This window comes from Triturus cristatus, chromosome 8, assembly GCF_964204655.1.
Source record: "Triturus cristatus chromosome 8, aTriCri1.1, whole genome shotgun sequence".
Lineage (NCBI taxonomy): Eukaryota > Metazoa > Chordata > Amphibia > Caudata > Salamandridae > Triturus > Triturus cristatus.
Genome location: NC_140591.1, coordinates 1,238,011,675 through 1,238,083,763, shown reverse-complemented (window position 1 = coordinate 1,238,083,763; position 72,089 = coordinate 1,238,011,675).

Below are 72,089 nucleotides of genomic sequence, written 5' to 3'. Positions count from 1 at the left end.
TGCATTGTGTCCGCTCTTTTATATTGAAAGGTCACATGATCAGCAGTTAAAATACAAGTCCCATAATGCTCTGTACTGCTGCATATTTACATAGAATCACAGTGGATCTTGTTCTTACTTGATGTTACATAAAGTTCTCTTTTTTTGTACCTGCATTAACGTTGTGGCAGTATATTCTTAGTCATGCGATCTTAGATCGTAAGCATTTTGTGCATTTTCAATCTCCTGCTGAGATTCGGCTCGTACTCCAGAGTGGTCAGAGTAGGATGTCACCCCACTGCGACGCCCTTCCTGCAGCAGGCACTGTATTTCGCTTATTAGCTTCTCCCCAATGGGCTAGTGCCTGCGAGTGGGTCATGCTCCTGATTTGTAAATGAAAAACCAGTCCCCAAGTACAAGGAGCCTCCGACCCTTCAGGACGGCCTCTTAAAACAACGAGCATGAGGCAGCCCGTCCATCGTCATCGTCCAGACAAGAAATACAAAGAGGCCCTTTCCTGGAAATGGAGCTTTAATCACAGTGGTTTGGAGCAGCACACTGATTACATCCCTTACGCGTTTCGGCAACAGCCTTGATCACAGGTAGGAATCAGATTAAAAGCAAAGTGCATTGTGTCCGCTCTTTTATATTGTAAGGTCACATGACCAGCAGTTAAAATACAAGTCCCATAATGCTCTGTACTGCTGCATATTTACATAGAATCACAGTGGATCTTGTTCTTACTTGATGTTACATAAAGTTTTCTTTTTTTGTACCTGCATTAACGTTGTGGCAGTATATTCTTGGTCATGCGATCTTAGATCGTAAGCATTTTGTGCATTTTCAATCTACTGCTGAGATTCGGCTCGTACTCCAGAGTGGTCAGAGTAGGATGTCACCCCACTCCGACGCCCTTCCTGCAGCAGGCACTGTATTTCGCTTGTTAGCTTCTCCCCAATGGGCTAGTGCCTGCGAGTGGGTCATGCTCCTGATTTGTAAACGAAAAACCAGTCCCCAAGTACAAGGAGCCTCCGACCCTTCAGGGCGGCCTCTTAAAACAACGAGCATGAGGCAGCCCGTCCATCGTCATCGTCCAGACAAGAAATACAAAGAGGCCCTTTCCTGGAAACGGAGCTTTAATCACAGTGGTTTGGAGCAGCACACTGATTACATCCCTTACGCGTTTCGGCAACAGCCTTGATCACAGGTAGGAATCAGATTAAAAGCAAAGTGCATTGTGTCCGCTCTTTTATATTGAAAGGTCACATGACCAGAAGTTAAAATACAAGTCCCATAATGCTCTGTACTGCTGCATATTTACATAGAATCACAGTGGATCTTGTTCTTACTTGATGTTACATAAAGTTTTCTTTTTTTGTACCTGCATTAACGTTGTGGCAGTATATTCTTGGTCATGCGATCTTAGATCGTAAGCATTTTGTGCATTTTCAATCTCCTGCTGAGATTCGGCTCGTACTCCAGAGTGGTCAGAGTAGGATGTCACCCCACTCCGACGCCCTTCCTGCAGCAGGCACTGTATTTCGCTTGTTAGCTTCTCCCCAATGGGCTAGTGCCTGCGAGTGGGTCATGCTCCTGATTTGTAAACGAAAAACCAGTCTCCAAGTACAAGGAGCCTCCGACCCTTCAGGGCAGCCTCTTAAAACAACGAGCATGAGGCAGCCCGTCCATCGTCATCGTCCAGACAAGAAATACAAAGAGGCCCTTTCCTGGAAACGGAGCTTTAATCACAGTGGTTTGGAGCAGCACACTGATTACATCCCTTACGCGTTTCGGCAACAGCCTTGATCACAGGTAGGAATCAGATTAAAAGCAAAGTGCATTGTGTCCGCTCTTTTATATTGAAAGGTCACATGACCAGCAGTTAAAATACAAGTCCCATAATGCTCTGTACTGCTGCATATTTACATAGAATCACAGTGGATCTTGTTCTTACTTGATGTTACATAAAGTTTTCTTTTTTTGTACCTGCATTAACGTTGTGGCAGTATATTCTTAGTCATGCGATCTTAGATCGTAAGCATTTTGTGCATTTTCAATCTCCTGCTGAGATTCAGCTCGTACTCCAGAGTGGTCAGAGTAGGATGTCACCCCACTCCGACGCCCTTCCTGCAGCAGGCACTGTATTTCGCTTGTTAGCTTCTCCCCAATGGGCTAGTGCCTGCGAGTGGGTCATGCTCCTGATTTGTAAACGAAAAACCAGTCCCCAAGTACAAGGAGCCTCCGACCCTTCAGGGCGGCCTCTTAAAACAACGAGCATGAGGCAGCCCGTCCATCGTCATCGTCCAGACAAGAAATACAAAGAGGCCTTTTCCTGGAAACGGAGCTTTAATCACAGTGGTTTGGAGCAGCACACTGATTACATCCCTTACGCGTTTCATCAACAGCCTTGATCACAGGTAGGAATCAGATTAAAAGCAAAGTGCATTGTGTCCGCTCTTTTATATTGAAAGGTCACATGACCAGCAGTTAAAATACAAGTCCCATAATGCTCTGTACTGCTGCATATTTACATAGAATCACAGTGGATCTTGTTCTTACTTGATGTTACATAAAGTTTTCTTTTTTTGTACCTGCATTAACGTTGAGGCAGTATATTCTTAGTCATGCGATCTTAGATCGTAAGCATTTTGTGCATTTTCAATCTCCTGCTGAGATTCGGCTCGTACTCCAGAGTGGTCAGAGTAGGATGTCACCCCACTCCGACGCCCTTCCTGCAGCAGGCACTGTATTTCGCTTGTTAGCTTCTCCCCAATGGGCTAGTGCCTGCGAGTGGGTCATGCTCCTGATTTGTAAACGAAAAACCAGTCCCCAAGTACAAGGAGCCTCCGACCCTTCAGGGCGGCCTCTTAAAACAACGAGCATGAGGCAGCCCGTCCATCGTCATCGTCCAGACAAGAAATACAAAGAGGCCCTTTCCTGGAAACGGAGCTTTAATCACAGTGGTTTGGAGCAGCACACTGATTACATCCCTAACGCGTTTCGGCTACAGCCTTGATCACAGGTAGGAATCAGATTAAAAGCAAAGTGCATTGTGTCCGCTCTTTTATATTGAAAGGTCACATGACCAGCAGTTAAAATACAAGTCCCATAATGCTCTGTACTGCTGCATATTTACATAGAATCACAGTGGATCTTGTTCTTACTTGATGTTACATAAAGTTTTCTTTTTTTGTACCTGCATTAACGTTGTGGCAGTATATTCTTGGTCATGCGATCTTAGATCGTAAGCATTTTGTGCATTTTCAATCTCCTGCTGAGATTCGGCTCGTACTCCAGAGTGGTCAGAGTAGGATGTCACCCCACTCCGACGCCCTTCCTGCAGCAGGCACTGTATTTCGCTTGTTAGCTTCTCCCCAATGGGCTAGTGCCTGCGAGTGGGTCATGCTCCTGATTTGTAAACGAAAAACCAGTCCCCAAGTACAAGGAGCCTCCGACCCTTCAGGGCGGCCTCTTAAAACAACGAGCATGAGGCAGCCCGTCCATCGTCATCGTCCAGACAAGAAATACAAAGAGGCCCTTTCCTGGAAACGGAGCTTTAATCACAGTGGTTTGGAGCAGCACACTGATTACATCCCTTACGCGTTTCGGCAACAGCCTTGATCACAGGTAGGAATCAGATTAAAAGCAAAGTGCATTGTGTCCGCTCTTTTATATTGAAAGGTCACATGATCAGCAGTTAAAATACAAGTCCCATAATGCTCTGTACTGCTGCATATTTACATAGAATCACAGTGGATCTTGTTCTTACTTGATGTTACATAAAGTTCTCTTTTTTTGTACCTGCATTAACGTTGTGGCAGTATATTCTTAGTCATGCGATCTTAGATCGTAAGCATTTTGTGCATTTTCAATCTCCTGCTGAGATTCGGCTCGTACTCCAGAGTGGTCAGAGTAGGATGTCACCCCACTGCGACGCCCTTCCTGCAGCAGGCACTGTATTTCGCTTGTTAGCTTCTCCCCAATGGGCTAGTGCCTGCGAGTGGGTCATGCTCCTGATTTGTAAACGAAAAACCAGTCCCCAAGTACAAGGAGCCTCCGACCCTTCAGGGCGGCCTCTTAAAACAACGAGCATGAGGCAGCCCGTCCATCGTCATCGTCCAGACAAGAAATACAAAGAGGTCCTTTCCTGGAAATGGAGCTTTAATCACAGTGGTTTGGAGCAGCACACTGATTACATCCCTTACGCGTTTCGGCAACAGCCTTGATCACAGGTAGGAATCAGATTAAAAGCAAAGTGCATTGTGTCCGCTCTTTTATATTGAAAGTTCACATGACCAGCAGTTAAAATACAAGTCCCATAATGCTCTGTACTGCTGCATATTTACATAGAATCACAGTGGATCTTGTTCTTACTTGATGTTACATAAAGTTTTCTTTTTTTGTACCTGCATTAACGTTGTGGCAGTATATTCTTGGTCATGCGATCTTAGATCGTAAGCATTTTGTGCATTTTCAATCTCCTGCTGAGATTCAGCTCGTACTCCAGAGTGGTCAGAGTAGGATGTCACCCCACTCCGACGCCCTTCCTGCAGCAGGCACTGTATTTCGCTTGTTAGCTTCTCCCCAATGGGCTAGCGCCTGCGAGTGGGTCATGCTCCTGATTTGTAAACGAAAAACCAGTCCCCAAGTACAAGGAGCCTCCGACCCTTCAGGGCGGCCTCTTAAAACAACGAGCATGAGGCAGCCCGTCCATCGTCATCGTCCAGACAAGAAATACAAAGAGGCCCTTTCCTGGAAACGGAGCTTTAATCACAGTGGTTTGGAGCAGCACACTGATTACATCCCTTACGCGTTTCGGCAACAGCCTTGATCACAGGTAGGAATCAGATTAAAAGCAAAGTGCATTGTGTCCGCTCTTTTATATTGAAAGGTCACATGACCAGCAGTTAAAATACAAGTCCCATAATGCTCTGTACTGCTGCATATTTACATAGAATCACAGTGGATCTTGTTCTTACTTGATGTTACATAAAGTTTTCTTTTTTTGTACCTGCATTAACGTTGAGGCAGTATATTCTTAGTCATGCGATCTTAGATCGTAAGCATTTTGTGCATTTTCAATCTCCTGCTGAGATTCGGCTCGTACTCCAGAGTGGTCAGAGTAGGATGTCACCCCACTCCGACGCCCTTCCTGCAGCAGGCACTGTATTTCGCTTGTTAGCTTCTCCCCAATGGGCTAGTGCCTGCGAGTGGGTCATGCTACTGATTTGTAAACGAAAAACCAGTCCCCAAGTACAAGGAGCCTCCGACCCTTCAGGGCGGCCTCTTAAAACAACGAGCATGAGGCAGCCCGTCTATCGTCATCGTCCAGACAAGAAATACAAAGAGGCCCTTTCCTGGAAACGGAGCTTTAATCACAGTGGTTTGGAGCAGCACACTGATTACATCCCTAACGCGTTTCGGCAACAGCCTTGATCACAGGTAGGAATCAGATTAAAAGCAAAGTGCATTGTGTCCGCTCTTTTATATTGAAAGGTCACATGACCAGCAGTTAAAATACAAGTCCCATAATGCTCTGTACTGCTGCATATTTATATAGAATCACAGTGGATCTTGTTCTTACTTGATGTTACATGAAGTTTTCTTTTTTTGTACCTGCATTAACGTTGTGGCAGTATATTCTTGGTCATGCGATCTTAGATCGTAAGCATTTTGTGCATTTTCAATCTCCTGCTGAGATTCAGCTCGTACTCCAGAGTGGTCAGAGTAGGATGTCACCCCACTCCGACGCCCTTCCTGCAGCAGGCACTGTATTTCGCTTGTTAGCTTCTCCCCAATGGGCTAGCGCCTGCGAGTGGGTCATGCTCCTGATTTGTAAACGAAAAACCAGTCCCCAAGTACAAGGAGCCTCCGACCCTTCAGGGCGGCCTCTTAAAACAACGAGCATGAGGCAGCCCGTCCATCGTCATCGTCCAGACAAGAAATACAAAGAGGCCCTTTCCTGGAAACGGAGCTTTAATCACAGTGGTTTGGAGCAGCACACTGATTACATCCCTTACGCGTTTCGGCAACAGCCTTGATCACAGGTAGGAATCAGATTAAAAGCAAAGTGCATTGTGTCCGCTCTTTTATATTGAAAGGTCACATGACCAGCAGTTAAAATACAAGTCCCATAATGCTCTGTACTGCTGCATATTTACATAGAATCACAGTAGATCTTGTTCTTACTTGATGTTACATAAAGTTTTCTTTTTTTGTACCTGCATTACCGTTGTGGCAGTATATTCTTGGTCATGCGATCTTAGATCGTAAGCATTTTGTGCATTTTCAATCTCCTGCTGAGATTCGGCTCGTACTCCAGAGTGGTCAGAGTAGGATGTCACCCCACTCCGACGCCCTTCCTGCAGCAGGCACTGTATTTCGCTTGTTAGCTTCTCCCCAATGGGCTAGTGCCTGCGAGTGGGTCATGCTCCTGATTTGTAAACGAAAAACCAGTCTCCAAGTACAAGGAGCCTCCGACCCTTCAGGGCGGCCTCTTAAAACAACGAGCATGAGGCAGCCCGTCCATCGTCATCGTCCAGACAAGAAATACAAAGAGGCCCTTTCCTGGAAACGGAGCTTTAATCACAGTGGTTTGGAGCAGCACACTGATTACATCCCTTACGCGTTTCGGCAACAGCCTTGATCACAGGTAGGAATCAGATTAAAAGCAAAGTGCATTGTGTCCGCTCTTTTATATTGAAAGGTCACATGATCAGCAGTTAAAATACAAGTCCCATAATGCTCTGTACTGCTGCATATTTACATAGAATCACAGTGGATCTTGTTCTTACTTGATGTTACATAAAGTTCTCTTTTTTTGTACCTGCATTAACGTTGTGGCAGTATATTCTTAGTCATGCGATCTTAGATCGTAAGCATTTTGTGCATTTTCAATCTCCTGCTGAGATTCGGCTCGTACTCCAGAGTGGTCAGAGTAGGATGTCACCCCACTGCGACGCCCTTCCTGCAGCAGGCACTGTATTTCGCTTATTAGCTTCTCCCCAATGGGCTAGTGCCTGCGAGTGGGTCATGCTCCTGATTTGTAAATGAAAAACCAGTCCCCAAGTACAAGGAGCCTCCGACCCTTCAGGGCGGCCTCTTAAAACAACGAGCATGAGGCAGCCCGTCCATCGTCATCGTCCAGACAAGAAATACAAAGAGGCCCTTTCCTGGAAATGGAGCTTTAATCACAGTGGTTTGGAGCAGCACACTGATTACATCCCTTACGCGTTTCGGCAACAGCCTTGATCACAGGTAGGAATCAGATTAAAAGCAAAGTGCATTGTGTCCGCTCTTCTATATTGTAAGGTCACATGACCAGCAGTTAAAATACAAGTCCCATAATGCTCTGTACTGCTGCATATTTACATAGAATCACAGTGGATCTTGTTCTTACTTGATGTTACATACAGTTTTCTTTTTTTGTACCTGCATTAACGTTGTGGCAGTATATTCTTGGTCATGCGATCTTAGATCGTAAGCATTTTGTGCATTTTCAATCTACTGCTGAGATTCGGCTCGTACTCCAGAGTGGTCAGAGTAGGATGTCACCCCACTCCGACGCCCTTCCTGCAGCAGGCACTGTATTTCGCTTGTTAGCTTCTCCCCAATGGGCTAGTGCCTGCGAGTGGGTCATGCTCCTGATTTGTAAACGAAAAACCAGTCCCCAAGTACAAGGAGCCTCCGACCCTTCAGGGCGGCCTCTTAAAACAACGAGCATGAGGCAGCCCGTCCATCGTCATCGTCCAGACAAGAAATACAAAGAGGCCCTTTCCTGGAAACGGAGCTTTAATCACAGTGGTTTGGAGCAGCACACTGATTACATCCCTTACGCGTTTCGGCAACAGCCTTGATCACAGGTAGGAATCAGATTAAAAGCAAAGTGCATTGTGTCCGCTCTTTTATATTGAAAGGTCACATGACCAGAAGTTAAAATACAAGTCCCATAATGCTCTGTACTGCTGCATATTTACATAGAATCACAGTGGATCTTGTTCTTACTTGATGTTACATAAAGTTTTCTTTTTTTGTACCTGCATTAACGTTGTGGCAGTATATTCTTGGTCATGCGATCTTAGATCGTAAGCATTTTGTGCATTTTCAATCTCCTGCTGAGATTCGGCTCGTACTCCAGAGTGGTCAGAGTAGGATGTCACCCCACTCCGACGCCCTTCCTGCAGCAGGCACTGTATTTCGCTTGTTAGCTTCTCCCCAATGGGCTAGTGCCTGCGAGTGGGTCATGTTCCTGATTTGTAAACGAAAAACCAGTCTCCAAGTACAAGGAGCCTCCGACCCTTCAGGGCAGCCTCTTAAAACAACGAGCATGAGGCAGCCCGTCCATCGTCATCGTCCAGACAAGAAATACAAAGAGGCCCTTTCCTGGAAACGGAGCTTTAATCACAGTGGTTTGGAGCAGCACACTGATTACATCCCTTACGCGTTTCGGCAACAGCCTTGATCACAGGTAGGAATCAGATTAAAAGCAAAGTGCATTGTGTCCGCTCTTTTATATTGAAAGGTCACATGACCAGCAGTTAAAATACAAGTCCCATAATGCTCTGTACTGCTGCATATTTACATAGAATCACAGTGGATCTTGTTCTTACTTGATGTTACATAAAGTTTTCTTTTTTTGTACCTGCATTAACGTTGTGGCAGTATATTCTTAGTCATGCGATCTTAGATCGTAAGCATTTTGTGCATTTTCAATCTCCTGCTGAGATTCGGCTCGTACTCCAGAGTGGTCAGAGTAGGATGTCACCCCACTCCGACGCCCTTCCTGCAGCAGGCACTGTATTTCGCTTGTTAGCTTCTCCCCAATGGGCTAGTGCCTGCGAGTGGGTCATGCTCCTGATTTGTAAACGAAAAACCAGTCCCCAAGTACAAGGAGCCTCCGACCCTTCAGGGCGGCCTCTTAAAACAACGAGCATGAGGCAGCCCGTCCATCGTCATCGTCCAGACAAGAAATACAAAGAGGCCCTTTCCTGGAAACGGAGCTTTAATCACAGTGGTTTGGAGCAGCACACTGATTACATCCCTTACGCGTTTCGGCAACAGCCTTGATCACAGGTAGGAATCAGATTAAAAGCAAAGTGCATTGTGTCCGCTCTTTTTTATTGAAAGGTCACATGACCAGCAGTTAAAATACAAGTCCCATAATGCTCTGTACTGCTGCATATTTACATAGAATCACAGTGGATCTTGTTCTTACTTGATGTTACATAAAGTTTTCTTTTTTTGTACCTGAATTAACGTTGTGGCAGTATATTCTTGGTCATGCGATCTTAGATCGTAAGCATTTTGTGCATTTTCAATCTCCTGCTGAGATTCAGCTCGTACTCCAGAGTGGTCAGAGTAGGATGTCACCCCACTCCGACGCCCTTCCTGCAGCAGGCACTGTATTTCGCTTGTTAGCTTCTCCCCAATGGGCTAGTGCCTGCGAGTGGGTCATGCTCCTGATTTGTAAACGAAAAACCAGTCCCCAAGTACAAGGAGCCTCCGACCCTTCAGGGCGGCCTCTTAAAACAACGAGCATGAGGCAGCCCGTCCATCGTCATCGTCCAGACAAGAAATACAAAGAGGCCTTTTCCTGGAAACGGAGCTTTAATCACAGTGGTTTGGAGCAGCACACTGATTACATCCCTTACGCGTTTCGTCAACAGCCTTGATCACAGGTAGGAATCAGATTAAAAGCAAAGTGCATTGTGTCCGCTCTTTTATATTGAAAGGTCACATGACCAGCAGTTAAAATACAAGTCCCATAATGCTCTGTACTGCTGCATATTTACATAGAATCACAGTGGATCTTGTTCTTACTTGATGTTACATAAAGTTTTCTTTTTTTGTCCCTGCATTAACGTTGAAGCAGTATATTCTTAGTCATGCGATCTTAGATCGTAAGCATTTTGTGCATTTTCAATCTCCTGCTGAGATTCGGCTCGTACTCCAGAGTGGTCAGAGTAGGATGTCACCCCACTCCGACGCCCTTCCTGCAGCAGGCACTGTATTTCGCTTGTTAGCTTCTCCCCAATGGGCTAGTGCCTGCGAGTGGGTCATGCTCCTGATTTGTAAACGAAAAACCAGTCCCCAAGTACAAGGAGCCTCCGACCCTTCAGGGCGGCCTCTTAAAACAACGAGCATGAGGCAGCCCGTCCATCGTCATCGTCCAGACAAGAAATACAAAGAGGCCCTTTCCTGGAAACGGAGCTTTAATCACAGTGGTTTGGAGCAGCACACTGATTACATCCCTAACGCGTTTCGGCTACAGCCTTGATCACAGGTAGGAATCAGATTAAAAGCAAAGTGCATTGTGTCCGCTCTTTTATATTGAAAGGTCACATGACCAGCAGTTAAAATACAAGTCCTATAATGCTCTGTACTGCTGCATATTTACATAGAATCACAGTGGATCTTGTTCTTACTTGATGTTACATAAAGTTTTCTTTTTTTGTACCTGCATTAACGTTGTGGCAGTATATTCTTGGTCATGCGATCTTAGATCGTAAGCATTTTGTGCATTTTCAATCTCCTGCTGAGATTCAGCTCGTACTCCAGAGTGGTCAGAGTAGGATGTCACCCCACTCCGATGCCCTTCCTGCAGCAGGCACTGTATTTCGCTTGTTAGCTTCTCCCCAATGGGCTAGCGCCTGCGAGTGGGTCATGCTCCTGATTTGTAAACGAAAAACCAGTCCCCAAGTACAAGGAGCCTCCGACCCTTCAGGGCGGCCTCTTAAAACAACGAGCATGAGGCAGCCCGTCCATCGTCATCGTCCAGACAAGAAATACAAAGAGGCCCTTTCCTGGAAACGGAGCTTTAATCACAGTGGTTTGGAGCAGCACACTGATTACATCCCTTACGCGTTTCGGCAACAGCCTTGATCACAGGTAGGAATCAGATTAAAAGCAAAGTGCATTGTGTCCTCTCTTTTATATTGAAAGGTCACATGACCAGCAGTTAAAATACAAGTCCCATAATGCTCTGTACTGCTGCATATTTACATAGAATCACAGTAGATCTTGTTCTTACTTGATGTTACATAAAGTTTTCTTTTTTTGTACCTGCATTAACGTTGTGGCAGTATATTCTTGGTCATGCGATCTTAGATCGTAAGCATTTTGTGCATTTTCAATCTCCTGCTGAGATTCGGCTCGTACTCCAGAGTGGTCAGAGTAGGATGTCACCCCACTCCGACGCCCTTCCTGCAGCAGGCACTGTATTTCGCTTGTTAGCTTCTCCCCAATGGGCTAGTGCCTGCGAGTGGGTCATGCTCCTGATTTGTAAACGAAAAACCAGTCCCCAAGTACAAGGAGCCTCCGACCCTTCAGGGCGGCCTCTTAAAACAATGAGCATGAGGCAGCCCGTCCATCGTCATCGTCCAGACAAGAAATACAAAGAGGCCCTTTCCTGGAAACGGAGCTTTAATCACAGTGGTTTGGAGCAGCACACTGATTACATCCCTTACGCGTTTCGGCAACAGCCTTGATCACAGGTAGGAATCAGATTAAAAGCAAAGTGCATTGTGTCCGCTCTTTTATATTGAAAGGTCACATGATCAGCAGTTAAAATACAAGTCCCATAATGCTCTGTACTGCTGCATATTTACATAGAATCACAGTGGATCTTGTTCTTACTTGATGTTACATAAAGTTCTCTTTTTTTGTACCTGCATTAACGTTGTGGCAGTATATTCTTAGTCATGCGATCTTAGATCGTAAGCATTTTGTGCATTTTCAATCTCCTGCTGAGATTCGGCTCGTACTCCAGAGTGGTCAGAGTAGGATGTCACCCCACTCCGACGCCCTTCCTGCAGCAGGCACTGTATTTCGCTTGTTAGCTTCTCCCCAATGGGCTAGTGCCTGCGAGTGGGTCATGCTCCTGATTTGTAAACGAAAAACCAGTCCCCAAGTACAAGGAGCCTCCGACCCTTCAGGGCGGCCTCTTAAAACAACGAGCATGAGGCAGCCCGTCCATCGTCATCGTCCAGACAAGAAATACAAAGAGGCCCTTTCCTGGAAACGGAGCTTTAATCACAGTGGTTTGGAGCAGCACACTGATTACATCCCTTACGCGTTTCGGCAACAGCCTTGATCACAGGTAGGAATCAGATTAAAAGCAAAGTGCATTGTGTCCGCTCTTTTATATTGAAAGGTCACATGATCAGCAGTTAAAATACAAGTCCCATAATGCTCTGTACTGCTGCATATTTACATAGAATCACAGTGGATCTTGTTCTTACTTGATGTTACATAAAGTTCTCTTTTTTTGTACCTGCATTAACGTTGTGGCAGTATATTCTTGGTCATGCGATCTTAGATCGTAAGCATTTTGTGCATTTTCAATCTCCTGCTGAGATTCGGCTCGTACTCCAGAGTGGTCAGAGTAGGATGTCACCCCACTCCGACGCCCTTCCTGCAGCAGGCCCTGTATTTCGCTTGTTAGCTTCTCCCCAATGGGCTAGTGCCTGCGAGTGGGTCATGCTCCTGATTTGTAAACGAAAAACCAGTCTCCAAGTACAAGGAGCCTCCGACCCTTCAGGGCGGCCTCTTAAAACAACGAGCATGAGGCAGCCCGTCCATCGTCATCGTCCAGACAAGAAATACAAAGAGGCCCTTTCCTGGAAACGGAGCTTTAATCACAGTGGTTTGGAGCAGCACACTGATTACATCCCTTACGCGTTTCGGCAACAGCCTTGATCACAGGTAGGAATCAGATTAAAAGCAAAGTGCATTGTGTCCGCTCTTTTATATTGAAAGGTCACATGACCAGCAGTTAAAATACAAGTCCCATAATGCTCTGTACTGCTGCATATTTACATAGAATCACAGTGGATCTTGTTCTTACTTGATGTTACATAAAGTTTTCTTTTTTTGTACCTGAATTAACGTTGTGGCAGTATATTCTTGGTCATGCGATCTTAGATCGTAAGCATTTTGTGCATTTTCAATCTCCTGCTGAGATTCAGCTCGTACTCCAGAGTGGTCAGAGTAGGATGTCACCCCACTCCGACGCCCTTCCTGCAGCAGGCACTGTATTTCGCTTGTTAGCTTCTCCCCAATGGGCTAGTGCCTGCGAGTGGGTCATGCTCCTGATTTGTAAACAAAAAACCAGTCCCCAAGTACAAGGAGCCTCCGACCCTTCAGGGCGGCCTCTTAAAACAACGAGCATGAGGCAGCCCGTCCATCGTCATCGTCCAGACAAGAAATACAAAGAGGCCCTTTCCTGGAAACGGAGCTTTAATCACAGTGGTTTGGAGCAGCACACTGATTACATCCCTTATGCGTTTCGGCAACAGCCTTGATCACAGGTAGGAATCAGATTAAAAGCAAAGTGCATTGTGTCCGCTCTTTTATATTGAAAGGTCACATGACCAGCAGTTAAAATACAAGTCCCATAATGCTCTGTACTGCTGCATATTTACATAGAATCACAGTGGATCTTGTTCTTACTTGATGTTACATAAAGTTCTCTTTTTTTGTACCTGCATTAACGTTGTGGCAGTATATTCTTAGTCATGCGATCTTAGATCGTAAGCATTTTGTGCATTTTCAATCTCCTGCTGAGATTCGGCTCGTACTCCAGAGTGGTCAGAGTAGGATGTCACCCCACTCCGACGCCCTTCCTGCAGCAGGCACTGTATTTCGCTTGTTAGCTTCTCCCCAATGGGCTAGTGCCTGCGAGTGGGTCATGCTCCTGATTTGTAAACGAAAAACCAGTCCCCAAGTACAAGGAGCCTCCGACCCTTCAGGGCGGCCTCTTAAAACAATGAGCATGAGGCAGCCCGTCCATCGTCATCGTCCAGACAAGAAATACAAAGAGGCCCTTTCCTGGAAACGGAGCTTTAATCACAGTGGTTTGGAGCAGCACACTGATTACATCCCTTACGCGTTTCGGCAACAGCCTTGATCACAGGTAGGAATCAGATTAAAAGCAAAGTGCATTGTGTCCGCTCTTTTATATTGAAAGGTCACATGACTAGCAGTTAAAATACAAGTCCCATAATGCTCTGTACTGCTGCATATTTACATAGAATCACAGTGGATCTTGTTCTTACTTGATGTTACATAAAGTTCTCTTTTTTTGTACCTGCATTAACGTTGTGGCAGTATATTCTTAGTCATGCGATCTTAGATCGTAAGCATTTTGTGCATTTTCAATCTCCTGCTGAGATTCGGCTCGTACTCCAGAGTGGGCTGAGTAGGATGTCACCCCACTCCGAGGCCCTTCCTGCAGCAGGCACTGTATTTCGCTTGTTAGCTTCTCCCCAATGGGCTAGTGCCTGCGAGTGGGTCATGCTCCTGATTTGTAAACGAAAAACCAGTCCCCAAGTACAAGGAGCCTCCGACCCTTCAGGGCGGCCTCTTAAAACAACGAGCATGAGGCAGCCCGTCCATCGTCATCGTCCAGACAAGAAATACAAAGAGGCCCTTTCCTGGAAATGGAGCTTTAATCACAGTGGTTTGGAGCAGCACACTGATTACATCCCTTACGCGTTTCGGCAACAGCCTTGATCACAGGTAGGAATCAGATTAAAAGCAAAGTGCATTGTGTCCGCTCTTTTATATTGAAAGGTCACATGACCAGCAGTTAAAATACAAGTCCCATAATGCTCTGTACTGCTGCATATTTACATAGAATCACAGTGGATCTTGTTCTTACTTGATGTTACATAAAGTTTTCTTTTTTTGTACCTGCATTAACGTTGTGGCAGTATATTCTTGGTCATGCGATCTTAGATCGTAAGCATTTTGTGCATTTTCAATCTCCTGCTGAGATTCGGCTCGTACTCCAGAGTGGTCAGAGTAGGATGTCACCCCACTCCGACGCCCTTCCTGCAGCAGGCACTGTATTTCGCTTGTTAGCTTCTCCCCAATGGGCTAGTGCCTGCGAGTGGGTCATGCTCCTGATTTGTAAACGAAAAACCAGTCCCCAAGTACAAGGAGCCTCCGACCCTTCAGGGCGGCCTCTTAAAACAACGAGCATGAGGCAGCCCGTCCATCGTCATCGTCCAGACAAGAAATACAAAGAGGCCCTTTCCTGGAAACGGAGCTTTAATCACAGTGGTTTGGAGCAGCACACTGATTACATCCCTTACGCGTTTCGGCAACAGCCTTGATCACAGGTAGGAATCAGATTAAAAGCAAAGTGCATTGTGTCCGCTCTTTTATATTGAAAGGTCACATGACCAGAAGTTAAAATACAAGTCCCATAATGCTCTGTACTGCTGCATATTTACATAGAATCACAGTGGATCTTGTTCTTACTTGATGTTACATAAAGTTTTCTTTTTTTGTACCTGCATTAACGTTGTGGCAGTATATTCTTGGTCATGCGATCTTAGATCGTAAGCATTTTGTGCATTTTCAATCTCCTGCTGAGATTCGGCTCGTACTCCAGAGTGGTCAGAGTAGGATGCATATATATATATATATATATATATATATATATATATATATATATATATATATATCATACCCAACTCTCCTGCTTTATCTTTCAAAATCCAAACAATATTGCTTTTCCACACGGGGAGCTGCATGTCAGCATCTCCCCATGTGGAAAAGCAATGACGGCTCCCGAAGGACGCAGGGAGCCGGCTGGGACCGTGGGGGCATTGGGGCTCCCCCCACGGTCTCCAACATTTTTTTATAAGCCCCGGGGGATGGGGTCCCCGGGGATAATAAAAAATAGTGGTAGGGGCTATTTTTACTGTAAACGTAGGAGTTGCGCATCCTAACACGTTGGGTGCACGGTTTCTCTCGCATTGGGTGCGCAGTTCCTAACGCGTTGGGTGCGCGGATCCAAAGGAAAAAAACTGAAATTTTTGGGAGATAAACAACTAGCTTAAATGTTTTGTTCATGAGTGGCTCTAAAAAGAGCCGTTGTGTTCATTGTGAGTTTTTGGTACTTATAAGTAAGTACCTATACAGTGTCTAAAGTTGTTGAGGAAGACTCTGTTTCCTTCATCAGTAAAGTGTACTCCATCTCTCCTATACATCTCTTGCATATGAAAGCGCAGATTGTTATTGTAAATGGACCCCATTTTATAGTCTCGGAGAAAAGCAGAAACAGATTTATTCACATGTTTCCTAGCTTTCTCAATCTGTGGACATAAATGATTGGACCAGTTCCACTTCTGCCTTTGGCATATGTTAGAATACACAAAGGCAGTTTTGGGAAAAAGTGAAAACAATCCTGCAAAGGTGTCATTCATAAGCATTTCCAGACCTACCCCAGTCAAAGTGCCTAGGTCATTGCCACCACAGTGCACTATTATGAGGTCAGGGTGTTGGACATGCATAAAGGTTTTTACCAATAGCATCAATTGGTGCCACTTTAACCCTCTCTGTCCAATCCATTTAATGTCTACATTTGGCAAACCTAGGTCTTTGTGAATGCCTTTGTTTTCTGCATACCTTTGGCTCCAGAATATATAACTGTGTCCCACAATCCACACTCTAAGCATCTTGAAGGGAGGTCTGGATGCACTCAGATGGTCTCTATAAATGAAATGGCAGTTTGAAAAGTAAGATTTTTCTAAAATGGTGGCTAAGATGCAGTTTTGAAAATAGACAAGAAATCATTGGATGTTTGACAACCTTCTACACTGAAAGGTAGGGTGCATGTTTCTGTTTTTTAAGCGCATGATTCTTATTGGTTAACAAAAAGTGCGTGAAAGGAACATTATATATGATAAGCTGATATGGTGAAAAGTCAAGCACACTTGTTGTTTTGATTAGCAACATTGTGTGCTGAACTTGTGACCTGTGTGCTCAGTTCAGTGTTCCATGACCTGTTGCCATGGTAACAGGCAGAAGGCAGAATGGGGGTAGGGTTGAAATTTATGTAATTTGGAAAAGGTTGAAATGTTTAACCAATAGAAATGTGTGTTTGTTTTTGAATTTATGTGGGAAGGAATGTGATTTGATGTTTACATGTATATGTATGGAAAATGAGAGGGAAACTTTGCCATTCTTTGGTTTTTCTGAGAGGTTCACAGTGCAGAGATTCTGTATAAGAAAATCTGGTGTGTGACTGATATCTGGTGTGTGACTGATATACTTCTTAATCTACAAAACAACTTGAAAGGTGAGTTATTTAATTGTGAGGGGGTGTATGTAGACTATTTTGATTTTAATCAGACTAATGTATTTCTCCTGCTAAAGTGTGGGAAGTACTTTTTTTGTCTACAATCTTATTGACAGTGTGTGTGCATGTAGAAACCATTCTGTGATAAGCATTTGTGTTTTTCATGTGTTTGCAGATAAATAACTGTGCTGTTTTTATATTTTGGTACAATTAGAAATCAGTCATTGTTTATGAATTTGCAAAATGAGTCATATTTGAACACTAAAATGTAGTATTCGTAGATTAAGAAATGTGTTTTGGTAAACTCCTAGGGATAGTGTTGTTTGTCTAGAATCACACGGTGAGTGTGTGTGCATTTGGGAACCACTGTGAGAGAAGCATTAGGTAACATCATGTATTTGCTGACACATAACTGTTTTAAAACCTGTCAAGTTGTTAAGTTTTAGTAGCATTCGAAGCCAGTCTTTGTTTATGCATTGTTAAAATGAGTCAGGCTTTGATACTAAAGTGCAGTACTTACATATATGTAGATTGTGTGCAGTCACTTTACCCTTTCCACAGTAGTGATTGTGTTTTGGTAAACTCCTAGAGATAGTGTTGCTTGTCTAGAATCACATTGTGAGTTAGTGTGCATTTGGGAACCACTGTGAGAGAAGCATTTGGTAACATTATGTATTTGCTGAGAGATAACTGTTTTAAAACCTGTCATGTTGTCAAGTTTTAGTAGCATTAGAAGCCAGTCATGGCTTATGCTTTGATTAAATGAGTCAGGCATTGACACTAAAGTGGAGTCCTGAAATATGTAGATTGTGTGCAGTCCCCTTACCCTTTCCATAGTAGTGAATGAGTTTTTTTAACCTCCTAGGGATAGTGTTGCTTGTATAGAATCACACTGTGAGTCTGTGTGCATTTGGAAACCACTGTGAGAGAAGCATTTGGGAACATCATATATTTGCGAACAGATAACTGTTTTAAAACCTGCCATGTTGTCAAATTTTAGTAGCATTAGAAGCTAGTCTTTGCTTATGCTTTGATTAAAAGAGTCAGGCATTGACACTAAAGTGGAGTCCTGAAATATGTAGATTGTGTGCAGTCCCTTACCCTTTCCATAGTAGTGAATGAGTTTTTGTAAACTCCTAGGAATAGTGTTGCTTGTCTAGAATCACACTGTGAGTCTGTGTGCATATGGGAACCACTGTGAGAGAAGCATTTGGGAACATCATGTATTTGCGAACAGATAACTGTTTTAAAACCTGCCATGTTGTCAAGTTTTAGTAGCATTAGAAGCTAGTCTTTGCTTATGCTTTGATAAAATGAGTTAGGCTTTGACACTAAAGTGCAGTACTTAAATATGTAGATTGTGTGTAGTCCCCTTACCCCTTGCACAGTAGTGAATGAGTTTTGGTAAACTCTTAGGAATAGTATTGCTTGTCTGGAATCACACTGTGAGTCTGTGTGCATTTGGGAACCACTGTGAGAGAAGCATTTGGTAACATCATGTATTTGCTGACAGATAACTGTTTTAAAACCTGTCATGTTGTCAAGTTTTAGTAGCATTAGAAGCCAGTCATTGCTTATGCATTGCTAAAATGAGTCAGGCTTTGACACTAAAGTGCAGTACTTAAATATATAGATTGTGTGCAGTCCCCTTACCCCTTCCACAGTAGTGAATGAGTATTGGTAAACTCCTAGGGATAGTTTTGCTCATCTAGAATCACACTCTGAGTCTGTGTGCATTTGGGAACCACTGTGAGAGAAGCATTTGGGAAAATCATGTGTTTGCTGACAGATAACTGTTTTAAAACCTGCCATGTTGTCAAGTTTTAGTAGCATTAGAAGCCAGTCTTTGCTTATGGATTGATAAAATGAGTCAGGCTTTGACACTAAAGTGCAGTACTTAAATATGTAGATTGTGTACAGTACTCTTACCCCTTCTACACTAGTGAATGAGTTTTGGTAAACTCCTAGGATAGTGTTGCTTGCCTAAAATCACACTGTGAGTCTGTGTGCATTTGGGTAGGAATTGTGAGAGAAAGATTTGGTAACATTGTGTATTTGCTGACAGATAACTGTTTTAAAACCTGTCATGTTGTCAAGTTTTAGTAGCATTAGAAGCCAGTCTTTGCTTATGCATTGATAAAATGAGTCAGGCTTTGACACTAAAGTGCAGTACTTAAATATGTAGATTGTGTGCAGTCCCCTTACCCCTTCCTTAGTAGTGAGTGAGTTTTGGTAAACTCCTAGGGATAGTGTTGCTCGTCTAGAATCACACTGTGAGTCTGTGTGCATTTGGGAACCACTGTGAGAGAAGCATTTGGGTACTTTATATGTTTGAATACGCATAACTGCTTAAAACCTTTCCTGTTCTCAAGTTTTGTTAGAATTAGAAGGCAGTCATTGCTTATGTAATCACCTAGGAAGTGTCCTTGCAATACTGTAAACATTCAGTTAATATTCAAGTAGTAACTGAGTGAGGCAGGCCTTAGCACATGCATTGATTCAAATGCTTATCTACTATGCATGCAGTCCTCTAACCATCTACACAGTTCTCTTTCACACCTTTAATTCCACAATCAGTATTCATACACTTCAAGCAAACACTCTGTCACTCCCCATGTACTCCTCTAGTGACCCATTCAGTAGCATATACTAAACCATTCACTTTGCCAAAACGCAAACACTTATAAATTCACTCAGGCACTCTCTTTGTAGTACTCTTATCATTCAGTCAGTATCCAAGTACTCATGCAGCGAGCCAGGCCTTACAACATGGACTGCTTGAAACCCCTACGCAGTATGCATACAGGCCTCTAGTCACCTACACACTTGTCTTTCACTTCTTTAATTATCTAGTCAGTATCTATATACTTCAATAAACATCCTGTCACTCATCTTGCACTCATCCAGTGACTGATCCAGTACCATGTACTAATCTTTTTACTGTGCCAAAACTGAAAAACTTAAAAGTTTTACCCAAGCACTCTCCTAGCAGTAGTGTAATGATTCAGTCAGTTTACAGGTACTCATGTAGTGAATCATGCATTACCACATAGAGGGCTACAAATGTCTATGCAGTATGCATGCAGTCTTCTAACACACTATACACTTGTCTTTAATAGCTTCAAAGCTTCAATTCCCCAGTGAGTATCCATGTACTTTCAGCAAACATCCTGTCACTCCCCTTGCAGTGTTCCAGTGACTTATTCAGCACCATGTAGTAAAGCATTCACTGCGCCAAAACTGAAACACTTGTAAATTCATCCAGGAACGCTTCTTGCAATAGTCTAATCATTCAGTTAGTACCTAAGTACTAATGGAGTGAGGCAGGCCTTAGCACATGGATTGATTCAAACGTGTTTCCAGTATGCATGGAGGCCTGTAACTACCAACACAATTGTGTTTCAGACCTTCAATTTCTCTGTCAGTATCTATAAACTCCAATAAACACTCTGTCACTTTAATTGCACACCTCCACTGACTCATTTGGCAGTAAGTATTAACCTATTCACTGCAGTAGAATCCCACATCTTAAAAAGATTCACCGAGTCACTCTTTTGTAGTACTCTAATGATTCAGTCAGTAGTCAGGTAGTTTTGCAGTGATCCAAGTGTTACTCTATGGACTGTTTCAAACGTCAATCCATTATGAATGTTGGTCTCTAGCCACCTATATACTTGTCTTTCACACCTTTAATATCCCAGATAGTATTCATACAGTTCCTGCAAATACTCTCTCACTCTCCTTATACTACTCCAGTGACCCATTCAGCACCATGTACTAATCCATTCACTGCACTGAAAGGCAACCACTTATAAATTCACCCAGGTAGTCTCCTTGCAGTGCTTTAATCATTCAGTCAGTATCCAAGTACTCATGCAGTGAGCCAGCCCCTAGCACTTGAATTGCTTCAAACGTCTATCCAGTATGCATGTAGTCTTCTAACCATCTACACACTTGTCTTTCACATCTTTAATTCCCCACTCAGTATATATATAGTGCAGCAAACACCCTGTCACTCCCCTTGTACTCCTCCAGAGACCCATTCAGTGCCATGTACTAATCTATTCAGTGCGCTAAAACCCAAACACTTATAAATTCACCCAGGCACTCTCTTTGCAGTACTCTAATCATTCAGTCAGTACCCAAGTGCTCATGCAGTGAGCCAGGCTTTGGTACATGAATTGCTTCAAATGCCTATCCACTATGCATGCAGTCTTCTAACCACCTACACACTTGTGTTTTACACCTTCAATTCCCTAGTCAGTATTCATACATTTCTAGCAAATACTCTCTCTCTCCTCTTGGAGTCTTCTAGTGACCCATTCAGCACCATGGAGTAATCCATTCACTGTGCCAAAACCCGAACACTTCTAAACTCACCCAGGCATTCTTCTTGCAGTACTCTAATCATTTAATCAGTATCCAAATAGTATTGGAGTGAGACAGGCCTTAACGTATGAATGGATTGAAACATGTGTCCAGTATGCATGTAGGTCTCTAATCACCTTCACACTTGTTTTTCACACCATCAATAATCATGTCAGTATTCATACACTTCTAGGAAACACCCTGTCACACACCCAGTTTCTTTCCTAATAGTATTGTAATCATTTAGTGAGTTAGCATGTACTCTTTTAGTGAGGTAGGCTTTAGGGCATAAACTGTTTCAAAGTAGTATGCACTATGCTTGTAGTGTTTTAACCATCGTCACACTTGTGCTTCATGGCTATAGTTTCTTAGTAAATTTTTATATAAAATGTGTTTTTACAGTAATAGAATAGTATGAATTTGAAAGTCATTAATACACTTTTATTTGTGATTCTTTTTTACAGATACTGTTTTTTGATATAGAGAAATCATGCCTGAAAAAAAAAGAAAAAGAAAAGAACAGAGACAGGACAATTACTTGAAGAAAAGTCAACCACAAGTATTGAATGTACAAGATAATGTGGCTAAAAAGAAAAAATCTTCTGGTAAGATCACAAAGCATTTTATTAAAAATGTTTGTAGGAGGAAACAGAATGTACAGAACGCTGAATCCACTATGAATGTTTCAACTAGAAAAAAAATTCAAAATAAGAGGAAAAGCAAAAAAACTAATATTCAGTCAAAGGAGACAAAGTGTGCTAAAAGAAGGCAAAATCAGTATAAGGAATTACGAAAAAAAATATTTTACAAGAGAGTAGTACATAATTTGCTGAAAGATGTGAAGAAATATAAAAAGAGAGCTCTGTTTTATAAAAAGAAGAAGCATATTGAAAACATTGTTGAAAAGGCTTTAGAAGTAAAAAGGAAACTATTCATTTTAGTATTAAACAGAATTCGATCACTAGATAAACCAATTAATTTAATGAAGGCCAAAATTAGGAGGAAAAGAGTAATTAATAGAAAAAACAATTGTGATGTTTTATTGGGAGAATGGAAACACAGTTCCAGTTCAGAGCCTTTCTTTAATGAAGAGAGTTATTTACAGAGCAAAAAATTGCTGTTTGCAGTTGACACCAGTGGTAGAGGTTACGAAGTTAGAGATGGGTGTCCAATTGAGAAAGAGAAAATGGTTGAAAGAAATGCAGAAGAAGTGATAGCTGATGAAGTTCTAGGGAGACGTCCTAAACACCCTGTGTATACATGGGATTGCAGTAGTATTTTCAGTGTACGACAGGAATCTATTGATAAATTATGTAGTTTTTTACGAGCATATACTAAAAAAAGTGCTAAACAAAAGTTTAAGGTGTTGCAAGGACTAGACCCTTGCAGAGTGAGAAAAAATACTGGTTTGATAGGTCATTCTCTGGCTTGTCTTTCTAGGAAAGTTTGTGAAAGTGTTTTTCACCATTTCAGGATGCTGGCAGTACATCATACTCAAATGCGGAAGTTAATGAGAAGATTGTATTATGCGAAAAGTCCAGCACTAAAGTTAAATGAGTTGAACAGTGCTCTTTTACGTGGCTCAGTATCAGATGTGAAGAAGGTTTGTGAGGATTTTGAGTTTTGTTACTTTGGTCCTCAGCAAGAGAGTGGAGAAACTGTGACATTAGTAGAAGAAAATGTTAAAGACAATGTAGAACCTGTGATTACAAAACATTTTGAGGATGAAATCACAAAGTTTAAGGTAATTTCAGGTGAAAGACCAAGGTGCCGATTACGATCCTGTAAAAACCGGGTACGAACCGTCGGACGGAGCATATTCTCCGTCCGACGCGTACCCGGTCGGAACAATATACAAACATGGAATTACGATTCGCACGGAAATACCATTTCCGTACGATTCGTACAAAACACCGACCGACGAAAATATACATACAAATGTGATCCGGGAAAGCGCCGACGTGACGTCGGGACGAATGCAGCCTGCATTTCACGAACCAGGAAGTACGAATCAAACCCACAGCAGTCCGGACGGCAATATTTTTACGGCACCCAAAAAGTGCCGGGAAAGCGAAGTACGCCGCGAAACGACAAGATTAGGGGGCCCGGTACGCGCCGTACCCCCCCCCCAGCCCCCGTAAGTACGCGCCGTACCCCCCCCAGCCCCACATGTACGCGCCGTACCCCCCCCAGCCCCCGCATGTACACGCCGTACCCCCACCCGTGTATGTACACCAGTGTACGCACGCACCGTACCCCCACCCGTGTATGTACACCAGTGTACGTACGAGTCGTACCCCCACCTGTGTATGTACACCAGTGTACGTACGCACCGTACCCCCACCCGTGTATGTACACCAGTGTACGTACGAGTCGTACCCCCACCTGTGTATGTACACCAGTGTACGTACGCACCGTACCCCCACCCATGTATGTAAGGCGCGAACCCCCAGTGCGTACGTACACTGGTGTACATACACAGGTGGGGGTACGGTGCGTACATACACTGGTGTACATACACGGGTGGGGGTACGGTGCGTACGTACACTGGTGTACATACACGGGTGGGGGTACGGCGCGTATATGCGGGGGCTGGGGGGGTACGGCGCGTACATGCGGGGGCTGGGGGGGTACAGCGCGTATGTGGGCACATGTCTCCATGGTTGCTATGGGAGTTCGGTGCGGACGGTGTTTTTTCCATACGGTTGTAACATCGGACGCACGGGATGGATCGTACTTGCGCGGTCGGACTTCACTTTTCACATATGTACGGTAAATCGTCCGAGGATGTGTCGGACACATTTTCCGACCCGAGGACGTGTGGGGTATTATTCCCAATGCGATTCGTATGGACTTTTTCCCATGCGAATCGTACTTGGCAGTTTGTACGGCACTTGTACGATTCGTACGGTAAAAAGACCGGATACGAGTCGTACGGGGAATTTTTTTCCAGGATCGTAATCGGCACCCAAATGTTTCTTGTATTTGTTGTCGGCAAACTCACTATAAAAATCAGACTAGGGGTGTCAATCTGTATTTATAAAGTGAAATAGAAGATAATGATAAGTGGATGGAATTTGCAACTTATTTTTGCTGGTAGAGGATTGTTTTGATTTGGGATCTGAGCAGCGTATTTGCCAAATATTGTTATAACAAATTAAATGACAATAAAAGGCCTGCTAGAGTGTAGTGAAGATTGCTATCTATATACGTACAATGCTAAGTTAGCACAACCGCGTTAGATGTTAGAAAGCCATCTTGCCGCTTTTGCTGCTTTTGCACACAACACTGTAGTCACATGTTATTAATTGAGAAATGCTTGCTCGACTTTGCTTCACATGAGAACTGTCTGTTGTTCACATCCCTAACAGTTAGTAGCGACCTTGGTCTGAACACTGTGTAAAGAAACAGTCTGGGTCACTAGACGGTGCATGTTGTTGGGTTCAGGTTGATCGGCCCACTTTTTTAGCCATAACATGCGCGCAGCTGCAGATGCCTGAAAGTCGGGTGCTTTTAATATTGCAGACGCTGCATGTTTTTAGACATTCGGAAGAAGAGCTTTTCAGGAGAAGAGTCTAGCTGATCCTGTGATGTGATTCCACTAAGCTGATCCTTACGGTATGGGGTTCCCCATTCAAGCCTAGAGACCTTTTATTAGTGATAATAATAATATTAGTTTACTAGCGAAAGGAAGGTGGTTGAGATCCACTGTCGTTTTATTATGATTACTCCTTTCATTTTCTATGGTATTGTAACTATGCTGATGGTTTTGATCTTAACCATTTGTCTGCTTATGTTAGCCAAAGTACTGCATCTTAGGGCACGAGGTTTATAAAATAAACTCTTTAAAATTTACTGTGTCTCTGTTTATTCTGTTGTGGACTGATATGAGAATAATAACGAACAGGTATTTCTGATTCCCACCATTCCCGAGAATATCATATGTCGCTTGTTCTGGGTTGTCTATACATTGGGGCCGCCGAGATAAAACTCGGATAACGAATAGGACACTGATGCTGGTCGGATAGGGGGCTCTGGGTTCTGAGGTGAGTTTTTGGTACACCACAATTCACTGAGGTCCTGGGTTCCTGCGCATAGTTCTGTGCATAAGCAGAATCCCTGCAACAAGAGCAGATCATAATAATCTAGAGTTGGTTGCTATTCCTCCAGAGCTGATAGATTTAAATACGTATGAGTCTATTCTCATTCAATGTGTTCACCCGTTTCAGCTTTTACGCGACGTCCGGACGTATTCAGGCAGTGGTTTCCGGCCCAGCAAGTACGAATCGTCCCTACGTCACTCCGTACGGCCCTTTTTTTACTGGAGTCAAACACAGCCGGAAAAGCAGAGTTCGTCGCGAACCGCTACGCAATGGAGCCCCGGTACGCGACGTACACACCATGAACCCCATCGTACGTGTCATCCCGGTCCTCTTGGCCTACGACCTGGTGCACCGCACCCGACGCACATGCCGCAGAAAGTAAGAACAACACCCAGGGGTCAGGGGGGGTGAGGGGCAGGAAAAATACCCCATACACAAACCAAAACTTATAATATGTAAGCCATACATTACCACCAGGCTCTGGTCACTTGGGGGGGCTTGTCAAGCAACCCCTGCGTACCGCAACAACGGAAGTGGATGTGTATAGTGCGTACCACACGTACCCCTACGGCACCATTACAACAGTGGTATGGACTGTACCCATGCATGAATGCGTGGGTACGGTGCGTACCACATGTACCCCTACGGCACCATTACAACAGTGGTACGGACCGTACCCACGCATGAATGCGTGGGTACGGTGCATACCACACGTACCCCTACGGCACCATTACAACAGTGGTATGGACCGTACCCATGCATGAATGCGTGGGTACGGTGCTTACCACACGTACCCCTACAGCACCATTACAACTCAGGTACGGACCGTACCCACGCATGAATGCGTGGGTACTGTGCGTACCACACGTACCCCTACGGCACCATCACAACAGTGGTACGGACCGTACCCACGCATGAATGCATGGGTACGGTGTGTACCACACGTACCCCTACGGCACCATTACAACTCAGGCACGGACTGTACCCACGCATGAATGCGTGGGTACGGTGCATACCACACGTACCCCTACGGCACCATTACAACAGTGGTACGGACCGTACCCACGCATTCATGCGTGGGTACGGTGCGTACCACACGTACCCTACGGCATCAGTACTTTTTGGATACGAGGCGTACACACGCCATGAATGTGGGCTTAGAGGACTGGCCCAGCATGTCAACATCATATTGGTGTGTGTGTAGGTCCAGGCCAGCAGTGTACAGCTCCAAGGGGGTGTGTGGGTGGGTGCATATGACTCCCAGCAGTGTCCAGACATATGGGGGTGGGTGCATATCACTACCAGCAGTGTCCAGACATATGGGGATGGGTGCATATCACTACCAGCAGTGTCCAGACATATGGGGGTGGGTGCATATCACTACCAGCAGTGTTCAGACATATGGGGGTGGGTGCATACCACTACCAGCAGTGTCCAGACATATGGGGGTGGGTGCATATGACTCCCAGCTGTGAACAGAGATATGAGGGGTGGGTGTATATCACTACCAGCAGTGTCCAGACATATGGGGTGGGTGCATATCACTACCAGCAGTGTCCAGACATATGGGGGTGGGTGCATATTACTACCAGCAGTGTCCAGACATATGGGAGTGGGTGCATATCACTACCAGCAGTGTCCAGACATATGGGGGTGGGTGCATATCACTACCAGCAGTGGACAGAGATATGAGGAGGGGTTCATATGACTCCCAGCAGTGGACAGAGATATGAGGGGTGGGTGCATATCACTACCAGCAGTGGACAGACATATGGGGGTGGGTGCATATCACTACCAGCAGTGGACAGAGATATGATGGGTGGGTGCATATCACTACCAGCAGTGTCCAGACATATGGAGGTGGGTGCATATGACTCCCAGCAGTGTCCAGACATATGGGGGTGGGTGCATATCACTACCAGCAGTGTCCTAACATATGGGGGTGGGTGCATATCACTACCAACAGTGGACAGAGATATGAGTGGTGGGTGCATATCACTACCAGCATTGTTCAGACATATGGGGGTGGGTGCATATCACTACCAGCAGTGTCCAGACATATGGGGGTGGGTGCATATGACTCCCAGCAGTATCCAGACATATGGGGGTGGGTGCATATCACTACCAGCAGTGTCCAGACATATGGGGGTGGGTGCATATGACTCCCAGCAGTGTCCAGACATATGGGGGTGGGTGCATATCACTACCAGCAGTGTCCAGACATATGGGGGTGGGTGCATATGACTCCCAGCAGTGGACAGAGATATGAGGGGTGGGTGCATATCACTACCAGCAGTGTCCAGACATATGGGGGTGGGTGCATATCACTACCAGCAGTGTCCAGACATATGGGGGTGGGTGCATATGACTCCCAGCAGTGTCCAGACATATGGGGGTGGGTGCATATTACCCCCAGCAGTGTCCAGACATATGGGGGTGGGTGCATATGACTCCCAGCAGTGGACAGAGATATGAGGGCTGGGTGCATATCACTACCAGCAGTGTCCAGACATATGGGGGTGGGTGCATATCACTACCAGCAGTGGACAGACATATGAGGGGTGGGTGCAGAGAACTCCCAGCAATGTCACACTCCCAGGAGGATGGATGTCTTTCACACACTGCATGACACACCACATGTGGTCGTGAGGACATATAACACATGCATACCCACCCATGGCAGATGCAGCCCAATACACACCCTGATTTCATGCCAACAGACTGTATAGTCATGTAACTGCATACAAAACTAAGATAGCCAAAGGGAACACACACTGTCACGCACATCCCAGGACTGATAGGAATGTGCAGGTGCTGGTCCAGCCACCAAGATGTTGTCTCTCATGGAAGGAATAGGGTTCAATGCCACTAGATACAATGCCCACAATTGTGAGTCAGGTGCCCAAATACCCTGCATAACACGTACCATTTGTGTGTTAGGCTGTGATTACACACATGCATAGTGCTGAAAATGGATAATTTGTCCCTGATGCCATTCCTACATACCCAAAACACAAGTACAGTGACTAGCAAGGATGGCACAGACGATTCAGCAGGAGACATCGGTGAGCAGGCATGGCCATTGTTGAAGGGATCCGTCACCAACAAAGGAAATGTGGACACAGGTCAGCACAACAATTGTGCAACTGTTTGCAGGGACGATGTCAGGTGCCACAGAGGAAGGAACACTCCTTGGGACAATGTCTCCAAAGGAAATGAACATATACTACCAATGATTATTTGCACAGACATTGTGATGGCACACAGATACCATGGTCCACCTCATGACCATCATACAAAAACATATCTCAGAACCCTAACACATTACCAGAACACCAACTTCATGAGCCTCATCACCAACATCAAATACCTGAAATGCAATAGTGTTGAAAGTAAAAGAAAAAGCTTTATTCAGCACAGAAAAATAATACATTAATAAGACTATGTACAAAGGCCAATGGCCAGTCCATTTCTCGAGTCCAAGGGTGGACGTAGGGGACCGCGTCCACCCCTACCTTGCCTGCACAAACGAACCTCAAGGTTTGTCGACCGGGGGGGGACATCATCTGTGGCAGGACCAGGCACCGCAGGGACAGGAGGGGGTTGGGTAGGTGTGGTGGGTGCAGGGGTGGACGTCTCCACCACAGGGGGTGGGGCAGCACCAAAGGTGGAGGTGAACACAGCGCTGCACACTTCTGCTAGGGCCTCCATCCTAACCCCTGCACCTGAAGATACCCCCGGGCCAACGGAGGGTGTGGTGGCCGAGGGATGGGGTGCAGCGCTCTTTGGGGAGGGGGTGGACATGGGGGGACTCAACTCCCCTGCCCGGGGACTTCCTCGCACGCTTGTGGGGTGGTGTCACAGTGGGGCTGAGAGCCAGACCAGCCACGTAGCTGTCCTTGGGTGACAGTTTGGCAGGGGAACTAAGGGGAGTGGTTTTGGAGGAACTGGGTTGTGAGGTGTAGGAAGGTGGAATCTGAATAATGGTTGCCCCCAACTTTTTGCCTGGTATTTGAATGGTTTTTGACTAGTCTGGCTGGGATCCTGCTATCCAGGACCCCAGCATATCTGCTTTCTCTATTAAACGATGTGAGTACCCTAGGTACAAGCCAATTGGTTACTTAAGTTACCCTGGCAGTCCCTTGTAGATGGTACCCTAGGTACCCAGGGCATGGGTCCCTCAGTAGGCCTACCAGGGCTGCACCACTTATTGTGCCACCCTGGGACATCCATACAAACTGACACGACCAGACCACTACTGTAGTCTGGTTAAGGTGGTGCTAGCACCCCTTACAGGGATATAGGTACCCTATATCCCACCCAATTACAACACATGTACTCTCATGGGTCACCCCTATGGCAGGCCTTGCTAATCCTACAAGGCAGGGTGCTGAGGTATGTGTGAGGGGGACCCCTACATGAGTAGGACCTCCCTGTAACCTTCGTAAAATCATTGCTGGGTTGTTTGTAGTGTAGCCATACCATATACTCTTAACCGCATTATAAGTCTATCGCGATAACGCGAAAACTTGAGAATGGCTACACAGAACCATATCGTGTTTGGTGTCAAACATGTAGGAATCATACCCCCAGTCCAGCCATCGGCATGAGGGTACGATTCCCCCCTGCTAGAGGGGCGATATGGGAAAAGCGGCAGAATTTAGACACCAATTTACAAGTGCACAAGTAACACAAAATAGCTACTAACCGCCACCTACACGACACTGGCTGGCTGTTGCTGGGGAAAATCCCAGCCTCGCCAGCTGGACAATAGGGCTCCTGTGGCAGGGAGGTGCTAGCATCTCCCCGGACAGGATAATGTGGATTGGAACAGGGTGGGTGCACCAAATGTCCTTTCAGAGTTGCACGTAGGCAGCTGCAGAGTCCTCATTCTGCATACACCGCTTGGAACCGGTTCAGGGGCATCCTGCCCCTCGCCCAGGCAGGAAACACACAAAGGGGAGAGGGTGTAGCCACCCTTTCCTGCCTCACCAGCCATTGGTGGACACCACTCTGGACACTCCCCTAATCTTGGGGATAAAGGTGAATAACGTGGCGCCAGAGCCTCAGATTAATCTTGGACTTCAAAGACTTGACCTTCGACAAGCTGCTGCCCAGCTGACTGAAGAAATCTCCCTTGGGATAAAGGAGTTATCTCCCTGCTTGGCAGGCACCTGAAACATTGCAAGTGACCCGGTTGGAACTTCGCTGCTCCTGCGGACTTCGACGACTTCCAGCACCCTTGAGGTGGGTTTCTAGCGCATCCCAGAGGCCAGTGAGTGTGCTCAACGAGTTTGGGCACCGTGGACCGCATGGGTGTCGGGATCCCCAATACCCCAGGACACCGGCCACCTCTTGTGTAGCACACGACCCTGACCAGTGGGGAAGTTGTGCTTTGGCCCGTTTACGAGCCAACCACTCTACAGCAATTGTGCCAAAGACCAGCACCCTAGCCCCCTCCGGTGGCCCGTGGGTGCCCTTTTATGCACTCCAATTTGCCGCCTCCCGCGGTCCCTTGTCTCTCAACTTGTGGGCCCTAGCGGAGGTCAATCTCAACAATCAAGAGTTCGCCTGGTTGCTCCAGGCCTGCTCTACAGTCTCCCTGAAGGAGATCCCTCTCAGACCTCGTGGGTCTGCACCGTAGCAGATTTGTTTATCTTGTGTGGGTTGCGGTTGCCAAGGCTTAGTGAATCTAATCCGGACACTAGCACCGCAGCGACCCTCATCCAACGTGGGACAGTTGCCCTCCAGAAGCTGGCCTTCCTTGAAGCCTTCCGGAGCCCGTGGCTGCAGATCCAAGCTACACCACTTTCCACCTGAAGCACCCGACATCGAAGGGCTCTTTGCTTTGAGCCTCCTGGTCACTTTGCCATGACCCAGACTCTGTCCCCTCTGCTTTCAGGTTCTTCTCTACAATCTTCACATCTTTGATCTTCACGGAATCATCAACGCTTTTGCCTAGCAGAACTTTTGACTATTTTCCCATTGAAAATCAGCCCGCGACCCGACAGCAGAAACGACCTATGCACCCGGTTTCCCTGGGGCAGGTAACAGTGGTACCTCGGTACTCTCGTGGTAGTGGGCTCCTCAAAAGCTTAAGTTTAAAGTTTTAACTTTGTACTCCTGCTAGAAGTATTTTTAAACTATTTATTTCCACCCGCGACATTCTCCATAGGCTATAATAAAGATCCCGATAGCAGCTACTTCCACTGCACGCGCCTCCCGTGGGTCCCCTTCCTCATAACCTGGGGTGGATTCTTAAGGGGCCAGCGATCCTAAATGCCCTAGGCATTGTCTGTAGAATTGTCGTGGTTCTTATACCACTATTTTAGTATATGGTTTGGTCCCCCCCTGGGGCCCAATGTTAACAGTGCTATTTATTTGTATCTATCAATGCTTGTTTGATGTGTAACTTTGCCTCAGCCTCATAAAGAGACTGTGGGATTCTGTTTAGAATAAATACGTATATTTTATATATATACCTGTGTGGACTACTCTTTCATTTGGTTATTCAAGAGGTTATCTACGGTAAAACAATAAGCTTAACACTCCTTCAAGACTTAGCCTGAAGGCTGCTCTCCACAGCTACCACTAGGATAGCTTTCTTTAAAGGTTGTCTTAAACCTATCATCAATAAGAGTCGAATTAGACTGGTGCAAGGTGTCCCTATAACTAGGAGACAGCATATGCCAGGCCAACTTCTCACATTGGTGTGCAGCGGTTGGATTCAAGCTTGCCATTGTTTTACCAGATAACAAATTGAATTTCTAAAGTGAAAGCCACTAGGTACCAAAGGTACATATAAATTCAAAAGCTTAGAATACAATAAGTTCTACTGAACTTAGGAGTTGTGTGTAGAGGGTTTAGCACACCTTGACTACAACTCAAGAGAGGGTTCAGTAGGCCACACCTAGTGTAGGTAGATACACCAGTACCACTACACTAGACATGTCTTTAGGTTCAGGTGCCCATAAGGCTATGGAAGGACCCCAGAGGGTCCCAGTCGACAAATATGATCATCTCTCCTTTGCTGATCTCAGGGAGATGTGCACCTCTAGGAAACTTAAGACAAACAAAGGTGCCAAAACCCAACGTCTCAGGGAAATCCTGCTCATAGCAGACTTTAAGCAGACTTTAGGGTCTGATGGGGTAGAGAGGTTGGGTGGGCATCCTTCAGAAGAGGACCCTCCTAGAGAGGACTCTGATGAGGACCAGTAAGAGGATGAAGATCCTGACCTGGGAGAACCAGACCACTCACAACATGGAGGTGATGGTCCAAAAGGCACTCTCTCCATCCCTAAAGGGAGAGTGGTGGATCCAATTAGAAGGAACAGATCCCCCTCAGAGGGGTCCAACCATTCTAGGAGATCCAAAAGGACCTCTGCCTCTCCTCAGAGGAGAGAATCCTCCCAAGAGAGGAAATGCAGACTGATCCAGTTTGAGCAGGCAAAACTACAGCTCAGGAGAGAACAGTTAGCATTGGACAGGGAGTCCCTGGAGCTTCAGAAAGCTTCAAGAAAGTGGGGTCTAGAGACCCTTGGTGGCAGTAATGAAACCCCTAGAGTTAGAGAGAAAGTCCCTGACAATAGGAACCTCCACAAGTTTGTGCCCCCCTACAAGACAGGGGATGATATCCACAAATGGATCACTGCTCTTGAGAGGGCCTGTAAAGTACAAAGGGTCCCAGTAGAGCAGTGGGCAGCAATCCTGTGGCTCTCCTTTGCAGACAAAGGTAGAGACAAGCTCCTCTCTGTAAGAGAAGAGGATGCAGATGATTATTATATCTTGAGAGATGCTTTAATAGATGGGTTTGGCTTAACCACTGATCAATACAGACTTAAGTTCAGAGACACCCAAAAAGCACAGGATCAAGATTGGGTAGACTTTGTGGATTGTGCTACCAAGGCATTGGAAGGTTGGTTAAATGGCAGTAAAGTAAATAATTATCAAGGATTGTATAATCTCATCATGAGGGAGCAGATTCTTAATAATTGTCAAAACCAACTCTTACACCAGCGCCTGGTGGACTCTGATCTGACCTCTCCCCAAGAATTGGGAAAGAAGGCAGACAAATGGGTCAGAACCAGGATTAGGCCCAAGAACCAAGGTGGTGACCAGAAGAAAGATTCTACCAAGCCCAAGGAGAAAGGTGGGGATAATAAAACAGAAAAGTCCTCTGAAGGGCCCCAAAAACCCAGTGCTGGGGGTGGGTCCCAAAATCCTTCCTCTTCTAACAAGAAACCATATTGCCATGTGTGTAAGCAACCTGGCCACTGGAAAACTGACTTCAGCTGTCCAAAGAATGGCAATAAAGAAAATGTTCCTCCCATTGCAGCTCCAACACCTCCTGTTGCTACTAGTAGTAATCCCCCAAGTGGTGGGAGTGCACCCAAAAACTTAGTTGGGCTTTCTTGGGGAACTCAGGTGGACTCTGGCCTAACCAGGTCCCCTACACAAGCAACTCTAGTCTGTGATGGTGGCATGGGGTTTGCCAACTTTACCATGAGTCCCAGTATCCTGGGCAGGTACAGACAAGAGCCTATGATCAATGGTCAGAAGGCTGTGGCCTATAAGGACACAGGGGCTAGTGTCACCATGGTGACCCAGAAACTAGTGCCCCTAGAACAGCTTTACCTGGGTTTAGCTACCAGGTGACCAATATAGATGGAATTAGGACAGACCATCCCATGGCAGTGGTAAATCTCAGCTGGGGAGGGGTCACTGGCCCAAAGAGAGTGTCAGTGTCCCCAAACTTGCCTGTAGATTGTCTACTGGGGAATGATCTGGAAATCTCAGCCTGGGCTGAGGTGGACCACAAAGCCCATTTAAAAATGGTAGGCATCACTGAGAGAGTGGATGAGACCCTGAGGGCCTCACCTCCACCCCAGGAGAAAATAAAGGGAGTGAAGCCTGAAACTATGGATCACTCCACCCAAACAGAGAGCATAGGGGTTGAGGAACAGCCCTCTTACACCAGACTACAGGTAAGGGTCAAGTTTCTCAGGGAACTGATCCTGCCCCTTGTGAAGTAACTGCCCCAGAAGTGAACAGGCCTGGCCTGGCCACCTCTCTGATGGCAGGGGATCCTTCCAAGGTGGTACCCAGTCTGGAGCAGGTATCCTGCCCCTCTCTACCCTGCCTCAGTCAGCCCAGGGCTGCAGAGGTCAGTGGACCCTTAATGGGCCCCTGTCCAGAGGAACCCCCTCATCAGCAGATTAGGGACACCCAGCAGAATAGTTTTAGCCAGGTGAATATTCCTCTACAAACTGAGGGATCCCCCTTACCCCTAGGTATAGGTACCCCGCAAAGGGATGTTGCTGGGCACAGGGAAACCTGGGGCATAGTTGCCCCAAACCTTCCAGTACCCTCCACTATTCCAACCAAAGGGAGCCAACCCCCTGCTGTAGGCAGCCAGAGGTTGACCCTAAGGGCCAGATATGACACAGTCATGGGCAGAAAGGCTACCATGGTGACCAGTGATCTAAGAAGGTTGAGACCACCCCAAATAGGGCCTCACTTACAGACTCAGACACCCCACCAGCCCAGCTCTGTACCAAAAACCAATACAGGTAATTGCCCTAGACGTTGGAGAAACTCTAGAACCCCCTGGGGTAGGATTTGCCAAGTGGACCATGAGACAGGGAGCAACCATGCTAGTGCAGGTTCTTCCTTATATGGCCACTCAGGAAATAAAGGCTTATCTGGACAAGGTTAGCCTTATCTCCTTTCGTTGGGGGGTGGGGGGGGGGGTTATGTAGGAAGGTGGAATCTGACTAATGGTTGCCCCCAACTTTTTGCCTGGTATTTGAATGGTTTTTGACTAGTCTGGCTGGGATCCTGCTATCCAGGACCCCAGCCTATCTGCTTTCTCTATTAAACGATGTGAGTACCCTAGGTACAAGCCAATTGGTTACTGAGGTTACCCTGGCAGTCCCTTGTAGATGGTACCCTAGGTACCCAGGGCATGGGTCCCTCAGTAGGCCTACCAGGGCTGCAGCACTTGTTGTGCCACCCTGGGACAGCCATAAAAACTGACACCACCAGACCACTACTGTAGTCTGGGTAAGGTGGTGCTAGCACCCCTTACAGGGATATAGGTACCCTATATCCCACCCCATTACAACACATGTACTCTCATGGGTCACCCCTATGGCAGGCCTTGCTAATCCTACAAGGCAGGGTGCTGAGGTATGTGTGAGGGGGGACCCCTACATGAGTAGGACCTCCCTGCAACCTTCGTAAAATCATTGCTGGGTTGTTTGTAGTGTAGCCATACCATATACTCTTAACCGCATTATAAGTCTATCGCGATAACGCGATAACTTGAGAATGGCTACACAGAACCATATCGTGTTTGGTGTCAAACATGTAGGAATCATACCCCCAGTCCAGCCATGGGCATGAGGGTACGATTCCCCCCTGCTAGAGGGGCGATATGGGAAAAGCGGCAGAATTTAGACACCAATTTAAAAGTGCACAAGTAACACAAAATGGCTACTAACCGCCACCTACACGACCCTGGCTGGCTGTTGCTGGGGAAAATCCCAGCCTCGCCAGCTGGACAATAGGGCTCCTGTGGCAGGGAGGTGCTAGCATCTCCCCAGACAGGATAATGTGGATTGGAACAGGGTGGGTGCACCAAATGTCCTTTCAGAGTTGCACGTAGGCAGCTGCAGAGTCCTCATTCTGCATACACCGCTTGGAACCGGTTCAGGGGCATCCTGCCCCTCGCCCAGGCAGGAAACACACAAAGGGGAGAGGGTGTAGCCACCCTTTCCTGCCTCACCAGCCATTGGTGGACACCACTCTGGACACTCCCCTAATCTTGGGGATAAAGGTGAATAACGTGGCGCCAGAGCCTCAGATTAATCTTGGACTTCAAAGACTTGACCTTCGACAAGCTGCTGCCCAGCTGACTGAAGAAATCTCCCTTGGGATAAAGGAGTTATCCCCCTGCTTGGCAGGCACCTGAAACACTGCAAGTGACCCGGTTGGAACTTCGCTGCTCCTACGGACTTCGATGACTTCCAGCACCCTTGAGGTGGGTTTCCAGCGCATCCCAGAGGCCAGTGAGTGTGCTCAACGAGTGTGGGCACCGTGGACCGCGTGGGTGCCGAGATCCCCAATACCCCAGGACAATGGCCACCTCTTGTGTAGCACATGACCCTGACCAGTGGGGAAGTTGTGCTTTAGCCCGTTTACGAGCCAACCACTCTACAGCAATTGTGCCAAAGACCAGCACCCTAGCCCCCTCCGGGGGCCCGTGGGTGCCCTTTTACGCACTCCAATTTGCCGCCTCCCGTGGTCCCTTGTCTCTCGACTTGTGGGCCCTAGCAGAGATCAATCTCAACAATCAAGAGTTCCCCTGGTTGCTTGAGGCCTGCTCTACAGTCTCCCTGAAGGAGACCCCTCTCAGACCTCGTGGGTCTGCACCGTAGCAGATTTGTTCATCTTGTGTGGGTTGCGGTTGCCAAGGCTTAGTGGGTCCATTCCAGACACTAACACCGCAGCGACCCACATCCAATGTGGGACAGTCGCCCTCCAGAAGCTGGCCTTCCTTGAAGCCTTCCGGAGCCCGTGGCTGCAGATCCAAGCTAGACCACTTTCCACCTGAAGCACCCGACATCGAAGGGCTCTTTGCTTTGAGCCTCCTGGTCACTTTGCCGTGACCCAGACTCTGTTCCCTCTGCTTTCAGGTTCTTCTCTACAATCTTCACATCTTTGATCTTCATGGAATCATCGACGCTTTTGCCTAGCAGAACTTTTGACTATTTTCCCATTGAAAATCAGCCCGCGACCCGACAGCAGAAACGACCTATGCACCCGGCTTCCCTGGGGCAGGTAACAGTGGTACCTCGGTACTTTCGTGGTAGTGGGCTCTTCAAAAGCTTAACTCTAAAGTTTTAACTTTGTACTCCTGCTAGAAGTATTTTTAAACTATTTATTTCCACCCACGACATTCTCCATAGGCTATATTAGAGATCCTGATAGCAGCCACTTCCACTGCACGCGCCTCCCGTGGGTCCCCTTCCTCATAACCTGGGGTGGATTCTTAAGGGGCCAGCGATCCTAAATGCCCTAGTCATTGTCTGTAGAATTGTCGTGGTTTTTATACCACTATTTTAGTATATGGTTTGGTCCCCCCCTGGGGCCCAATGTTAACAGTGCTATTTATTTGTATCTATCAATGCTTGTTTGATGTGTAACTTTGCCTCAGCCTCATAAAGAGACTGTGGGATTCTGTTTAGAAGAAATACATATATTTTATATATATATACCTGTGTGGACTACTCTTTCATTTGGTTATTCAAGAGGCTATCTATGGCAAAACAATAAGCTTAACATTCCTTCAAGACTTAGCCTGAAGGCTGCTCTCCACAGCTACCACTAGGATAGCTTTCTTTAAAGGTTATCTTAAACCTATCATCAATAAGAGTCGAATTGGACTGGTGCAAGGTGTCCCTATAACTAGGAGACAGCATATGGCAGGCCAACTTCTCACATGAGGACTGCGGACTATGACTGTGGCTGCGTGTCTGTCGTCTTCCCCAGACCCTGTGGGTGTGCCTACATCCCCCTGAGTGTGCGTGCCAGGATGTGTGCACTGTGCCTTACTTGTGGGTGTGCAGGATGTGTCTGTTGGGGTGCGTGCCCGTGACTGTCTGGGTGTGCGTTGGGCAGGCATGGGAGAGGGCAGTGTGGATGAGTCCCGGGTAGGGGGTGGGGACGGAGCGCTGCAGGGCAGTAACTGCTGCCGTCAGTGAAGAGTCCATGGACCGCAGAATCCTGCGTTGGTCAGACATCGTTGCTGACATGCCCTCCATGAACGACACCACCTGTGTGAGCAGTCTAGTGTGGTCATGGAGGACATTCAGCATTGATGCCTGCCCAACCTGCAACTCTAGTAGTATGTCCACAGACTCTTCACTGAGGGCAGCAGGGGTGACAGGGGGTGCGGTGCCTGGCATGAAGGAGACATGGTGGGACGCTGCATGGACAGGAGGGAAGGGAGCAACTGGGAGGGCGGAGATGGGAATGGAGGAGGCGGGTACAGATGTGGGTATGCTGCCAGTTGGTGTTGCAGCCTCCACCTCCTCAGGGAGTTCATCCTCGGACCCGTCGGCGTCGTAGCTGCTCTCGCCTCCAGACAGGTCCTCCAACTGACTCCCCTCACCCTCCATGCCACTGGCTCCTGCTGACTCCACAGCACTGGCGGCACTGTCGCTGGGTCCCTCCTCCAGGTCCATGCAGGTGTCTCCCTCGTTTTCGGTTGATGATGCTGTGGGCAAGGATAAGAAACCAAAATGCATCAGTCACCTGTATACATCTGACACATGAGCACAAAACAATTGGTCACAGTGCATATCCGGCAATGCATCATGAGTAACAGCTACATTACTCCGCACATATGTATGCCCTGTACTGCCCAGTTGGTAGACCCACTATGCCACTTGGACACCATGAAAAAAAAACACACCAGGCCACAACCTGAATGAGAAATACACTGAGAAGCTAGTGTCTGTGAACCGGTGAGCACAGCAATACAATGAAGTCATGCCACCTCTTGTTTAACCTGAAAGAAAAAGTAGTGGTGCACCCAAGGTAAACTAACACACCTCAATACTCAAGGTGTTACCACACTCAGAGACCTGTACTTTGGAACACAAAACAAAAAAATGTGGATACCTTGGGACTCACAATACTTTACACAATCGACATGTTTTGAATGTGGAAATTTGCCATCTCGTGAAAAGAACACTCATGTGCCTGGATGAAATATGTCGCACAAGGCAGTGCACACAAAAGTACATTTACCCTGTCATTGAAGAAGCTGACACCTTTTCTAAGAAGCCACAGTTAGAAATAAATGGTGTTGCAGAAAGTACATATACATGTGCCCACGGAGGTCTTGATGTCTTGACATTTGTTAGTTCTTATCACCAACAACAAAGGAGTCTCACAAAATCCAGACCTCAGTGGGAACATGTATATGGAGAATCTGCAACACCAATTAATTCTAACAGTGGCTTCTTTGAAAAGGTGCCAGTGTGTTCAATGAAAGTGGAAATGCCGTTTGGTGTGCACTTCCTCAGGAGATATCTTTCATGCAGGCACATCATTGTTCTTAACACAAATCATCAAATTACCACATTTAAAACATGAAGAACTGTTGACAAGTGCTGTGAGTGCCTAGGTACAATTTATTTAGAGTAACAACTTGAATTATGTCATTTGCCACATGGCTATCTGTAACCTGATTACACAGTTGGCTACACATATGACCTACTGCCTGTCATCTGGAGTGGCACACATGTCCACACCCAGGACAATGCATAAGCTAATGGGCCTGCAATTGGTTTAAAAAAAAGCCTAGCTGTTCTGTGGGGACACCCTCATGGCAAGCCAGAATGTACACACAGATGTCAGCACACAAAGTCAAAACTGTGTTGCATCTGAACCACACACAGGTGCCAAAAATGTATGAGCACTAACATTAAGCACTGTCCACCATCACAGGGGCACTGCACGTTGATTTTCTGTACAACCAATTCTTACACACAAGTCAGACCTGGCAATGAAAAATCAGGGTTGCACATGTATGCCCCTCCCGCACCCCCCCATACCTTATTTTATGTGACTGATACAGATCAAGAAGTGATACCTCTTATTCAGGGTTACAATAACTATGCTTGAAAACTTGCTTCATTGACACAACATCACCTCGTGGGGCTGGCAACACATATCTGTGACAAACAACCATCAACAGATAGTTGTGAATAGCCATAGAGGCACTGCCCAGTGTGAGTATGCACAAGCAAAATTGTGTATCCCTGTCCAGTGGACACATGTAGCACACATTTGAAAAATACAAACTAGGCCAGGTAACAATGCCACAGAGGCAGACCTATGCTGAACACACAGTGAATGTGCACAGTGTTGGATGACACACATGATTAGGAGGCCAGGGTGTCTCAGGGGACTGTAGTGGGTACACTGCTCCGTGGTCCTGGAATGAGCTGACTGTACCATGTTCAACCGTCATGGCACTATGCATATCTCCCACTCATGCACATCATGTCTGAGGCCACAACATTGGTCATGCATGCTGCAAGGGGGTTCAGTTGAAAGCTCACACTCCTATGTTGAGAATCATCATCAGTGACAACAAATATGGAGCCCCAACATAGTGAACAGGTCATGGCACAGGCAAGGTACCAACACAAGTCACAGACCACCCTCCAACATGATGCAGAAAGCTATGTGCACTTAGATTCAGTGGCACCCTAGATGACCATGTGCAAATGTGATTACACACAGGCCAGGGGACACATGTCAAGGAGGGGAAGGGATGAAAAAGAGCCCCAGGTGACAATGGGGAACAGAAAATGCACTGCCCCCTCCTTGCTGTAGTCTCTCCTGTAACTGCCTATCGAGGTCAGGGAAGACCACCGCCAGGACACATCTCATGTGGGGGGGTCAGGCATTGGTGGCCGCCGTGGGGGCGAGGACTGTCGAGCCCCAGCTGGACCCTGGTGATCCGCCGGGTCCAGCACCGGATGTCCTGCCACCTCTTGCGCACCTGGGGCAGCTGCCGACTACGCTCCCCCGCAGATCTCGTGCCCTGACGACGTTGTTTCAGATCACCCCCTTCTCGTAGGCAGTTACCTGTCAGGATGACAAAGTGACACAACATCAATACACCTGCTCCATGTCCCAGAGACACACATTTGAACATCATTGAAATGTTGCACAGGGCATGGGATGCAGACAGGAATTACATCATACACAATACGAAATTGGCCTGTGTGCAAGCCCCAATGCACTACATGGCATTGAAAGTCAACATGTTGCCATCTGGGGTGTGACACACTCACTGATCATGCCACACACTGTGCAGCACATGCAACAGCAGGCTCAAGGCCAGCATGTGCCAAGCAGTCACATGTCCCACTCCACTGACGCACCATCAGCATACTAGACAGACACACCCAAGCACAGATCACTCGCCTGTCATTGACAACAGCAGATACAACCCTCACTCTGCACATGTGCCACTTGCCAGTGGGGTGTCACAGGTGTCATGCTAGCTCTGCAAGTCAGACACACAGCACGGCTTACTTGTCACATCAGATGGGTTGATCTGTTGCCTCCTCCATGCAGCTGTGGAGCAACACTTCACATAGACACTCACCCACATGACAAGGAACATTCACACACATCAATGTCCATGAGGTCGTATACATCATTTGGACCCTCTCACCACAGGGCCACTCAACTCATACACATCTGTGGGTACAATCACTGGTCACACCGGGGGGACCACTGAATCACCTCAGGACAACAGGAAGAAAAGCCACCAAGGATTTGCCAGGCTGAATGTGTCATGCACTATGCAGTGAAAGTCACTGTAAGCACTATGCAAGTGAGGAGTGCACACAGGAACTACATCATGCTCTGCATGAGAGCCATAAGTATTACCCCCCCCCGGGACACACTCTAAACAACATTGCATGTGTGTCCCACCTGGACACTATATTGACTGTCACACAACAGGTGCATAGGCAAAGGTAGTGGAGTCAGCACTCACCTGCTCCCCTGGTCTCCCATACAGGCTGGTCTACTGTGGGAGGAGGACGTCAAGCAAGGCCTCATTCTCCTCCAGGGTGAATGGCTGGGCCATCTCCACAGCACGTGACATGGCCAGAGGAATCAGAGACAGCAGCAGTGTTGTTGACTCTTGAGTTGTGCAGGCAAGTGCCCTCTCATGGGTTCTGGCTGCCTTATATCTGTCTTGCAGAGGGGCATTCATTTTGAGGAGTACATAGTGATTGGTCTGAATCATTCGCATTGTACGTTTACTCCAATCCCTTTAAACATACACCAGTGACAGCATTTGCATCGTTCAAAATTTGAGCATCATGTCAAGTCAACACCCACTTTGCAACATTGTATTTTGTGGCCAACTGACTTTTCCAGGACACCTGATGGACAAATTTCAACTGAAAACTCGGTATCCATGACACCCAGCATGCATTTATGGCCTAACACTTGTCCCTTATGTGTCCCCTATGTAATTTTTAAATCCACACACAGGTACTGTGCGTTTCACACGTACCCCTACGGCACCTGTTGTACAGTGCGTTTGACCCGTACGTGTACGCACTGGTAGTACACGTTCATGTACTGCTATTGCGATCCCCTTACGGGTACGCACTAGTAGTACACGTATGTGTACTACTAGTGCGTTCAGGTACGTGTACTACTATTGCGATCCCCTTATGGGTATGCACTAGTAGTACACATACATGTACTACTAGTGCGATACCCTTACGGGTACGCACTAGTAGTACACGTACGTGTACTACTATTGTGATCCCCTTACGGGTACGCACTAGTAGTACACGTACGTGTACTACTAGTGTGTACCCGTAAGGGGATCGCAATAGTAGTACACGTACTTGTACACACTAGTAGTACACGTATGTGTACTACTAGTGCGTACCCATAAGGGGATCGCACTAGTAGTACACGTCTGTGTACTACTATTGCGATCCCCTTACGGGTACGCACTAGTAGTACACGTACGTGTACTACTATTGCGATCCCCTACTAGTGCATACAGGTACGTGTACTACTAGTGCGATCCCCTTACGGGTACGCACTAGTAGTGTAAGTACGTGTACTACTAGTGTGTACCCGTAAGGGGATCACACTAGTAGTACACGTACCTGTACTACTATTGCGATCCCCTTACGGGTACGCACTAGTAGTACATGTACGTGTACTACTAGTGCGTACAGGTACGTGTACTACTATTGCGATCCCCTTACGGGTACGCACTAGTAGTACACATCCGTGTACTACTAGTGCGATCCCCTTATGGGTACGCACTAGTAGTACACGTACGTGTACTACTAGTGCGTACCCGTAAGGGGATTGCAATAGTAGTACACGTGTGTGTACTACTAGGGCCCGATTCACAGAATTAACTTAAGACAAAATCCTAAACTTACTACTTTTGGTATTCACAGAATGCACTTACTACTTTTGGTATTCACAGAATGCACTTACTACTTTTGGTATTCACAGAATGGATTTACGACTACTAACTTTACGTCCACACTCGGGCCGGAAATTCCGGTCTGGAGGCGGAGCTTCCGGCCCAGAGGCGGAGCTTCCGGCCTGGAGGTGGAGATTTCAGCCATGGCTAAATCTCCGCCACCGGCCGGAATCCCCACCTCCGGGCCGGAAGCTCCGCCTCTGGCCGGAAGCTCCACCTCCGGGCCGGAAGCTCCGCCTCCGGACCAGAAGCTCCGCCTCCGGACCGGGATTTCCGGCCCGAGTGCGGACGTAAAGTTAGTAGTCGTAAATCCATTCTGTGAATACCAAAAGTAGTAAGTGCATTCTGTGAATACCAAAAGTAGTAAGTGCATTCTGTGAATACCAAAAGTAGTAAGTTTAGGATTTTGTCTTAAGTTAATTCTGTGAATCGGGCCCCTAGTGCGTACCCGTAAGGGGATCGCACTAGTAGTACGTACCTGTACTACTATTGCGATCCCCTTACGGGTACGCACTAGTAGTACACGTACGTGTACTACTATTGCGATCCCCTTACGGATATGCACTTGTAGTACATGTACGTGTACTACTAGTGCGTACAGGTACGTGTACTACTAGTGCGATCCCCTTACGGGTACGCACTAGTAGTACATGTACCTGTACTACTAGTGCATACAGGTACATGTACTACTTGTGCGATCCCCTTATGGGTACGCACTAGCAGTACACATATGTGTACTACTAGTGCATACCCGTAAGGGGATCGTACTAGTAGTACACGTATGTGTACTACTAGTGCGTACACGTACGGGTACGCATTTCACACGCTTACAATGGTAATACAGGCGTACACATGCCAGGAATGGAGGTCTACCAGTCGCACAAGGATGTCCATCAAGTACTTGTCATTGCATACTTTCATGTGCAGGCCCTAGGTGTGTTAGCCAGTGATATTGCCCAGGTCATCTCATCTAGTTGCACAATTGATGTGTGATGACCTGTGGACACATGTCAAGTGTGATGGGGCACTATGTGGCACACATCACCTTGACACTTGCCACATGTGTGTCTGTAGTCCAACCGTGTCATGCACAGCAGCAGTGGGATGGCACAGTCATCAACACCCGCACCTGTCTCCTGATGCCAAGGACAGGGACACTCTATCAACTGACCTGTCGCGATCAGCGTGCCCCTTTGGTACTATGTCAGGTGTGTGTCATGTGTTCCCATGAGCTTGATGTCAGTGTCCCGTCAACTGCATCTGCTGTTGGTGCATCCAACAGGGGTCTGTGTGGAGATGGGCATGGAACACATCGACGCACACCATGCCACATGTGTATTCACACGACTGTAGGGTCTGTGTGCATCGGACATCATATTTTCCCAGTCATACATGTCTGCGTTGTCTCAATGGCTGTGTCTTTTTGTTGTCACGTGTACCCCTTCATCGCACTGTGTTTGATATGTATATTTGACATTCCATGTGACCTGTGCGTGTGCCTTCCAGTCAGCTGTCTGGATGAGATGACATCCTTCCAATGCAGCTATGTGGTTGTGTGTCACTCCGGTGATATCTGTGGCTCTTCACTCAGACTGGCCCCCAAATCATTTCAGGGCATGTCATGTTGACTTGACAATCAACAGGTGTATCTGGCTTTTTGTAGGAGTGCCAGCAAGCTGGCATTTGTGTCCTGTATGTATTGCACACACCCAACTCCATAGTTACCTGATGTGTTTTAGCAGTGTACCATGTGCTATGTTCATTGACATTAATTTTGGCAGACTCTCAATCTTCATTCTTACAAACAATGTCTTGCAGGGTACCGCCTGTCCCAAGACCAATGCCAGACTTGGGTGCCATGAGGGAACGTGCCTGCATCCAACGTTACAGATTCACTCAACAGTTGTTTGAGGACTTGACCGACAGGCTGGCACCACACCTCCAACCGCGACACAGGTATCCTACTGCGCTGACCCCAAAGATGAAGGTGATGGCAGCCCTACATTTTTTTGCCACAGGTATGTTTCAATTCACCATAGCTGATGTTGGTGGCATGTCACAGACAATGTTCAGCCATGTCCTGCGTGATATTTTAGCCACCATGTTGGAGCACCTTGATGAATTCATCACATTTCCTACTCTTGAGGAGTTGACAGATGTCAAGGGTGATTTCTATGCCCTGGGAGGGATGCCCCATGTCATTGGGTCCATTGATGGTACACATGTGGCTTTGGTACCACCACAGGCACAGGAACAAGTCTATCGCAATAGAAAACATTATCACTCGATAAATGCCCTTGTGGTGTGTCTTGCTAACATGCTGATTTCCCATGTCTGTGCACGTTTTCCAGGAACAGCACACGATGCCTACATCATGAGGCGTAGCAGGGTGCCACAAATGATGCTGCGGCTGCACAACGAACGAGCATGTCTTGTTGGTGGGTATACTCTGTTTGTCCTGTGTGTTGCGGTATCTTTGGCTCTTACGGCATCTCCTGACCCACTTTTTTTCATGATGTTTCCATGTAGGGGACTCTGGATATCCCAACATGCCATGGCTAATGACACCTCTCCGCAACCCAAGAACAGCTGCAGATCACAGGTACAACAATGCACACGGGCAGACCAGGCAAGTGATTGAGAGGACGTTTGGCCTCCTGAAGAGCCGATTCCGGTGCCTGGACAAGACAGGCAGGTTCCTCCCTTATGCTCCGGAGAAGGTCTGCCGAATCTTCCTCGTGTGCTGCATGCTGCACAACATGGCAGTTGAGAAGGCAGTGCCACTCATCCTGGATCCGGATGAGCAGGAACATCCACCCGTGGACGATCAAGGGCTTGCTCATGAGACTAGTGATGAGGAGGAGGAGGATGATATCCGGAGTCAGCTCATACGCAACTTCTTCTCATAATGGTGAGTCACTGGGTATGAGTGTGCAAGCTTGTAGCATTGAGTGGCATGTGTTGCAATGTGTGTGTCCAGCTGACTGAATGCAAAGTGACTTGGATGTGTGTTCTGATGTGTCACTTGAGTGATGATGTCATGCCACACAGTTTTGTGGAGAGACTTTCTTTGCAATTTACATGTGTCAAACATAGTTCAAGTTTGGTAAATGTCCATGTGTGCGGTGATAATTGTTTTAGGTGACTTCTTGTGTGTCTGTTATTCCCAGGTATTTTGCGCCTGTTGTCTGCTCGTGTCATCGTTGTCCTCCTGCTATTCCTCATGAGGATTGCAACGTGTGCTGAATCAGCGTTCCATGCACGGACATGTGGAAAGGTCAGTCTTGGTAAGGTTTGCAGCAAGGATTTTTTGTGGTGGTATGGGTTTGGAATGTGTGGGGACTGCTTCTGTGCATGTTGTGGCACCATGCATACATGTCTTCTCACCATGGAGCATATAACATGTAGCATCACTCCCATGAAATGATAGTCACCCGTCTTGACAGTCATCTGTAGTGGAGTGTGGCGTCTGATGAAGGCATCAATGTGTGTAAACCTTGCCTCTGAAACATTGCAGATGCTACGGGTGGACATAGTGGGGGACATCACAACAACAGGCTCCATGGGGAATTGCAGCAGGATGTGTTTGGCTCATCCCCTTAACTTGTGTGCCAGTTCATTGGGATTTACATCATCCGTGTTGTGAAGGGGGTGTCCAGTGTATGTCCCACATGTTCTGTCAACTGACCTGTGAGTCTGTTAATATGGATGCATATCCCTTTGTGTGTGTATGTGGAATAAAGGTGTTCAGCACAATCCAAAGTGCCTTATCTCTGTCACTGCAGCTCTCTTGACAGTTTGCATGCGTCATCTATGGCATAATAGTCAAATATTGAGCATCTGTGTGTATGTGTACTTTGGCAACATGCATGCAGTGCTTTATGGCTAATGATCTCTATTGTGCATGAAGTACCTGGTTGGGTATGTATTTGTGCAGGTTGCTCCCCACAACGGGAAGTGAACGCCTGCTGATGGTGTGTCTCCTTTGCGCATCTCCGCATTTTGTTGCCTGATCCAGTGGCTGTAATTTATGGTGATTGTTCATACATTTTCTCGTAGTGACCCATGAGTAACCTGACACTCCTTCCTTTACATACACCTGTTGCACTGTGCCTTTCAGACCTTGTCTTTGTGTGCGACTTTTTGCCTAATTTCTAACCCCTTCTGCCTGCTGCTGCCTCACCTGCGGCACCGCCCCACTGAGTGCCCTGATTCTGCAACCCCCACGCCCCAAAAATGCTCTGCCCTTCCCCCTCCACCCATTTGAAATGCAGGTAGCAGCTTTTCTGTGCCACTGTAGCCCCAGCGTCGTGCCAAAGGCAGGAACGTCTGCGCCTGCAACATGCACAGTGCACGACCCTCTAGTCTTTGCATGACCCACGTCACACAACAGGCTCATGCTGCAGCCACTCTCCAAGCAATGTCATCGTGACAATCATCCTCCTGCTATCAGGCAACCCCTAAGCACACACACGACACCTTCGCATGCTGAGTGTGCTACTCCAACTGCCTACACAGCGCTGCCCAGCCTACAAGACCCTGTCAGAACAACCAGGTAATGTGCCTCCTACCCCACACCCGCTCCATCTACCAGCACGCCATTGGACTCTGTTACCTCCTCAACACAACAGCCCCACACATCACCTTCATGACAGTAACCTGGACAAAAGCATCCTCAGCACATGACGTCTTCATTGCCATCTCAGACGGATACAAGATCACCCGCAGGGACGGCAACACCAATCCCGGGGGATGAATTGCTATTTATTCACAAGTACACCTTCAGAGTCAAAAATCCGGGTTTGCTGCAACTCCATGGCAACCCTCAGTGTAACACTCCTCTACAGATCTGCAGGCCTACATCCACTATTCCGCTAAGCCATCAACACGTACATCTGCACGCACGCCCTCACCGCCACGGGCTACATGTGGCTGGGAGCCAGTAACTTCTTGCTGGAGGGGAACCACACCACCATCCATCATTGGTCCATCAACATTTGAATCCACGTCTCTGACAAGCAACACACTGCCCCACACCCCGCTACCGATCCCCCAAAGATGCTTGATGTAAGTCACCACAGACAAGCTGTGTGGGACACTCAAAACAACACCAACGCAACACCCTGAAACCTCACACACTGGTTCAGCAACTGATCCAACAATCTTGCCACATTGACGGACTTTCCTGTGAAGCAGAACAACAGTTAAGGCACCTGGGACAAGGCAGACCTACTGGACTCCTACAGACTTAGCCGGACTCTTGTGCAAACCTTCCAACACAAAGAGCCATCATTTGCCTTACAGCCCTGGTAAACACCACACACATACCACTCCCTACCACTATGTATTCCACCCGCCATATCCTAGCAGTGTCCCCCGAGTCGGCGCGGACACAGGGTAGGTGCGAAGTCGTCCCGAACTGCGGACTTTTGTAAGTAACCCTTTGATGTTTGGCGTTTTAATTTGCGAATTCCACGGGATGCATACTTTGTCCGTGTAGTTTTCGGTAACCGTTTTTTCTCTCATAAGATCCTTGCGGTTGCAATGTTCCCCCTCCCCCCTTCTTTTGCTAACAGGACACTGTACTATTCAGTGTCGACATCCAGCGCCATCTCGTTGGAACTCGTAGCCTTGCTCCTCAGGGTGAGTTGAATATTTCAAATAGCTTTCGTTTTCATAGTTTTGCTGCCATTGTGTATCCCTAAGATTAAGAAACTTGTAGATACTACAAGAGCACTCATCACACTATGGGTACTATCTCCGTGAGTCACCAATAAGGGTGTTTTGATATACCGCTATCACGCTATTGAACATCACAGTATTATAAACACTGCATGACACCAGTTGGTGCAGTTTATAAGGCGATTTCTTCGAAGATTGTGTTATCAAGATGTTGTTTGACATGTATGTTTGTCCCCCTGTATTTCTTTTGCAGGCGTTTTACCCCACCTCCATAAGTAACCACTTATTAGGGTGCTGTACCAGTGGTAAGTGCCCCACTAGTCGCTACCACTACCAATAAGTGTGTGAACTATTTGGTCCTGAAGAATTGCGGTTATTTTTAACCCATGCAAGAAACATGTTGACCACTTATCACTATAGCGTAAATCAGACATCTTAACTGTAGTATTACGCATGTTATTGTTTTTAATTAAGAGTGGGACCTCCTTCATTAAATGAACCTCCTTTCTTAGGATCTCCACTACTTACTTTTAACACACTTTTTTCACCACACACTTTCACCTTAGGGCCCTCACCTGCACTCACCTACCGGCAGTTAAAGGAATAAAGATCTCCACTAAAAGGCGCCACTGAGGTCGCCGATCGGGGATTGCAGCGCCACCCCGATTTGGAGCAGACCTAATGATGAAACTTGACATCTGGGCCACGTGCTGACGATATATGACAGCTAGTCTGCCAGATGTGTGAGGGTCTTTTTCCTTAAGGAGGAATCTCCTCCTGACCTTTTGGACTCATACATCTCTCAACTCATTAAAAGCCCTCTTGAACTGCATACTTCTGTATTTATAAACACCACACACAGCCATCACCATATCATCAGCAAGGACAAGTGGAGATCCTTCAGATAGTGCCGAGACACCCAAACACACGACATCAAGGAGCTCATCAGCATTGTGAGTGAACTGACAGCAGATCTCCATCCAAGACACCCCACCCTTGCAAGGCAGATCACATCCCTTGCAACTTTGTACCACTGCAAGCTCATGGGCATACACGACAGCCTTGGCACCCAGAGGCAGACAGCACTATTATCCGCAGGACAAACCCCCATCAGGTTATGGACTTCCATCAGCAGCAATGACACAACCTGGCTCATGTGCAACATACACTCTGGCTCTCCATCAGGCCCCTCCCCACACAACATCTAAACCACATCATTCCACATCCTTGAAGCCCACGTCCAGCGCGTCCTGAATGTCTCCTTTGAGTTTGCCACATTCCATGGGTGCAGGAGGCATGCAGAGACCCAGGCCCTTCTTTAACAACGGACGGCAGTACCGCAGGATCTCCTGGTACATCACCCTGCTTCTCTACCCAGCAAATGTCATCAGGAAGACACTCAACAAGCAAAAGACAATTTTCCTCCATGCAACCATCTCCAGGCAACCGGCACTAGACCATCTTCCACAGTAATCACACCACTGCAACCGTCAGCATTGCCACCACCAACGACAACTTTGCCATGCTCGGCAATGGTGAGGCCACCACCCTTGACCTCTCAATGGCATTCTACACCATGTGCTACCACACTGTCAGCTCACACATCTCCAACACTGGTATCCAGAGGAGGGCCCAGGGTTAAATCAGAAAGTCGCTCACCAGCAAGGCCCAGGGAGTCTGCCTCCACCCTGCAACATGTAGTACACAGTGTGACGATCTTCAATGTCTACATGACCCCCCTCTCCACCATCACCAACACGACCTCATCATCATCTCGTATGCCATTGACACCCAGCTGCTCCTCAAACTCACCAAAGACCCAGCCATTGCCAGATCCAAACTTCAAGAAGGCATGAGATCCGTTGAGGAATGGCTGAACATCAGCCACCTGAGGCTGGACATGGACAGGACAGAGGTCATCATCTGAGGATTGTCCCCTTACAGCTGGGTCAACTCCTTGTGTCCCACTGGTCTGTGCACCGCACCAGCACCCAGTGGCCACGCACGCAAGCTGGTGTTCATCATGGACCCATCGCTCACAATTACCATGCAACTCACCACCATCTGTACCTCATGCTGCAACACCCTCCACATGCTGCAAATGACCCACAGATGGATCCACTCCAAGGCAAGACAGACTGTCCCCCTGGTCCACGACACCAGCCGGCTCAACCACAGCACCGGCCTCTACGGAGCACAACAGCAAAACTGCAGGAGAAGTTGTCCACATCCAGGGTGCATTCGCACACCTCATCTGCAACATACCCCACCCCAGCCACATCACCGTCCACCTGAGATAGGTACAATGGCTCACTGTGTGCTGCAGGATCACCTTCAGACTCCTCAACCACACTCAGGAGGCAGTCCACAACCCCAGACCCAACACCAACCTTGGATGTCTGTCATCCAACTCCATGCAGCCCACCTTGCCCTGGCCACCATTCATCACATCCACATAAAAACTGCATGCAGGAGATAGTTCTCCCACCTTGCCAAACAGACCTGGGACTCCCTCCCCGGGCACATCAACATGACCAATGACCTCTACACCTTCATGATACTCTTCCAAATTGGTCTGTCTGAGTAGTATTGCAAGCACCCCCTCAGCAGCTTGAGGCCATCACGGGTGAGTATTGGGCTCCATGTCTGTATTTTGTGAAACATTGTGACCCATGTGTGTCCTCGACCGGACTCAGATCCAAGTGTATGGATGGCTGGAGTTTGTTCCACACTCAGGCATACTTCGACACATCTCCACACGTATGTTGTGGACTCATGCTAAATGACTGCAACATAAAATTTCATGTCTTAATTTTTTATTTATAGCTCTGGGGCTTGATTTGTGCACAGAAAAAGGTGCTATGCAGGGATCATAGAATCCAAAGTTCACAGGGGGAGATGGGATCCTTGGCATTTAAAGTCATCAGAGTCCAGACCACAGTGTTTGGCATCATTGGTCAGACTGTGACCAGCAAGTCCATGTGGCAGATGATGTCAGTCAATGAGGTGATTCTGTCGCACATGAAGGCCAGGTGCCAGGCCAGGTGACCTGGGAGATGTGAATGGGCCGCTGCCTCTCATGGTCTTTTCCGTGCACGACCCACCTTCCTCGGGGGACCCTCAGATGCAGGCCTTGACGATGCTTGGGACGCTCCGTCAGATGAATCCTCCTCCTCCTCCCTCCCTGTGGCTGGTGGTGGTCTGCGCCTGGTGGCACAGGGAGGGTTGGCCATGTTGCCGGCGATCCGACGGAGTGAAGGGCTTATGTCCCTTTGCACCGCCAGGAGCTCAGCCAGTCTTGCCTCCATCCGTCCTTGGTGTTCTTGTTGACTGGTGTATTGCTCGGCCTGCTGGTTCTTGATCTCTGTGAGGGTCACCACTACCTGGCTGAACTCCCTGGTGTCACGCCGGTATGCCTCCCTGATGTTGTGGATGTGTGACATACCGGTCCCTTCAGCTGGCTGGTCAGGTTCTTGCTTCCGCCGTCCTCCACTCCCACCACCCCTGCCCACACGAGCCTGGCCTGCCGTTGTGGGCACATCGGGTCTACGGGACCCCTGAGGGATGGCAGTGGCGGTGTTGTCTGCCTCCTCCTGGGTGCCCGCCGCATCTTGTCCCTCCTGGTCAGACAGGCTCAGTTGTTCACTGCGGGCAGAGCTCCTCGGTGTCTCCTGGGATGTGGCAGGAATGAGGGTGGTGGTTGGCACAGATGTTCCGGAACCAGGTTCTGCAGGGGCTTGGACACCAGAGGGTCCAGGTCGGTCGGGGTTATCCGCTGAGTGTTGAGAGGCGTCGCTGCCGGTGGGATCAGGTTCCTCCAGACCTGTGCCTGTGATTCTTCCCCCCCATTGTTGGGGGGATATTCATCATGTTGCCCTGTGTGTGAGAGACAGACAATGTTAATGCTGTTTCATGCAACATGCATGTTTCATACACATTCAAGTTGGCACTGTTCCTCCAGGTAGTTGTATGTGCCTAGCATTCTCTTCAATGTTCACTTGTGGATGGGTATGTTGCGGGGGACAGTTTGATATGTTCTCCTGAGTCTTTGACTTGTCGATTTGTGGCTTGGATGCTTCTTAGGCTATGTATTGGTCTTGTTGTGTTGCATGCCCATTGTGACAGTGGGTACATCCATTGCCTGTCCTGGTGGTGTCTGCTTGTGTAAGGGGTGTGTGTGACAGGGCCTGCTGGTGGGTGTAGTGTGATTTGGCCCTGGGGTTCCCAGGTGATGTAGCTGTCCCCCCATGGAGCATGCTGCCATGACAGTGAGTGTGAGTTCCTGTCCTAGATATCTGACCTTGTTGTCTTGGTGTTTGCACTGGTCACAGGAGGGCCTTGTGCTGCCTACACCAGGGCCAAGTGTGAGCTATCTTGTCAGTACTTTCCCAATCCCTTTGCATTACGCATGTTGCATGGGTATGTAGCTGGGCCATATGGGATGAGGGCACTTGTGTCTGATTTATGATTCAAACATGCGTTTTTTTGCCACCCACCCTCCGAGCATACCGGACATCCATTTTTGGGTTGGTGCTTCATGTAGCATGGGACATAGCATGACCTTGCTTTCTCAATGGGGCATACACATGTTATTGGCATTAGCGTAGTTTTTGACAGTGGTTCTGGCCAGTGATGGCTTGGGGGTAGTTGCGTGCATTTGGTGTAGTTGGGGTGTGGATGCCATTACCCCATGTTACGTAAGTTGTTTGTGTACTCACCAGGCTCTGCAACTCCTTGGATTCCATGTACTCCCACCGGCTGAAGCATGGCCATCACCTTCTCCTCCCAGGGATGGTAATGTACTGGTCTGCGGGGCGCACCACCTCCAGTGATGTTGCTCTGGGCGTAGTCCTCATTCATTTTGCGCTTGACCGCCCTCCGCAGATCGTACCACCTGGCTTGGCTTTTATTCCTGGTCCTTCTGATGGGTGCAACAGCATTCACCCTATCGACAATCCTCTGCCACAGGCGTGATTTTTCAGCTATGCTGGTCTGTCTGACCAATGTTCCAAACAGCTGTGTCTCGACTCTGATGACTTCATTGACAAGGATCTCCAGCTCCTCCCTTGTGAACTTTGGATTCTTGTCTGTGGGCATGGTGTAGGGTGAGGGTGTGGATGGTTGTGGGTGTGTGGGTCTGAATGTGATGGTGTGGGTGTGAATGTGTAGAGGGGGTATGTGTGAAGGAGGTTGTGTGAAAATGTATATGTTAAGGTGGATGGGTGCTGTTGTTGTTGTGCTCTGTAGCTGCAGTGAGTCTGTTGCAAAGGCTCATGGTTTGTGTGTGTGGGCCCTTTTTATTGGTCCATTTGTGGGTGTGGCTCAGTTTGAATTTTTGGCGGGTGTGTTATAAGGGGTGGTTGTGAGTTTGCCCCTCTGTTTGCCTGTTTGGATGTGTCCAGGTCAGTCCTTTCCATTTTTTGTGCAGTGTAGACGTGTTTTGTGGTGTTGTGCGAGTCGAATAGACTCTCCTTGTGCTGTTTTACAGTGTCCGTGGTTCAGTACGGTACAGGGGTATGAGTCGTACAGACACACACCCCCTTGCGTTGTGTATGTACGGTGCATACACCACCATTGCTATGTACGCTGCGTACACCGCCATTGCTATGTACGGTGCAAACACCCCCATTGCTATGTACGATGCGTACACCGCCATCGCTTATGTACAGTGAGTACACTGCCATCGCTATGTACGGTGCGTACACCGCCATTGCTTATGTACGGTGCGAATACCCCCATCGCTATGTACGGTGCATACACCCCCATTGCTATGTACGGTGCGTACACCGCCATCGCTTATGTACGGTGCATACACCGCCATTGCTATGTACGTGCGTACACCGCCATCGCTTATGTATGGTGCGTACACCGCCATTGCTATGTACGGTGCATACCCCACTATCGCTTATGTACGGTGCGAACACCCCCATCGCTATGTACCGTGTGTACCCCGCCATCGCTTATGTACGGTGCGAACACCCCCTATTGCTATGTACGGTGCGTACACCTCCATTGCTATGTACGGTGCGTACACCGCCATCGCTTATGTACGGTGCGTACACCCTCATTGCTATGTACGGTGCGTACCCCGCCATCGCTTATGTACGGTGCGAACACCCCCATCGATATGTACGGTGCGTACACCCCCATTGCTATGTACGGTGCATACACCGCCATCGCTTATGTACGGTGCGTACACCCCCATTGCTATGTACTGTGCGTACACCCCCATTGCTATGTACGGTGCGTACAACCCCATTGCTATGTACGGTGCGTACACCCCCATTGCTATGTACGGTGCGTACAACCCCATTGCTATGTACGATGCGTACACCGCCATCGCTTATGTACGGTGCGAACACCCCCATCGCTATGTACGGTGCGTACACCGCCATCGCTTATGTACGGTGCATACACCGACATTGCTACTGTACGGTGCATACACAGACATTGCATATGTACAAGTCATTCCCCGTGTACGGGACGGACGTTTTCCTTACAAATCGTAAATCGGAAAGCCGGTCCGGATCGTACTAGTACGGTCGGACTGCATTTTTACAATTCATACGGAAAAGTGTCAGGGTACATCTCGTACAACTTTTCCCATTCTGATTCATATGGATAGGGCTGATCCGTATGTACTTTTTCCCGTACAAATCGTACTTCACGGGTCGGACGTGACTTGTACGATTGGTACGGAAAAAAATACGGATACGAGTCGTACAGGAAAAAAAATTACAGGATCGGAATCGGCCCCTAAATGTTGAACAGAAACAAATATATCAACAAGTGAAAGAGCAGATTGACCATGGATTACTTCATGAAAAGAAAGGGTGCTCATGTACATCATTTCAACCTATCCGAATGTATGTGAGTGGTCAAGCTGGAACAGGAAAAAGTTTCTTAATTAAAGTAATTACAAGTTATTTGCAAAAAACAACTGAGTCGCATTTGTCTTGTGTTGTCACTGCTCCAACTGGGTTGGCAGCACATAACATTAAAGGAATTACTTTACATCGTTTACTAATGCTACCAGTAGAGCATGAGAACAAATTGGAATACCACAAGCTATCTGGAGAAGCTTGTTGTGAAGTTTCAAGAGTCTTGAAGAAAATGAAACTTCTCATTATTGATGAGGTGAGCATGGTCTCTAACATGATGCTTGCCTTTGTGCATTTAAGAATGCAACAACTTCTTAAAACAGACTATGACGTGTTATTTGGAGGAAAACACGTCATAGTTTTTGGAGATCTATTGCAACTTACTCCGGTAAAAGGACAACCGGTATTTAAAACACTTGCACATGAAGATACCAGAAAGACGCTTGGTAGTGTTGGTAATGTGAACATTTGGACTAATTTTGAATACATAGAACTGACAACAAATATGCGACAGGCAAATGATGCTGAATATGGAACTATTCTTTGGAAAGTCGATTACTTTGCAATGTCTTTCCAAATGAAAATGTACTTCCTGCAAAAGTGTACATGAAAATTGCTGAAAATAAATCAGTGATCTGTTTAATGCCAACACTGCGAGAGTGTTCCATATTCAACGAAGAACTATTGAAATTGGAAAATGAAGAAATTATAAAAATGGAAGCCATCGATAAAATAGAGCATGAAGGAATTACTATTATTTTGACGGGAAAGTTAAAAAAAAACTGGATTCTTTAGAAAAAAAAATATCTAAAACAGCTGGTTTAGAAAAGACACTGTATGCATGTGTAAACTGTTGGGTAATTTTAAGGCGAAATTTGGATGTAGAAAAAGGGTTAGTTAATGGTTCAATGGGTAAAGTGGTAGATTTTGTTAATTATCAGAAAAAAGAAGGAATTTAATTTTTAAAAATTAAATTTGATCAGATTGAAGAAGTTAAAGAAATTGGTCGTTGTTCAGTTCGTTTTTTACTTGTTAAAGATTTATATGTCCGTAGGAAACAATTTCCGTTTTCTCTGGCATATGCAGTGACTATTCATAAATCTCAAGGATTAAGTGTAGACAGTGCATTGGTGAACATTGGATCTACTGTATTTAAAGAGGGTATGGCATATGTTGCTTTGTCGCGAGTCAGAACATTATCTGGTTTGTTTTTGATTGATTTTGATGAGACAAAGGTTACTGCAGATGCAAACTGTGTAAAAGAGTATAATAGGTTAAGAAGGGTGTATGCTCCAAATTTAGGTCAATATCCTGTATTTGAAAAGCGTGTGAATGGTCGAAAAAGAAGGTTTGACAGTATCTGTTCTGAAGGTGTTGACAAGGGAATAGCACAAGATAATGTTGTGATTGCAAGTAAAAAGAAATTGGACACTGTTGAAGAGGTTGTTGGATATCAGTTTGAAAATAGTTCAGGTGTCAACTGCTATGCTAATGTAGTGGTCAATGTTGTTTTTTATCTTGAAGGTTTGCAAGAACAAATTATGCAGAATCGGCAACAAAGATTTTGTCCTCTGTTGCATTCTGTTTTTGAAAAATTGACAACAGACACAAGTAAAATACAATCTGTTTCAGATGTTCGTAATCTTTTGGATGTGTGTTCTGGTTCTACACAATTTTCACAAAATATCCAACAAGATGCTCAGGAATTTTTAATGTATATGCTTACCATTTTTGAAAATAAAGGTGTAGAAATAGAAAATATGTTAGGCCTTTCTTACAAATGGGAACATTATTGTGAAAATTGCATGTATACATGTAGCTCCAATGTAGACACTGAGAGATTTCTGTATTTAACATTACCAGACTGTAAATCAGTGTCTTTTAATAAATTAGTTAAAGGTGCAAATCAAAACATGGAGTGTAGTCAATGTAAATCAGAAATGTTATCCACATTATTTTTAACAAAATATGGCAAATACGTTGTACAGCTGATGGAAGAAAATTGGATACTTTAATAAAGCAATTTGTAGCAGCACAACTATCAATATCAGGAAGGACTTTTGTAGCAATTGCTATAATTTTCCATGATGGTCCTTCCACCACATCTGGGCATTACACTGCCTATCAAAATTGTAACAAAGGCTGGACACTTTGTAATGATGCCCAGTTGGTTTTCAAACAACGTTTGCCTAGTGAATTACCAAATTCCTACCTAATATTTTTAAAGCCAAAGTTTTAGGAAGATAATTCACTCTCTGAGAAATGTATTATTATAATTTAATAGGACTACCATTGGACATTTTACATAAAAAAGAAGTGCAAAAATACCATTTGGCCTCAAGGAAAGGTATATGTTTCAATTATGGACTTTTTGGTGGTTATTGATTCGGTGAATATTTTAAAGCGGCAACATTTACAGTTTTTATAAGTTAAACTTATATAATTTTGTTAGCCGTAAGCATTTCATGTATGTGTGATTTGTATTTTCTGGTATTTCACTGAGAATAGCATGTTGTTTTTTTTTAACAATCTTTCTGATTGTTTTTTTTTGCCCGCTGTTAAGTGATGAGTACGATTGAAATCACTGTTTCTAGTGAAATTCAATATATTCTGAGAACAGCAAAAAAGGCAAACAAATTACTTTGTGGAAGTTATGCTGTGTTGTAAAAAAATTATTATTACATGTTATAACTATTTTTTTCTTTTCTTTCACAGATCCTAATTTTAAAAGAAGCAATTTACATCAATTTAGATTGCAAAGAAAATCTGAAAAAAATGTATACCATTTTTTATTTCTATTACTGTGAAGGTAAGTTTAACTAAGTATCAATATGCAGACTGGAGAGATCTGCAAGAAGCTACAAAGTTTAAACACGTTTTTAAAAACACTCTGTTTATACCTATGTAGTTTTGAAATCTGACCGTAGTCGGATATCATGTGACCTGCAAAAAAAGAGATTTGAGGGGTTCATAATATTTCCCATTGTACCTATTGAAGGACCGCAATCATTTCAATCATTCTTCTTTGAACATCTTTGCAGACAAAACTCTGTGCTTGCCTCCTATCATTCGCAAGCAATTTTAAAAACAGAAATATGTCACTTTTTGTAACATAGTTATTGCGCAAGACACTCTTTCATATTTACAAAGAGAGGAAAAGGCACTCTGTGCACTTTTTCTACTCCATGTAAATACAACCTCATCATACACACCACTTTGCGTTGAAAGAGTGTTCTATAAGTGTTGTTGTGCATGATTGCACTGAATACTCATAGAACAAGACACATCTCTAGATTTATCATAAATCATAAATCTCGATATGTGTGTGAATGCTGCACCATTCTAAAATTGGTGTAGGAAAGCAGAACAAGGAGAATTGTTTACATTTCTCCACCTTTTTATATCTTCAATGCATGCTACAATGCTCAGCATACATTGAAGGAGAAAAATGCCTTTACTGATTGTTTTTGTGCAGGAAGGTGTGTCTTCCTGCACAAAAACAAACAGCACATGACACAGATATCCTTGCACTATGGTTCAAGGGTGCCTGTGTCACCACATGGCTGCAGTTTAAGCAGCCGTGCAGAGAGAAGCATAGATTTGCAACATATTTATGTACATATGTTGCATCCCTGTGCTTCGGAAGTACTAGAGCACACTGCAGTTAAAGAGGTTACTGTGTGATGCTGCAGCACTTCCTCATAGTTCTGCACTTATACATTCACCATACGCTACTAATGCATTCATTCAGTCAATTACGTACTACACATACATTCATCTAAACTTTCACACACAAACAAAGAAATATAGCTCTTTTTTTAAACCAGGAAAGTTAGTTCTAACAAGAACTTTTTTCTTTTCTTCCTTCTTCTTTTATATTTTTTTGGGGGGTTTCTGAACAATTGTTAATTTTTTTTGGTTTTTCTGCAAAAAAAAAGGAAAAAACAGAACAGGAGGAAAAAAACAATGAACTTCAGGGGAAAAAAAACAAACAAAAAAACTAGCAACGGTGACTTTCTTGCCGACGGCAGATCAGATCTATAGACTGCTCTCCGTAGCATAATATCGCGTTGCATTTAGTGCAGAGCACTTTCAAAAATTGAAATTGTGGACGGATGTCCAAATTTTGTGCTGATGGATGCACTCTTGAAGTGCTCGGCTGCGATGCGTCAGAAGGAGCAGGAGCGACTCTCATCCTTCGGCATTCTTCCCGAGAAAGATTTACTGGATGAAGGGTCCTCAGGTGCTTCATCATACTAGCTGTCCCGCACCAGTATTTCTTGTTAGGATCCCCTCGAGAAAGCACTCTTTTGCAGATCTTGCACGTTACCAAGGTGGCATTGGTTTTAGTTTGCCCCTCAGGATACGTAAAAAATTTCCACACCACAGATGAAAAATGTGGTGTGGGTGGTGGCTCTTCCACAAAATCATCCTCAGATGTATGAGGAGATGCAGGAGATGCCTGCTGCCTTGAAGCCATTCTCTGTTCTGAAAAAAAGTTTGAGCTAAGTAAAAACTTAGTCAAAAAAGCTTCTTCTCTACAAGGAGATGCTCTTCCAAAGAAGGTCAAAGAAGAATGATTGAAATTGGTGTGGTCTTTCAATAGTTAGAACAGGAAGTGTAATGAACCAATCAAATCTCTTTTTTTGCAGGTCACATGGGATCCGCGCACCCTGCGCTTACACAGCACGCACCCAGCGCGCATCCGCTAAATTGAATTTAAAAGGAATATAGGTTAGATGTATAAATATATTACTTTTAAGACTAGTTTAGAGTTTCTCTTCAATTAATATTCACATGAAATATATATGTATATGTTTTTTTAAATGTTCAATATTTAGCGGGATACGCGCACCCACCGCATCATACACGCATGTGACGCATCGCGGAAGCACGTAAGCGTCGCGTAACGTAATTGTACGTGTCGCGTATAGGCTTGGAGTCGCGTACCGGTCGCATTTCAATCGCACATCAAACACGTACCCAACACACACCGTGCGAGGATGCTTTCACGTAGGGATCGAGAACAGTCCGCATAGGGTGCGCGGATCCCAAAGAAATGGAAAAAAAATAAAAAATAAAGTTTTGAAAATATAGTTTAAAAAATATTTTTAAAAATATAAACAAATATTTTAAAAAACCCAATAAAAACAAATAATATTTTTGAATTTAAAAAAAAATTAATTGAAAATATAAGTTTAAAAAATGGTGATAAAAAAGTATTTAAAAAAAAATTATTAATGAAATTGACACACTGAAATTGAAAAATATAGAAAACCAATGAAAATCATTAAACGTGATATCTTTAGAGATAAGTTATAGATAGGAATTAGCATTTACAAAACCTTTGAAATTCATGAAAAAACTATAGGTTTCATGCATGTTATAGTTAGGAATTGGCATTTAAAAAACCTTTGAAATTCACGGGAAAAACCATAGGTTTCAGGGGCGTTCTAGTTAGGAATTGGCCTTTAAAAAAACCTTAGAAATTCACTGAAAAAACCATAGGTTTCAGGGGCGTTATAGTTAGCTGGACATTTCCCTCGTACAAAACCCTAGAAATTCCCCCGTTATAGTTAGTTCAGCTAACTATAACTCGCGCCCCCGCAAGGCACTGCTAATGATGTCCCATATTACATCACTCATGACATGGTCAGTGACATCACTGATGTCATCACTGATGACATCTCAAATGACATCACTGATGACATCACTGATGACGCCATCCATGTGATAAATTAGTGCATCTTCTCACACCCTAATATAACCTTTGATACACCGTATCAAAATTTCAGACGGCCATTTTGAATACCATAGATACTCCAATACCAATAACTACATACCCACTCATTGACTCTTAGGTCTACATACATCTCCACTCACTCACCTGTACAGTCACTCATACTTACAGTCACTCCGTACAGGACTATCATATGCATTTATACACCTATATAGACACTCACACACTGCCAATCATCCATTGAGGTACTGACACACCTAGTCAGTCATGCAAAGAATTAATCATAGTCCAATTTACTCACCTATACAGTTAAACACACTCAAGTTCACTTACTCATAAAAATACTAACAAATTCTGACGCTCTTATACAATTACTGATACAAGCACACACTCATCCATACAGCCACTCCCGCAATCACACACTCTCACATATAGATAGTTATATACTCTTACACACATATACACTGCGTTTCACATATGTAGTTACTGACACATGTACAACTGAGATATACATTCAATCACTAACACACCCATACATACACTCACCCAACCATACAGTCCATCACAGTTGCACTCTTAAAACCATGCACCCATAGAATCACCCACTCACACATCTATGCACAGAGTCACACACACCCTACCCACACAAACACTCAGGCACCCATACAGATACTCAGACAACCAATCAATAACCCATATAGACACTCATATAGCTATTCACAAAACCATGCAGCCACTTATACACCAACACACAGACACATACAGACATTCACACAGTTTAGTCACTAGTCTGCAGTAAGATACATTTAATGACTCACTTATAGAGTCAGTTACGCACCTAGAAAATCATCCATTCACACACTTGTACACCCACTCATTCTTCAACAGGCCTTTCCCTATATATATTAAACATATTAAAACTTTACAGAAACACAGACTCACTGGATGACGTCATCAGTGATGTCATCAGTGATGTCATTTGAGATGTCATCAGTGATGCCATCAGTGATGCATTGCGGGGGCGCGAGTTATAGTTAGCTGAACTAACTATAACGGGGGAATTTCTAGGGTTTTATACGAGGGATAACTATAACTCGCGCGCCCGCAATCCACTGCTCATGACGTCACATATTTCATCACTCATGACATGGTCAGTGGCATCACTCATGACATCACTGATGACATCATCCTTGTGATAGAGTGGCGGTCGCGCGAGTTATAGTTCACGTTCTCCACCTTTCTTTTTCACTGTCACACACAAAACACACAAAATGGCGGCCGACACTTCCTGATTTCGACCGATTCGAATGTTGACTGACATGTAACCACCAAACAGAATTACGCTCGTGCACGGTGCGCGCCTATAGATATTTATGTACTTTTAACTGCAATTTTCTCAGGAACTACTGAACAGATTGACACCATATATGCAAAAGGCACTTGCCTGACCTGAGGACTACCTCTTTGCCAAATTTCAAGTAATTCTGTTCAGCCGTTCGGGCTGTACCTTCGACTAAAGGTCCTATGGGAAAATGCATGGGGAAAACGCGTTTTGGGACCCCCCTTTTTTCTCAGCCCCCGCTTGACGAATCACCCCGAGACTTTCAGGGTAGGAGCTGAGCGGAGCGCCCCATTAGTTTTGAAAATTTTGCGAGGATTCGTCAACTGGCGCCAAAGTTATTCAAAATAGAATTTTCAGATTTCCTATGGAAACTCGGTCCTAACTATAACTATCTACTGGCGACCGCCAGTAGATAATATATATAAAAATATAGCTGTCGTGCAAGCATGCACAAAACCCCTCCAATACAGAAAGGAAGAGGCCACACGGGGAAATATCTTCGGAAGCCCTTTTATTCAACACCATAAGGCATGATGTATTTCGGCTCTCTTCGCCCACCTCAGATGACACTGTTTACCAGGATGCTGCCCCACCCATGTTTTTTAATAGTCTTGCAACCCTCCCATTGGTAGGAGCACTCACAATCCCTGGTCATGTGATCGCCCATCAGTTGTAGTGTTGTGAACAACTTGAATAAAAGGGCTTCCGAAGTGATATTTCCCCGTGTGGCCTCTTCCTTTCTGTATTGGAGGGGTTTTGTGTCTATCTATCTATCTATCTATCTATCTATCTATCTATCTATCTATCTATCTATCTATCTATCTATCTATCTATCTATCTATCTATCTATCTATCTATCTATCTATCTATCTATCTATCTATCTATCTATCTATCTATCTATCTATCTATCTATCTATCTATCTATCTATCTATCTATCTATCTATCTATATAGTGCATTTGCATATATGATGCCTTTATGAATCAGAGACTTTCATAGTGCTTGATATGTGCTAACTATATTCCTAAGGGAGGGGCAAAATTGATTAAAGGCAATATTTGAGTGTGAAACGTTGACGGGCATTCTGTTCTTCAAATTGTGGTAAAGGAACAGCAGTAAAAATAATCCATGGAAAAATTATTTTTTGATTTGCTAGTAACTTTGGCACTTTTGACAAATCTTCATGAAGCTTTCCAAAATAATGTTCTTTTCACCTCAACTCCTGGAAAGTTTCACGTTGATCCTTCAAGCAGGGAAAAAGGGGGATGTTGACCCAAAACACAATTTCCCCATGCAATTTCCATAGGGATATTGGGAAAGTGTTACTAGCGAAGTAGCTAAACTCAATTAAAGCACATTTTACATGGAGCTAGATCTTAGTCCAAAAAGCATGCTTTATGTGATTTGGTGTAAATTTGTTCAATAGTTTTTGAGAAATTAAGATTACAATATATTTGTATATCTGGACGGTTGTGTTCACAGTAGGCTTGTCAATATCCATCGGTCGCATGAAATCAAAAAAATAGAGCCATCTGATTGGCCAAAGGGCCCTCTTTCCCATCGACAGTCTTGCTCCTGTAGGAGGAAGGGGTCCTTTGGGAGCACTCGCTGTGATTGGCTGGCTGTAACATAAAGAGAAAGTAGTAGCTGTCATTTAAGCACATAGACACACGGTCCCCGTGTCCTGAAAATAAAACAATTAAGTATAAGGTGTCAGGGTAGGGATGCCCTGACCACCTGGACCATTCAGGAGGGTCGAAGAGGGACCAAACTTAAAGAACATTTTTGGGGTGTTTCTACAATCCTTCAGGTGTCCAGCGGGAGTCAGCAAAGTCCCTGGACTCCTGCAGGACATCCTTGCTGGCTACCGCATGACACCCTTGAGATTAAAAACATATTAACAATTAGTTTCTGTGATGGGATCCTGCAAACAGTCTGTTGGCCATGCAGCCTTTGGTTTAGCACAGCGAGGCACTGGTTGCCTGTAGCTACGCATGGCCAAGGGCCAGGCCTCCGGCCAAGCCCAACCTGCACACGACCAAAGACTGCCCGGGGGTGGACGCAGGGCCTGGCCTGTGGCTAATCACATCGGCCAAGTGGGGTGTGGGGTTTGTGTAGCATATAGTAATAAAAAATCACTTAACATTGAAAAAAACTAGAAATTCAAAGAAAATTCACTGAAAAAGTTTAAAGTGACGTTATAGTTAGGTATGGTAATAATATTTTACTTTGTATTAAAGAAAGCCTTAGACATTCACTAAAAAAACATATGTCAAGGGTCGTTATAGTTAGGTGAAAATGTCAGTTAAAACATACCATTTTTTAATTTACAAAACCTCTGAAATTCTCCAATTACAGTTATTTCAAGTAACTATAACTCATGCCCTAAATTAACTGTACCTCATGCTCTCACCATGCACTGCTAATTACCTCACATATTATATCACTCATGACATTTTCTGACACCTTCGATAACATCAATGCAACATCTGAAATGATGTAATTGATGACAACACCATGCACGATGGTGTGCGAGTAATAATTAATTTAGGCCACAAGTTATAGTTACTTGGGATGACTATGACTGGTGAATTTCATTGGTTTTGTTTGAACGGTATGTTGTAACTGACATTAGTTAATTTTCTGCTCAGTTAAGGTATTTTTATTGTTGCCTGTTGCCAGGATACCATGATCACATTTCTGATGTTTGATAAACCGACCTCAGGCGTGTTCATTTTTTTCCTATGTAAATTAACCAAGACCACAGTTCCCAGAATGTAACAACCAAGACCACAGTTCCCAGAATGCAACAGGTATGAAGCAAAAAGGCCAGCTATAAAGAAGGTGACTTCCTCACCTAGACTGATTTGCTTCACTGGGCAGCAGCCTGCTAAACTATCCTGTCAAAAGATATCAATTACATTCTCTTAAAGAAAGTAATGCAAACTTCCCCTGAGATTAATTAAAAAGTCAGAGAGATATTTGATGTTAAATTTCATACAGCCTGTATAGTAGGGCTTTATTAATGCCCTACAGCCAGTATATATGGGCTTTTTTTGGTTCCTGCTATAAATCCCTGACGCAAAAATGTGGCACTTGGGCAGAGGGGTTTTGAGGGCCCCCTGCACAGTAATATTGTCTTTTATTTCCCAACTGAGGGACAGTTCGCTCGTTTGCATTAGTCCTCATTTGGGAAATAAAAACTATAATATTGTGCACTGTGCACTCACAGCCCCCCCTGCCCACGTGCCCCTGCACCTGCTGTACTATTAACAGCTACTCCCCTACTATGACAGACTACTGCCAATAGAAAATTGAAGTCATCTCCCAGCAGCCTTCATGAAGTCGGTGGTTGCACTATTCTGGGGCTCAGAAGATTAGAGCTTAAAAAAACCTTCCTTAGACACAAGTCTGCTGGACTGGGCAGCATTTCCCACACTAGTTCAGCAGTCATTTCCAGACAGCCAATTATGTAAGCTAGATAATATTATCTTTTCAAGCCCCAAAGTGCTGTCAAGTGTACCATGAATATAAACGCTGCTTGGTATCTGTAGCAGACCTCCGTGCCCCCCTCCCTCCCGAGCAGGCTGCTACCAGATGCCAAGGAGGAGGAAGGGTGGCAGTGCCAGTCTCTCTCTCACTTGGGTCTCATTATTTAATGAAGGTCACCCCTCACTATGATTCAGGCCACAGAGGGCTAGCATGTCTCTGAGCAGCACAGTCAAGAGAATGCCGAGGTTTTCCATAAGTGTGGTGTGGCTTTATCACAAAACACAAAGTGCCTTGCAGAAGGCTCCCACCACAAGGGATCACAACAAACTGTGAGTGCATATCTATGGCAGCCTCAACTCTCCTCTGCCCTGCACTCTCTGACTGCTGGACCCACCAGGTGCGGCTGGCACAGGTAAGAGCAGTGGGGTGGGGTGGGAGCGTGGGGAGGGGGTAAGTCCACAGACGAGAGCATAGGTAAAATGAAATAAAAAAATGTATATAACCACTTACCTATCGCTCGCATGCGGCGAGCACAAGGTAAGTGGTTTTATTTATTTTGTCTTGTTGACTTCCCACACCCCCTGCCCCCAGCCCGTACCACCACTCTTACCTGTGCAGGCCGCGCTTGGTGCTCACGCATCATTGCAAACTGAGAGCAGGGCCAATATTAGGGCAGTGCGACTGGTGCAGCCACACTGGGCGCTGATCTGAGGACGGGGTGCTGACCTCGGGAGGGGGTGCGCACTTTGCTTAGCAATAACTTACGATTTCAAAACACCTTCTGCAGAGTTCTTTGTGCATCTAGCTTTCAGGCAGCAATAAAAATGTCAAGATAACTCTTGTTTTTAATGTTCCTGTTAGAAAGTGAGATCTTGTCTAGTGGAATAAACTAGTGCAGATGGTTAATATGCCTGCTGCAAAGAACACGTACAGTGCAGATCACAAATCTGAATTTTGGATGGCTAGCTGAGTGGATTACTGCTTTTTTCACAGAGATCCTTGTGTTACCGCAGTACATAAGATACAGCCCTAATATAAAGCAGTGACTGTTACGAACTGTCATCAAAAAGCTGCATTCAAAACTGCATAAAATATTTAGGACTGTATGTTTTTTCCCCCCAGTCTTTTATTATCTATTCCTAATGTTGCTAAAAAGGGTTGGTTTGGGTAAATATACCTTCTTATTAGTAAATTCAGCCTTTACCAGTGCTTTAAAACAAATCAAATGTATGTGAGAGAGAGGCTATGGAGAGATAAGTGTCACTTTTGCCTGTGGTAGTGAGGGAATCACAGGAGGGGGTGATGGGTGGGCACAAAACTGATTGTCACACCAGGCGCCAGCAGCACTAGAGCCGGCCCAGACTGAGAATTTATACTGACTTACATACACAACCGGACTGACAGCGCCTCGAGCAATGGAAGAGGTCTAATTGTGTGAGTGATACATTTCAGTGCGGGGAACCGGGTGCGAGTACTAAAATGCACTAGTCCAATTCGTGATGCGTAGCACTTGACGGTGATGGAAAGTCCCACAGTGCAACATGCTGTTGACTGAACCGCCAGGAATGGCTGATGGCATAATATGTCATAATGCTTGGCAGAATTGTGAAATGATAAAAAAAAAATCACTTCCTTTATATGTTACCTTTATATTTGTCGGCAATCACCTGGTAATTAATAGTGGCAGCTGGTGACACTTGAAAGTGGTGAGGTGTAAAATTTGGGGATAAGTGTTACTTTGTGAGTATGCAAAGTGAGAGAGCCCGAGCAACTTAAGTAGGGTTGGCAGGGGGACAGTTGTTTGCGTCAGTACCAGGTCTTTAAGTGGGTCTCGTCCGTTCAGGTCTCGGACCATACATTGATGTGCTGAACTTTCCTGGCAAAAACACTGAGAGGAAGATTTACAAAAAAGTTGCACAACGTAGCGAAGCCCCCCGCAATCCTGCGCTGCATTGCGTGACGCGGAGGGAGCAGGAGAGCGCCATATCTTTCTCTTGTGCCGGCACTGATTTCAGCTGCCGTGCGCCATACACACACCTTAGTGCCGCAGCGCTAGGGTGTGTGCATGAGTGTAGCATAGGTTTTGTACAGGAAGGGTACCCTTCCTGTACAAAATACTATGCTAGGCATGATGGAAAGGTTTTCCCACTTTGCATATGTGCTGCACAGTGCAGCATGCATGCAAAGTTGGAAAAGGAAGGAGTAATGAAAACATTTCTCCTTCCTTGAGCCTAGTTGAAAAGGGCATAGTTTTTGCACGCTAAACTCAATCTACTTTTTTTAGTAAATTGGGTTTAGCATTAGAAACCTTGGGTGGTTGCATGGGAACGCCATGCACCACTCTCGGTACGCCCCCATGGCGCAAAGTAATGCAAAGCAGTGCAATGTGCTGCTTCACATTACTTTTCCATTATGGAAAGTTATTCAGAAAAAAAGATTTTGTGCCATTTTGCATCACAACAAGGCGCAAAAACCTTAGTAAATTGCCCCGTGAGTGATTTCTGAATAATGAATGTTAAAAAGTTAAGATAATCCAAATCAGTGATTCAATTCCTATTTAAGATTCACATATTTTACTTAATCTTAACCTTTAATCTTGCATTCCCAAAGAGTGTTTTCTTTTTCCAGGATGATGTGTTTCTGTATTGTTTCAGGTTGCTTACCACTGCTATCACTCCTACTTGAGTGTACCTATCACACACTTGGACCTACGGTTCGAATTTCCAGACTCCATTTTTAATTGTTGGTTTAGCACAGCAAGAGGACCCACACAAAGTCTCTTTTCCGTCTCAGATTGCTGTTCAACCAGTTCACACACTGTTCATTGAAGTTCTGGAAATTGATTCACAGTTCGTTGCACCTTTATTTACACAATTCAAAAAGACTTAATAAGCCCTCTTTCTTCTTCTACGGAAAGTCTCTAATTTTGTTCTCCATCCACTCGGGCCTAGGTTATCTTCTTTAAAGCAAGCTTTATTTACAATTCACAGTTCAATCAACAGTCCGTACTGGCTATCGGTGTAGATGGTGACTCGGATTTGATCAGCAACCAGGCATGCACGTGTCAAGGGAATGATCTCAGCCACTTGTGCGGAGCATACTCCCTGTTAACAAGCAGCTTCCATAACTCCAGAAATGGTACAAACAGTTAACGCTGCTCTCAGATGACCCACATTGTCTCTTGAGCATGAACCATCAACAAAGAAGATTTCATCAGATTCAGGCAGAGGTTCACCAACAATGTCAGGACTCGGTTTGGTGCAAAGTTCAGTCACATCGAGACAGTTATGGTCCTAACAATCTTCACCATCAACATTTGGAAGAGGCATCAAAGTAGCAGGATTCAACACAGAGCATCTTTTCAGAGTCACATTCTCTGAGGTAAGTATGACCTGATCATAGCGTGTGAGCCTGTTATTTGTCAAATGTTGTATCTTGGTTCTCATCATCAGAAGCTCAACTGAGTGTGGAACATAAACAGTAAGAGGATTACCCATTACAATACTTTTACATCTTTCAATGCTGACACCTGTTGCAGCAACAGATTTGAGACATCCGGGCAACGCTGAAGCTACCGGATCTAGGGTATCTGAGAAGTAGGCACCTGGTCTACGGACACCTCCATGAGTCTTTGTGAGCACTGACAGTGTGCAACCCTCCCACTCACAGCAAAATAGTGAGATGACTTTGTTGTAATCAGGCATTCCTAGGGCCAGAGAGCGACACAGGCTTTCTCTCAGCTCCATGTGTGCAATCAAACAGACGTTATCCCATGGTACCGGATCACTCACATCCTTGTGTGTCAGCCTCTGCAGAGGTTTGGCCCTCAGTGAGAAATTGGGAATCCACTGGCGACAGTACCCAACCATTCCCAAAAACATCCTTTTGTGTGGTAGGCACAGTCATGTTCATGATCGCCTCAATACGGTCTGGTGACACCTTCCTCTTGCCTTTCTCAATGCGATGACCCAAATACTGAACCTCAGTCAAACAGTAATGTAGCTTGCTCGGGGACACCTTATGCCCATTCTCTGCCAGTTGATTTAACAAGGCAACAGTAGCGATACTGCAAGCGTCTTACGTTTTGGACGCAATCAAAAGGTCATCAATGTACTGCACAAGGACTGAATTCTGTGGCAGTACCAGACTCTCAAATTCTTTTTCAAGATTTGATTACAAAGCAATGCACTCTCTATATACCCTCGTGGGATACGGCACCATGTTAACACACGATTTTCGAGACGGAAAGCAAGTAAAAATTGGCTTTCCTTGTGTAAGGGTATCGAAAAGAATGCCTGACACAAATCAATCACAGCAAACCATTCAGCTTCACATGGAATTTGAAATAAGATCACTGATGGATTCGGTACCGCAGGGCAACATGAAACTACAATCGTGTTGACCTTCCGCAGGTCCTGCACGATTCCAAGCTTTCCACTCGGCTTCTGCAGTCCCATTATAGGGGAATTGCATGGGCTCCCCATTATCTCCTTCAGGATTCCCTGTTCGATCATGGACTCAATTACAGACTTGATTCCTGCCACCTTTTCTGGCGTCAGATTGTACTGAGGCGTTCTCGGGAACTCAGCATTTGGCTTGATCTGAATCTTGACTGGCTCAACCCTTTTGATCAATCCTATCTCTTCCCACGTGAAATCTCATACATCCAGAGAAAATGAGTCTCTCAAGTCGAGGGGTAATTCTTCAACTGTCAAAACGGGATTCATTTTTAGGCAGAGATTCTGATTCACAAGTTTGAATGCAATGTCATCATCATTAGTCTGCAACTCCACTCCCTTGAGCGTGCAGTAGATGGTACAATTAAATTTACACAACAAGCAGACTGGACTCGAATCTCACACCACAAATTGGTGTAGATTGTGGAAAGTTCCTCTTCCCACAGGTATCTTGTCAGTCAATGGATTGGTCATTCTCATATTTGCAACTGTTCCAAGGGTACAAACTTCCTCCCCCCTCAGGCACAGTCATTGCAACGGGTCTGAATCAAATTCATTGAATGTCTCAATGAATGGCATCTGCTAATACGTCTGATTTCCTTCAGGGATCCTCAGAGGTTGGGGGACTTGCATTTGTGGACTCAACCCCCCACCCCCTATGTACAGTATTCACAGTCTCAGGTGCCTGTACCACTTCCTCATCTTGAATCTGATTAGCTGGATTTGACCTACACTTGCGTTTCCAATGCCCGATCTTGTGACAATAATGACATGCAGTGGTTCTCTTCAGGGTACCAAGGTCTAGCCCCGGTTTGGGGTCTGCGACTTTCCCTCTTCCCTGACCTGACGCATTTTGGGCTCCTCTGTGATTGCTTCCCTGCCTTTGTCCTAACGT